The sequence below is a fragment of the Thalassophryne amazonica genome, chromosome 18 (genome assembly GCF_902500255.1).
Source record: "Thalassophryne amazonica chromosome 18, fThaAma1.1, whole genome shotgun sequence".
In the NCBI taxonomy this organism is placed as follows: Eukaryota; Metazoa; Chordata; class Actinopteri; order Batrachoidiformes; family Batrachoididae; genus Thalassophryne; species Thalassophryne amazonica.
The window spans coordinates 27,239,984-27,312,072 of record NC_047120.1 but is presented as its reverse complement, the minus strand read 5'-3'; the positions used below and the strand labels follow the sequence as shown (position 1 = coordinate 27,312,072).

Here is a 72,089-nt window from a genome sequence, read left to right as displayed (position 1 = left end):
GGCGGGTACAACAACGAGAGTGTGGGAGGAGTCTGTGAGAAGTGGGTGGGAGCCCGATCTTAAATCACTGCAGTTACTTAGAGCAGTGATTCTCAACCGGGGTGCCGTGATCGATCGTCAGGGGTGCCGTGGGTATTTTTCATATTCGCGATTATTTTTCATATTCGCGATTACCGTGAATTATTTATTTTATCCATAAAGCATAAAACGACAGAATCTGATGTCAAACGTGCTGCAGCCTCTCTCTCGTCTTAAGGCGGGACAATAACAAGGAGGCTGATGGCCCATTAAAACAGTGCCGTCTTCTTCAAAAGCCGTCTAAAATGCGGAGCTGTCGGTGTGTGTGTCTGTGCCTGTGTGTGCGCGCACGCGGAGTTAACAGGCTGCAGACTGCGAGGGAGGGGGTGGGTCAGGGGGGGGAGGGGGTGGGTCAGGGAGATTCCTGAATGCAGGCGCGACACGTTCAGTGCGCAGCGAGCGCGGAGCAGAGAGGATTTTAACCCGAGTGAACGTTAAAACAGAAACGTGAAGCTGCCTTTACTTCTCTCTGAACTTTCTCTAAAGGTGTGATTCTGCCGTTACCGTCCTGTTCACACCATGTGCGCGTCGTATGTTGAATTTATGAGATCATGAGATGAAATAAACGGTCAAATATCTTTAAAAACATATTTAAAAAATGAGAATATATGAATGAACTGAGCCACAAAAAAAAAACGTTCAAACGCACAGATCACAAAAAGCAGGTGAGAACTCTGAACTTTAACAGCTGTTATTTTCCAAAGGTATTTATTTGTTCAATCTTGATCTTAATGCAGTGTTTAAACACAAAATGTGACTGATGAGGAGAAACAATTTCAGAAATGCAACAGAAACAACCACAAATCAGAAAAAGTTGGGACTGTATGTAAAATGAAGATAAAAATAAAAAAGTTGCACCATTCCCAGTTTCTCCACTCACAGAAGCCAAACGTTCTTCCAGAGTTGTGTAATTATACTACAATAGTAGAATATAAAGAAGGGGAAAAAAAAATACAATATATTCGTCAATCGCAATTATTTGACAATCGTCTCCAGAAATTCCTAATCGTGACAGCCCTACTTGAGATAAGAGCGCAAAATGCTTGAGGATTTTCGAAATGTGATGTTTTCTGTATCGATTTTCTATTAATAATAATAATAATGATATTTGGGTTTTGCGCAAAACCAGAGGTAATAGCATTATAATATTATTTTGGTTGGTGGTGTGCCACAGGATTTTGTAAATATAAAAAGGGTGCCGCGGCTCAAAAAAGGTTGAAAATCACTGACTTAGAGGATAAATTCATACCTTCTGTCACATCAGATTTTATCCAACTGAAATATTATTTTATTCTGAAATGTGCTATAAATCAGTTTGATTTTAAATTGACAGTTTGTGATTTTTGTTTTTCTTGAAGGAGTTCACTGAGCGAGGCTGTCAGAAGGACACAGTGATGAAGAGGTGAGTTCTCACAGACAGCTCCATGTACCAGAGCCGTCCAAATCTGATCCTGGAGGACACCTGCCCTGTGTGATTTTTTCCACTCTCCCTGCTCCGCCCACTGATAATTAACTCTGACAGGTGTGCTCAGCCAATGAGGAGCTGGGAAACACCAGGATTAAATAATCTGGTGTGAGTCGAGCAGGCAAACATGAAAACAGGGCAGGACAGGTGTCCTCCAGGAGGAGATTTGGAGAGCTCTGGTCTCCACCTTCATCCTCATGCCTTTAAACTGATCTGTGTTGTCGCCCCCTGCAGGCCGTGAGCGCCACCATCAGTCAGTTAGTTCCAGAGCTCATCGGCGCCTACGATGCTAACGAGTGAACTGTTTATGAGCCCAAAATTCAATGATAACTTGAATAACATCAGAGAGTCAGAGGAGCAGACGGATGTATAATAATGTCAAATATAGAACTAAATGATTGAAGATTTAACATTGTAATGGCAAAATGTTCTTTAAAGTTCATGATGTTCCTGCAAAAAAATGTTTTTAATTCAGTTTAAATTTAATTCATTTATACACCACCAAATCACAACAAAGCTGCCTAAAAGTGCTTCAAGGATTGAGCCTTTATTTGTTTTTTCATCTTGTTTGTTAGCTACCTGCAGGTGGAGTGGGAGGTCCGAAAAGGCACGCCCCGCCTCTTCACACAGGCCTCCATGGAGACCATCAGCTGCGGGGTCCTCCAACAGGACAACAAAACCGACTGTGGGCTGTACCTGCTGCAGAATGTGGAGAGCTTCCTGCAGGTGGACATCACTGGATTTCAAACAAACATGATCACACTGTGCTTAAAGTCTGTACGTAAACTAAACACTCTGATTGGCTCCTCAGGACCCTGTGGTGCATTTTGACATCCCCATGTGCCTGGAGAGCTGGTTTCCATGGCAACAAATGAGACAGAAGAGGGAGGAGATCAGAACTCTGATTTTAAAGATGCATCAGGATCAGAAGCTGGAAGACGACACAGAGCCACCGTGAACCAGACAATAAATGTATTTATATTTTTTATAATGTTTTGATGAATATTGATAATTAATAAATATTTCTTACACAAATATTTTTGTGCCGTTTCTTTTTTGTCCTGTGTTACTGCATCAGAATTTAAATCATTGGTTGCAACATTTATGAGAAAACTGAATATAACGTCTGTTTGTGCTGATGTAATGTGAGAGTTTTAAGAAAGATGCTGTGAGAAACATTTGAAGGAAAAAATATGAAACTGATTAGGAAAACAAAGTCAGAACCTCAACAGACAAAAGGTTAAAAAGGTTACAAACAAAAACACGCCATTTTAATTAAAAAAAAACCTGAGGAATCATTTGACAGAAGTATAAATATTTTTAAGAAATGGTTGTTGGAGAATCACTTTGTGTAAAAACTATGATTATTCATGTTTGTTTGCTCTGGGAGAGAAAGACCAAGTTCGAGATCGGGCGTTATACAGTGCTGACAGAGCAAACCTGAAGAGAGACATCAGACAGGAGAAGACTGCTTCAGGAGGAGGATCAAGGACTGCTTCAACAGCAGTGACACAAGGCAGATGGAGCAAATAAGAGAAATGAGATAAGAGAGACTTTGTCATTATAATAAACAATAAAACTTCATTGGTGACAGCACTTAGTTGCAGCAATGGTTAGGTTTAAAAAAATCTAACGCAATGCTAAAATACCCTCGGTGTATGAGCCTTGTGTTCTTTATAATTTGCAGTTGTTTCATTAATTAAGATCCCGTTGTCTTACATACGATTTGTACATGTTCAATGAAGCCCCTCTATTAATCAGTCAATCAGGCTTTGCGTGTGCGTGTACATGAGCTTTTGACAAAAGCAGAAGTTATTCAAATCAAGGAATATTTGTATATCACCCTCTGTGCATTTGTTGGTATAGGTACGGTCGGACATCCGGGACCTTGATGAGCACGTACATTGCGACGCGCATACAACCTCTGGCAAAAATTATGGAATCACCGGCCTCGGAGGATGTTCATTCAGTTGTTTAATTTTGTAGAAAAAAAGCAGATCACAGACATGACACAAAACTAAAGTCATTTCAAATGGCTTTAAGAAACACTATAAGAAATCAGGAAAAAAAATTGTGGCAGTCAGTAACGGTTACTTTTTTAGACCAAGCAGAGGAAAAAAAATATGGACTCACTCAATTCTGAGGAAAAAAATGATGGAATCATGAAAAACAAAAGAACGCTCCAACACATCACTAGTAATTTTGTTGCACCACCTCTGGCTTTTTAGTAACAGCTTGCAGTCTCTGAGGCATGGACTTAATGAGTGACAAACAGGACTCTTCATCAATCTGGCTCCAACTTTCTTTGATTGCTGTTGCCAGATCAGCTTTGCAGGTTGGAGCCTTGTCATGGACCATTTTCTTCAACTTCCACCAAGATTTTCAACTGGATTAAGATCCGGACTATTTGCAGGCCATGGCATTGACCCTATGTGTCTTTTTGCAAGGAATGTTTCACAGTTTTTGCTCTATGGCAAGATGCATTATCATCTTGAAAAATGATTTCATCATCCCCAGACTCTTTCAATTGATGGGATAAGAAATAATGTCCAAAATATCAACGTAAACTTGTGCATTTATTGATGATGTAATGACAGCCATCTCCCCAGTGCCTTTACTTGACATGCAGCCCCATATCATCAATGACTGTGGAAATTTAAATGTTCTCTTCAGGCAGTCATCTTTATAAATCTCATTGGAAGATCTCAACAGACGTTGACTCCAGTTTCCTCCCATTCGTTCCTTATTTGTTTTGTTGTGCATTTTCCATTTTTGAGACATATTGCTTTAAGTTTTCTGTCTTGACGCTTTGATGTCTTCCTTGGTCTACCAGTATGTTTGCCTTTAACAACCTTCGCATGTTGTTTGTATTTGGTCCAGAGTTTAGACACAGCTGACTGTGAACAACCAACATCTTTTGCAACATTGCATGATGATTTACCCTCTTTTAAGAGTTTGATAATCCTCTCCTTTGTTTCAATTGACATCTCTCGTGTTGGAGCCATGATTCATGTCAGTCCACTTGGTGCAACAGCTCTCCAAGGTGTGATCACTCCTTTTTAGATGCAGACTGACGAGCAGATCTGATTTGATGCAGGTGTTAGTTTTGGGGATGAAAATTTACAGGGTGATTCCATAATTTATTCCTCAGAATTGAGTGAGTCCATATTTATTTCCCTCTGCTTGGTCTAAAAAAGTAACCGTTACTGACTGCCACAATTTTTTTTTCCTGATTTCTTATAGTGTTTCTTAAAGCCAGAAAGTTGCCATTTGAAATGACTTTAGTTTTGTGTCATGTCTGTGATCTGCTTTTTTTCTACAAAATTAAATAACTGAATGAACATCCTCCGATGCCGGTGATCCATAGTTATTGCCAGGGGTTGTAGTAACCAGCGAGCTGGTGAAAACATACTGCTGTCGCGCTCATTTCATACTTGACGTCCATCACGCTCACTTCGTCCGAGTAAACAAGGATGGTCATGGGAATAACACTGCATCGTTGGCATCGTTTATGGTCGGAACTACAACGGCATCTGATCGTCTTCGAACATCCGAATTTCGTTCTTGATTAATTCAAACATTCTTGGCAAATGCTTTTGCTTTCATCTGTCTTGTGCCGGTCCAAGAATTTCACCTCTAGTGGCACAATATGAAGCTCCCCGGCTGTCACTCTTAATCATGGCCCCAGTTCAGAAAAAGGAAACCCATAAAATAGAACCAGTCCTATTCCCTTATTCCTATCTGGGGTATTCAGGCCCTGCTTTGAACACTAATTTTTTTCAAAGTAAATTCTTCTTTTCTCTGTGGGACACTCAGCTAAGAGCATCGAGGGAGTGCAGAGAGGCAGGGGCAGGGACAGATGGCAGCTCGCCTCACAGTGGGCCAACAGCTCAATCCCAAGATCCAACTATGAGCGTTTTAAATGCAGCAACTTTTGCACACCTATCAAAGCTCTCCACATACTTATACACCATTTGGCATGACCAAATCGGCAGCCCTTTGCAAAAAAACAGCGGTAAAGACGACTATATCAACAATGGTTGTGAGTGCACGTACAGTTTGTTTTCAGCGGTGATCCAAAATGGTGGTGGAAGTGACATAGCCGTACCGTACCTATTAATGAGACCAATTTAACTCCATAGAAAGTTAACTTTGAGTTAGTGGAAGTTAGCGTGCATGCTAAGCCACAAAAATGTTAGGTACAAAAAAGAGCATCCAGTACAGGAAGCTCAGCTCCAATGATCCTCTGGGTTGCCCTCAGAACCCGAGCCAAGTCTTTTCTGTTCTCTGCTGTGCAGCTAGCATACCATACTGTCATGCCCTGACAGAGGATGGTCTCCACAGTGCATCTGTAGAGGTTCACCAGGAGCTGAGGGGATAAGCCAGCCTGCTTCAGCTTCCTAAGGAAGAAGAGCTTTTGCTCTGCCTTCTTCATCAGGTGGGAGGTGTTGGATGACCAAGAGAGGTCCTTGGTGATATGGAGTCCCATGAACTTGATGTTGTCCACCACCTCCACCGTCTCACCATTTATGTGAAGTGGTCGGGGGATTGTCTTCCTGGTCCTCCTGAAATCTACAATGATCTCCTTGGTTTTAGTTGTGTTCAGAAGCAGACTGTTCTCTGAACATCACTGAGTCAGATGTTGTAAATACAGATCCAGCATGAGGGGAGGTGTACACCAAGGGCTGTGAATCCAGGGAAAGCTGTAGGACTTGGTGTGTCCGGACGGGTGCTTTGGGACTGCACAGGTCAGCTGTACCAAGATCTTAACCAGTCCCTTCACCAGTCCACTGTCCCACCCTGCCTGAAGTCCTCTATCGCTGGAACTCTACCAAAGACGTCCACCATTAGCAGTCTGATCAACAGCCGTAAATAATATAGCACCTTCAATTGCACCACAGACTAAAACAGTTAAATGTGGTCTATTAAACATTAGGTCTCTCTCTTCTAAGTCCCTGTTGGTAAATGATATAATAATTGATCAACGTATTGATTTATTCTGCCTAACAGAAACCTGGTTACAGCAGGATGAATATGTTAGTTTAAATGAGTCAACACCCCCGAGTCACACTAACTGTCAGAACGCTCGTAGCACGGGCCGGGGCGGAGGATTAGCAGCAATCTTCCATTCCAGCTTATTAATTAATCAAAAACCTAGACAGAGCTTTAATTCATTTGAAAGCTTGTCTCTTAGTCTTGTCCATCCAAATTGGAAGTCCCAAAAACCAGTTTTATTTGTTATTATCTATCGTCCACCTGGTCGTTACTGTGAGTTTCTCTGTGAATTTTCAGACCTTTTGTCTGACTTAGTGCTTAGCTCAGATAAGATAATTATAGTGGGCGATTTTAAACATCCACACAGATGCTGAGAATGACAGCCTCAACACTGCATTTAATCTATTATTAGACTCTAATCGGCTTGCCTCAAAAAGTAAATGAGTCCCACCCACCACTTAATCATATTTTAGATCTTGTTCTGACTTATGGTATGGAAATAGAAGACTTAACAGTATTCCCTGAAAACTCCCCTTCTGTCTGATCATTTTTTAATAACATTTACATTTAACCCTGATGGACTACCCTGCAGTGGGGAATAAGTTTCATTACACTAGAAGTCTTTCAGAAAGCGCTGTAACTAGGTTTAAGGATATGATTCCTTCTTTATGTTCTCTAATGTCATATACCACACAGAGCAGAGTAGCCTACCTAAACTCTGTAAAGGAGTTAGAGTATCTCGTCAATAGTTTACATCCTCATTGAAGACAACTTTGGATGCTGTAGCTCCTCTGAAAAAGAGAGCTTTAAATCAGAAGTGTCTGACTCCGTGGTATAACTCACAAACTCGTAGTTTAAAGCAGATAACCCGTAAGTTGGAGAGGAAATGGCGTCTCACTAATTTAGAAGATCTTCACTTAGCCTGGAAAAAGAGTTTGTTGCTCTATAAAAAAGCCCTCCGTAAAGCTAGGACATCTTTCTACTCATCACTAATTGAAGAAAATAAGAACAACCCCAGGTTTCTTTTCAGCACTGTAGCCAGGCTGACAAAGAGTCAGAGTTCTATTGAGCTGAGTATTCCATTAACTTTAACTAGTAATGACTTCATGACTTTCTTGCTAACAAAATTTTGACTATTAGAGAAAAAATTACTCATACCATCCCAAAGATGTATCGTTATCTTTGGCTGCTTTCAGTGATGCCGGTATTTGGTTAGACTCTTTCTCTCCGATTGTTCTGTCTGAGTTATTTTCATTAGTTACTTCATCCAAACCATCAACATGTTTATTAGACCCCATTCCTGCCAGGCTGCTCAAGGAAGTCCTACCATTATTTAATGCTTCAATCTTAAATATGATCAATCTATCTTTGTTAGTTGGTTATGTACCACAGGCCTTTAAGGTGGCAGTAATTAAACCATTACTTAAAAAGCCATCACTTGACCCAGCTATCTTAGCTAATTATAGGCCAATCTCCAACCTTCCTTTTCTCTCAAAGATTCTTGAGACGGTAGTTGTAAAACAGCTAACTGATCACCTGCAGAGGAATTGTCTATTTGAAGAGTTTCAGTCAGGTTTTAGAATTCATCATAGTACAGAAACAGCATTAGTGAAGGTTACAAATGATCTTCTTATGGCTTCGGACAGTGTACTTATCTCTGTGCTTGTTCTGTTGGACCTCAGTGCTGCTTTTGATACTGTTGACCATAAAATTTTATTACAGAGATTAGAGCATGTCATAGGTATTAAAGGCACTGCGCTGCGGTGGTTTGAATCATATTTGTCTAATAGATTACAGTTGTTTATGTAAATGGGAATCTTCTTCACAGACTAAAGTTAATATGGAGTTCCACAAGGTTCTGTGCTAGGACCAATTTTATTCACTTTATACATGCTTCCCTTAGGCAGTATTATTAGACGGTATTGCTTAAATTTTCATTGTTACGCAGATGATACCCAGCTTTATCTATCCATGAAGCCAGAGGATACACACCAATTAGCTAAACTGCAGGATTGTCTTACAGACATAAAGACATGGATGACCTCTAATTTTCCTGCTTTTAAACTCAGATAAAACTGAAGTTATTGTACTTGGCCCCACAAATCTTAGAAGCATGGTGTCTAACCAGATCGTTACTCTGGATGGCATTTCACTGATCTCTAGTAATACTGTGAGAAATCTTGGAGTCATTTTTGATCAGGATATGTCATTCAAGCGCATATTAAACAAATATGTAGGACTGCCTTTTTGCATTACGCAATATCTCTAAAATCAGAAAGGTCTTGTCTCAGAGTGATGCTGAAACAACTAATTCAGCATTTATTTCCTCTAGGCGTGGACTATTGTAATTCATTATTATCAGGTGTCCTAAAATTCCCTAAAAAGCCTTCAGTTGTTCAGAATGCTGCAGCTAGAGTACTGACGGGGACTAGCAGGAGAGAGCATATCTCACCCGTGTTGGCCTCTCTTCATTGGCTTCCTGTTAATTCTAGAATAGAATTTAAAATTCTTCTTCTTACTTATAAGGTTTTGAATAATCAGGTCCCATCTTATCTTAGGGACCTCGTAGTACCATATTACCCCAATAGAGCGCTTCGCTCTCAGACTGCGGGCTTACTTGTAGTTCCTAGGGTTTGTAAGAGTAGAATGGGAGGCAGAGCCTTCAGCTTTCAGGCTCCTCTCCTGTGGAACCAGCTCCCAATTCAGATCAGGGAGACAGATACCCTTTCTACTTTTAAGATTAGGCTTAAAACTTTCCTTTTCGCTAAGGCTTATAGTTAGGGCTGGATCGGGTGACCCTGGACCATCCCTTGGTTATGTTGCTTTAGACGTAGACTGTGGGGGGGTTCCCATGATGCACTGTTTCTTTCTCTTTTTGCTCCGTATGCATCACTCTGCATTTAATCATTAGTGATCGATCTCTGCCCCCCTTCTCGGCATGTCTTTTTCCTGGTTCTTTCCCTCAGCCCCAACCAGTCTCAGCAGAAGACTGTCCCTCCCTGAGCCTGGTTCTGCTGGAGGTTTCTTCCTGTTAAAAGGGAGTTTTTCCTTCCCACTGTGGCCAAGTGCTTGCTCATAGGGGGTCGTTTTGACCGTTGGGGTTTTTCATAATTATTGTATGGCCTTGCCTTACAATATGGAGCGCCTTGGGGCAACTGTTTGTTGTGATTTGGCGCTAGATAGAAAAAGTTGATTGATTGATTGATAATGAAATGCTTGAAACATTGGTTCACACATATTGTTCACCATGTCAACTCTCCCAGCCAGATTGGACCAGCACCAGTTTGCAAACAGAGAAAAAATGGGTCAACAGAAGATAACACAGCCACAGCTCACCACACTGAGCCACCTGGAGCATCAGGGGATCTCTGCAAAGTTACCTTTTGTGGATTTCAGCTTTGCTTTTAACACCATCCTCCATGACAGACTGGTGTCCAAACTGTCAGACCTGGGACTGTTTCACTGCATGTGCTCTTGGATCAAAGACTTCTTGTCTGATGACTCCAAGAGGGTGAGAGTTGGCCTCAACATCACTTCAGCCCTCAGCCTCAGCACTGGATCCTCTCAGGGCTGTGTGCTGAGCCCCCTGTTCGACACCCTTCACGACTGTACACCTGTTCATTCCAGCAGTATCATCAGGTTTGCTGATGACACTCCTGTAATGGGTGGGCAGTGGATGAGTCCACATACCAGGACGAGGTGGAACAACTGTCTGAGTGGTGCAAACAGCTTGTTTTTGAAACACAAACCAAGACCAAGGAGCAGATTATCAACTGCAGGAAAAAAAAAAAACCCAGACATTCAGCCTCTTCTCATCATCAGGGTCTTGGTAGAGGGTCCTGGAATTCCGGTTTGTTGGTGACGGACTTGAACAGGAGCATCAACATCACTGCTCTTATTAAGAAGGCAGAACAGAGACTGCACAAAACCATATATTATATATATATATATAACTGCTTGTGTCCTTTCCTGTTGCTATTTTAAAGCATCCTGACATCCTGCAAGTGTAATATACAGTTGTATGTAAAAGTTTGGGCACCCCTGATGATTCCATGATGTTCCTTTATAAATCATTGGTGTTTTTGATCAGCAATTTCAGTTAAATATATCATACAGCAGATAAACACACTGATATTTGAGAAGTGAAATGAAGTTTCGAGTATTTACAGAAAGTGTGCAATAATTATTTAAACAAAATTAGGCTGGTGCATAAATTTGGGCAACCTTTTCATTTTATGATTTGAATACATGTAGCACTAATTATTGGAACACAAAATTGGTTTGGTAAGCTCATTGACCCTTGACCTCCTTACACAGGTGAATCCAATCATGAGAAAGGTTATTTAAGGTGGCTGTTTGCAAAAGTTTCCCCTCTTTGCATCTCTTCTAATGAGTGGCAACATGAGAGCCTCGAAATGCCTCTCAAATGACCTGAAAACAAAGACTGTTCAACATCATGGTTTAGGGGAAGGATAGAAAAAGCTATGTCAGAGATTTCAGCTATCAGTTTCCACTGTGAGGAACATAGTGAGGAAATGGAAGACCACAGGCACAGTACTAGTTAAGGCCCAAAGTGGCAGGCCAAGAAAAATCTCAGATAAGCTGAAGTGAAGGAGGGTGAGAACAGTCATAGTCAACCCTCAGACTTGCTCCAAAGACCTACAACATGATCTTGCTGCAGATAGTGTCTCTCTGCATCGTTCAACTATACAGCACATTTTACACAAAGAGATGCTGTATGATGCTGTAATGCAGAGGAAGCCTTTTCTGCATGCACGCCACAAACAGAATTGCTTCAGGTATGCTAAAGCACATTTTGGACAAGCCAGCTTCATTTTGGAATAAGGTGCTGTGGACTGATGAAACTAAAATTTAGTTATTTGGACATAACAAGGGGCGGAAAAAGAACAGCATTCCAAGAAAACATTTGCTACCCACAGTAAAATTTTGAGGTGGCTCCATCATGCTGTGTGGCTGTGTGACCAGTGCAGGTACTGGGAATCTTGTTAAAGTTGAGGGTCACATGGATTCCAGTCAATATCAGCAGATTTTTGAGAACAATGTTCAAGAATCAGTGACAAAGTTGAAGTTGCGCCGGGGCTGGATCTTTCAACGAGACAATGACCCTAAATACTGCTCAAAATCTAATAAAGCATTCATGCAGAGGAACAAGTACAATGTTCTGGAATGGCCATCTCAGTCCCCACACCTGAATATTGTTGAAAATCTGTGGTGTGATTTTAAGTGAGCTGTCCATGCTCAGAAACCAACAAACCTGAGTGAACTGGAGATGTTTTGCAAAGAAGAATGGTCCAAAATACATTCAACCAGAATCCAGACTATATAGGAAGCATTGAGAGCACACCTGGGCATTCTATGGCCCACGGGCCATATCCGGCCCTTTGGCAACTCGGACCAGCCCACAAATACCTGGAAATTAAAGAATAAAATTAGGTTCTCCCCAGACAATGGAACGGCTCCACTCCGTTATACTGCCATATAGTGGTGCTATAGTGTAGTGTCATCTCATGATGTTTAGCAGGAGACTTGGGAATCTAACAGCACCAAACCCGCTTTTGTGGTAAATTTCACATAAACAACTTCAGCTCTTTATTTTATACTGTTTACATCCAGATGACATAAAACCATGACAAAATACAAGTGTTACACAAAGCCAGATGATCAGAGGACGATCTCTGCATTTTTTGTTTCGTCTTGGCAGGACCACAGCCCATGCGGGGCGCAGTGATCGCCAGGCCGTGTGGGGAGGAGGCACGCCGGCACCAAGCGTCACGGAGGCGGGAGCACAGCCGACTCGATCAGCTCTGGCTGCCGTGGGAAGAATGATGCTGCAGCCTCTGAACAGGGAGGCTTTTATGAAGAAAACAGCAAAACGGAATTTGAAATTATTCAGGTACTGAGACACACTTTGAGATTTTGGGGCTGGACAGTGGTGTGGATTATTTCTGTTCTTTTATGTTTTAAAGGACATGTCGCACTGAAATCAGAACATTTCTGCATGTTTCCAACAGCGCTTCTTAGAGGAAAACATCCCAGCACGCACTTAAATGCTGCTAACGTTAACAACAGAACCACAGATTAATTACAAAGTTCACATAACTGATGTGTGATGATGCCTCATTTTTTAAGTGATAACTGTTCATTTTAATGCAGTCACGGTAAAAGGAGCCGCTTTCTACTGTGCAAAAACTTAGTTGCACGAGTGGTGGGCACTGCTCAGTTACAGAACAGTCTCACGTCAAGACAGACACTCAAAATAAAATAAATCCTACCAGCTCCACTGAGAAGAAAAAACAAAAAAAACCCAAACAAACAAAAAAAAATGACCAGTCATCCACTTGTGATTTCCAAAGTCAGCTCCACCACAAAACACCATCACCGCATGTTACAATCCAAAATCCGACACTCTGAAAAAATGAAGAGTTTTGAGGTGAAGTGTGTCGCCTCCCATCTTTCTGCAGCTTCTGTAAAGCCAAACCTTTATTTTCGAATGGAAGCTCAGAAGCTTCGTTGTCGGACAAAGCAGTGTTTGTTTCACTGTCTGTCAGCCAGCGGGATGTTGCAGCTTTTCCTAAAGTGTGCATGTACAGTAGTGTTCAGAATAATAGTAGTGCTATGTGACTAAAAAGATTAATCCAGGTTTTGAGTATATTTCTTATTGTTACATGGGAAACAAGGTACCAGTAGATTCAGTAGATTCTCACAAATCCAACAAGACCAAGAAATGGCTATTTTTCTTGAGTAAAATTAAGTGCAGCTCATAGCAATGCGATTGACAACAGAGATAAAATTAATAATAAAAAAATGGTATAAAACCTGATAAAAATCCATTTAAAAACATTCATGCTATCCCCCAAGAAATTCAAAAGCATATAAAAATGATGACATTAAAAACCAGTGTGTAAAAAAGTGTATTAAAAGGCTAAAATGCAAAATTAGAGGGAGATCCTGTGGGGATTCATGGCTTTCTTCACTGAGCAGTGTGATGGACTTTGGGATGAAAGAGAGTTTAAGACGAGTAGTTTTACATGTGTTTGTTATGAATTTTTTTTTTTTTTTTTTTTTTTACAGAGGATTCATATCCTGATAGGCAAGAACTGATTAAATTTTCAAGGTCATAAGTCAAAGGTCAAAGTCAGGAAAAATCATGGAACATTTGGGAAAATTGCTATCCTTTAACACTGAAGACATTTTCAAAAATCCATTACTCGATCAAAAAAGCAATTTAAGCTCTTTGAAACCAGTTTTGCTTTTAGATCCTGTTTAGCACATACTTCAAACCAGAAAGTGAACCCACAACAGACTCCCAAAAGATTTACTGCAAAAGATAATACAAGATACAAATACTTAGGTACAATAATTGATAACAAACTCACATTTCAACTCAACACAGAACAAATCTTCTCGAAATGTCAACAGTGCCTTTTTTTTTCTCCGTAAACTTCGCAAATTACAGGTTCACCACTCAATTCTTGCAGTTTTTTATAAATGCTTCATAGAATCCATCCTCACGTTCAATATTACAGCCTGGTTTGGTTCACTCAGTCTCACCCATCGTAACACTCTCAATAAAGTCATCAAGATCAGCAGCAAAATCATTGGACAGCAGCAAGACTCACTCACCCCCATCTATAACCACAGAGTTTTGAGGAAAGCCATGCAGATCTCCACAGACCTCACTCATACTCTGCACCAGCACTACACCTTCTTACAACCCCTGGCAATAATTATGGAATCACCGGCCTCGGAGGATGTTCATTCAGTTGTTTAATTCTGTAAAAAAAAAGCAGATCACAGACATGACACAAAACTAAAGTAATTTCAAATGGCAACTTTCTGGCTTTAAGAAACACTATAAGAAATCAGGAAAAAATAATTGTGGCAGTCAGTAACGGTTACTTTTTTAGACCAAGCAGAGGAAAAAAATATGGACTCACTCAATTCTGAGGAATAAATTATGGAATCACCCTGTAAATTTTCATCCCCAAAACTAACACCTGCATCAAATCAGATCTGCTTGTTAGTCTGCATCTAAAAAGGAGTGATCACACCTTGGAGAGCTGTTGCACCAAGTGGACTGACATGAATCATGGCTCCAACAGGAGAGATGTCAATTGAAACAAAGGAGAGGATTATCAAACTCTTAAAAGAGGGTAAATCATCACGCAATGTTGCAAAAGATGTTGGTTGTTCACAGTCAGCTGTGTCTAAACTCTGGACCAAATACAAACAACATGGGAAGGTTGTTAAAGGCAAACATACTGGTAGACCAAGGAAGACATCAAAGCGGCAACAAAGAAAACTTAAAGCAATATGTCTCAAAAATCGAAAATGCACAACAAAACAAATGAGGAACGAATGGGAGGAAACTGGAGTCAACGTCTGTGACCGAACTGTAAGAAACCGCCTAAAGGAAATGGGATTTACATACAGAAAAGCTAAACGAAAGCCATCATTAACACCTAAACAGAAAAAACAAGGTTACAATGGGCTAAGGAAAAGCAATCATGGACTGTGGATGACTGGATGAAAGTCATATTCAGTGATGAATCTCGAATCTGCATTGGGCAAGGTGATGATGCTGGAACTTTTGTTTGGTGCCGTTCCAATGAGATTTATAAAGATGACTGCCTGAAGAGAACATGTAAATTTCCACAGTCATTGATGATATGGGGCTGCATGTCAGGTAAAGGCACTGGGGAGATGGCTGTCATTACATCATCAATAAATGCACAAGTTTACATTGATATTTTGGACACTTTTCTTATCCCATCAATTGAAAGGATGTTTGGGGATGATGAAATCATTTTTCAAGATGATAATTCATCTTGCCATAGAACAAAAACTGTGAAAACATTCCTTGCAAAAAGACACATAGGGTCAATGTCATGGCCTGCAAATAGTCCGGATCTTAATCCAATTGAAAATCTTTGGTGGAAGTTGAAGAAAATGGTCCATGACAAGGCTCCAACCTGCAAAGCTGATCTGGCAACAGCAATCAGAGAAAGTTGGAGCCAGATTGATGAAGAGTACTGTTTGTCACTCATTAAGTCCATGCCTCAGAGACTGCAAGCTGTTATAAAAGCCAGAGGTGGTGCAACAAAATACTAGTGATGTGTTGGAGAGTTCTTTTGTTTTTCATGATTCCATAATTTTTTCCTCAGAATTGAGTGATTCCATATTTTTTTCCTCTGCTTGGTCTAAAAAAGTAACCGTTACTGACTGCCACAATTTTTTTCCCTGACTTCTTATACTGTTTCTTAAAGCCAGAAAGTTGCCATTTGAAATTACTTTAGTTTTGTGTCATGTCTGTGATCTGCTTTTTTTCTACAAAATTAAACAACTGAATGAACATCTTCCGAGGCCGGTGATTCCATAATTTTTGCCAGGGTTGTACCATCAGGTCGCAAGTTCAGGTCCCTGCCTCTTAGGATTAAGAGGGCCACCTCCAGTTTCTTGCCCACCTCGATCCACCTGCTGAACAGTAGCTAATGTGACTAGTTCTTTAAGCAGGCTGTGCTTGGCTTTTACTGGCTTTTGTAATTCTATTTATTAAGTGTTGATGAAGTGTTGATTTTTTATGGAATTTATCATGTATGAAATGTGTGTTTCTGCTCATGCTGGCGCTTTATCTGCAAATTAAGTTCCTAACGGATAAATAAAGTGTTTTTGATTTGATCTGATTTTGATTTGACAAGTGGTTCCAAAGGAGGAGCAGGGGAGAGACAGTAGGATGAGCACAGCAGACAGGACTGGTGAGCGTGGCTGGACTAAAGGAAAAAGAAGAAAAACAAATCATACATCAAAGACACAAAAGTTCAAGTCGGCCAAGTAGTTACAACAACAAACTGGAAGTGAGTGGAGCTTGAAACCGAGCCTGAATACTGCAGCTTAAGGTGGAGGTAATCAGTGTAGACGAGGAACAGGTGAGCTTGATGAGGTGGAGGCAGAGTGAAAACGAGGTCAGCCACGCCCAGGACGCAGACCCTGAACAAGAGAGACTCAGAAAAAACAAGGAGAGACAATGGACAGATCCTAACAGACCCATTTCAAACCAGATCAGAAACAAAATCCAGGAAGCAACTTAAAAACACGATGAGACGTCCATGTTTAGTGGACAAAACATGAAAATCAGTTCATAGCAGACTTTCTAAAACCAGTTTAAGACATTTGTTTCAGACAACCCAAACCCTAAACTGGTTAAAATCACTTACACCAGTTTATCTTTAATACAAACCAGCTTTAAATTAGTATGAAACCAGTTTATCTCAAACAAAACAACAAAAGTCCATCTTCATGCAGGAAAAGCTGGAACAAGACAAACATTGTCACTTTTGTCAAAAAATAAATAATAAGTGATTTTCAAAATAACTTAAATAGCTGTTGTCATCCTGGAAATGATGGTGTTAGTGATGTCACTGAACATCATGAAGGAGCCAAACTACCTGAAGGTCTGAAGCTGAGGTCATCAGGTGGGTCAGTGGCGGCTGCATGTGGGCGGAGTCATCACCTGCTGGCCTTTTCCTCTTGTAGGTCCAGGATGTCTGCATGATGCTGAGGACAAACAAAGTCTCATTCAAGGACACTGTCCAATCAGACAACTTTGAAACACCTTGAGGTTCTGGCAGACAACAAAATGACGGCACTGAGCAGCTTGATCACTAAACCCTCTTTGGCATCCACAGACATGTAAAGTCACATAAAAATGATAAAAGCTGATTAACTCTGGAAAATGTTCATGTCAAATCTCAGATTGTCTTTTGATGTCACTGAATGAAAGCACAAAATGAATGTCTGTGATATCTGTCAGTCAGTTTCATTAGAATTTATTATATTTTCTGATATCTGAATCAGATTTCTTATTAATCAAATCTGTGGGTTGTGACTGATGTAAAGTTCATGATGAATTCTGGTCAGTTTGGACGAAGCAATTTGTCTAACATGGAAAAAGTGAGATGTTCATTAAAACAGGTGCTCATGAAATCTGTTTAATATCTATGAACACATGATGATCTGAATGTGCTGATGGACTAAAACCTCAAGCAAAGGAAAAATAATGATGTTTTTTTTTCCACAGGTGTATTTTTAAATTTCCAAATGATCAATCAACATAGAACAGACTGACAAATGTAAATCCAAAGTAATTAATTACTAGACAAAGACAGCAGATATGTTAAAAGGAATAACAAACAGCTGAAATACTTTAGTGTGGACTGATCCAAACTCAAATTATACAATAATACATATCAATAATCAGGATGTGTTTACTTGTGAAGAAGTATTAACAGATATTTTTCATTTGAGTTTGATGATTTTTTGGTATCAATTACATCAATATAACTCAACAGATCATTGGTAGCAGTTGTTAAAATGTAATTAGAGATATCTTAAATCTGAATTTAAGTTCATTACCTACACCAAGGAGGTTATGCTTTCACCGGCATTTGTCTGTCTGTTTGTCTGTTAACAGGATAACTCAAAAAGTTTTGAACGCATTTGAACCAAATTTGGTGGAATGATGGGGAATATGTCCAGGATCAATTGATTAAAATTTGGTGATGATCTAGATTAAACTCTGGAAGATAGCATAATGTAGTAGTTTGCCCTTTTGTGAATCCACATCCTTTGATATTGATATGTGGTGTGATGGAGGAATGCACTCTACCGAGTGCCCTTCTAGTTTAGACCTGTGGTTCTAACAAAAATAAGAAGAAAAATAAAGCTGTAGATTTTGCACAATTGAAATTAATTAAAACTAAAAATAAAAAAAACTCCTCTCAATTGCAGGTCTTAATCATACTGCTCCATAAAATACCAATTATTCTGAAATACTAGTTATTCTGTTATGTTTTTCTTATCACTTTGTTACTTTCCACACTTTAGCCATTGTCCAGTTCTGTTCTAGTTTTGTTCAGCCGGTTTGTGTTTTCATTGTTTATCATTTAGCTTTCATCTGTTTTCTGTTATACTTATATCGGGTTTTGATTTCTGTTTATTAGTCTGTTCCTGTTTAATTCTGCTTTGTATTGATTTCCTGATCAGTTCTAGTTGCTTTTGTACTCTTGCTCATGTTTGATTTTGGTGCCTGTTGTTGTATGATATTCTGACCATGATTTCCAATTTTGCTGTGTTCTGTTTTTGCCATTTGTTTCCACTTCACACCTCCCATCATGTCGATCATTCCTTGTCTCACGCCCAGTTACTTATTTTCACTCCACGTCCTGCACCTGCCCCATGTCTTTGTTTCCCACCTTGTTTATTTTTGCTTTGTGTTTTCATTCACTTCCACTCTTGCTCCAGCTCACGTGTCTTTGTCTGTTACTTCACTCCACTCTGTGCTTTCCATCCTTCACTATCTTGTACTCTGCACAACCTTTGGCTCCCCCGGTCACGCCCCCTTCCAGAGACTTCCACACACCTGCTTCACATCACCCTAATTTGTTTGCTCCTTATTTAAACCATCACAGTCTCACAGTTCACTGCCAGTTTGTTGTCTCGTACACATTCCAGCGCCTTTGTCAATTCTGAGTTTTGCTTCGCCGTGTATCGTACCTCTGCTCTGTTTTCCTTGACCATGCCTTTTGCCTTGTCCCGGACGTCTGTGTTTGCTCGTGCCTCTGATCCCTGCTCAACCATGACTGCGTTTTTGCCTGATCCTGATTGTACCTCTGCTCCGCTGCTCGATCACATGTGTACCGAACCAGAGCCTGGAATAAAGACCATGTTTTCTCCTACACCTAAGCTTAGTCCGGGAGTTTGCATTGCGGGTCCAGCCACCATGGTAGACGGGCCCCCACCCGTTCTGACAGAATCAGTTAATCAGTGAAATCACCTGGTGGAGTCAGTGACTGCAAAGAAAACCTGCACCCTCTTGGCTCTTTCTGGAACAAGTTGCCCACCCCTGCTCTAAATTATCACGCTTGGACACCAGCCACATGGCCGAAGTGCACGTCAATGCGTCATGGAGATGCACTGGCTCGACACACACACACACAAAAAAAAGAAAAAAGAGAAAAACTGTGACACAAAGTGTATTTGGTTTGACTGCCAATGTACACATCTAGCAGCGCACACACGCTGATGTTAAAAAAATGGGGATGCGCCGCGGTTGACAGTCTGTGACATTCACAACTTTACACATGCGTTTACTGACAAATACTGAACACAGGGAGACAATCTGGGGACTGTTAAGAATCTGCAGCTCTTGTTTCACCATCAGCAAAAAGAAAGAGTAATAACAAAACACATATTTGAATGCACGCATTCCCAAATGTACCCACACTGGTTTTCATTCAGAACAATTGCACAAATAAACTATTTACCCAACCAGCCACCCATCGCACACCATACCATATGTGGTCATAATCTCTCTGCCTGGACTCGAACTCACACACTCTAATTTTGGAGGTTGATGTCCTCATTAATGCCATAAATATTCATTTGAAGCTGTTTTGCTGTTATAATTACTGATATAAATGAAATGAATGAAACTCAGTGATGCCACAAAAACCATGAAACCAAAGGCTCACAGGTCTTCACACCACATCAAAGCTCACACTCTGCTTCATGACATTTGACAATGTGTTATTCTAGCCACAGCAGCGAGCACAACACCACATTATTTTGCAATCTGCATGTTCCGTATTGATGGATTACGCAAATGTTGCTCATTCACTCATGAGTTTGACACCACTAACCATGCACAAAAGCAGCTTCAAAAGCAAAGTTTTTAAGCCAGGTTTGCAAAATGTGAACAAGAGTCATAATATCATTTATGGTGCCAAAGACGTGGCGAGACTGCAACTTTTGCTTCAATGCTTGATATGAGAAATATGTTTTCATATCTCAAAAAAGTGATGTGATTGGCAAAAACTAACACCAGATTCAGATTTAGAGTCCTTAAATTACCCAAAATCCATTGAAAAAACTTCATGCAAGAAAAATCACGTTGACCAGTGTTATGTGTGTTAAAGGGCGGGTTATACAATTGGCTCCATGAAGTACGAATTTAGAAGGAATTTTTATCAAGGCCAGTTTATTTGTTTGAATTTAAAGTTTTAGGAGTTCAGGCACCTTGTCCTCAGTCACCTGAAGCAAAGTAAAAGAACCAGATATTAAACCTTTTTCATGATAAAAACCTTTCTGTAGGACTCTTTCCAAACCTGCCTTGACCTAAGAGTAACTTAATAAAGTTACAGAAATATTTGTTAAAATGGTCAGCAACTTCAGATTTAGTAAACGTAATTAATCCATGAATATCCAAACCGACGATTAGAGATTTTATCAAACAAGATTTGCCTGTACCTAATGTACTGAGTAGTTCCCACAGTTTGTGTGGCTGTGATTTACGTTCTTTCACCTTATTTGCATAATATTTGCCAGTTTGTACTGTACATGATTTCTATAACATAGAAATTTGCTATACCACTCAGGATCTGTTGCTTTCCTAAACTTAGGATTGCCGTTGTTCCACTCGTTTATAAGATGGATGATCTCACCATCAATCCATGGATCAGATCTGGACTTAATGCAGAACGTCATCACCGGGGCAACCTCATCAATCAACACTGAGAAACTTAGAGTTGAATAATAACCAGGATTCATTCCACAAACTCACAACATAACACATTACTCCAGTCAACATTTTGGATTTTTTTGTTCAAACAATTCTGTGGTATAATTTTTCATGGACCCAACTGTTTCAGCTGTATGTTGATTGACAACATTTTTATGTACCTTTCTTGTACAATGCACAAGATTATGATCACTAACCGCAATAGGTGACACACCACCATTATAGATTTTATGGGGATCTGATACTATGATGATACTATGATGCTGATACTATGATGAAACCTATAGTGGTGGAAGAGGTGGGGGTCACTCTAGTAGGGTCAGTGATAATTTGTGTAAGATTAAACATTGGTAAAAAGTTTTTCATTGGTTGATCTGACACACCTTTCATTTTGTAATTCGTATTAAAATCACCCAACATTATACACTCTGTGGATACAAAACCATCGTAGGTTAAACATGACTTCCATGATTTGTCATGAAAGTCACTCTGTTTTGGTGGTTGATATAAAATACCAGTCAGTATGGATTTAGTCCTTGGCCAAAGGATTTCAAAACATACAGCCTCCAAGTCCACTTCCAGCTCTGGTTGGCGGTTGAATGTGATGTCACACCAGATATACCCACCAACGCCACCTTCTGTACTTTTACAATATTACAAACCTGTTGCTTGTGAGGTAGTGGTCAACCTCTTAGCCAAGATGGAGAAGAAAATCTTCCCTTCATCATTCAGGAGCATGATGCACCTGAAATGGCTGATGGTGGTGGAACCAACCAATCTTGGAACGTCTGCATGGCGTCTGCTGGATGTCACTGCATGATCTATAAAACGACACCCAAATGACACCATGTCAGACACCCTCCAGAAATATGCGACACGAGGATTTCAACAATTCTGTGAATAATTCAAGCAATGTGTTCACATATCTGGATCTCATCTATCTCTCTCTGTACATGTGTATTGGTTGAATTCATTGCTGAGGTCCTGGTGTTGCAAATGTCTGGACTGTTTAAGTCAAAGGAATTGTAAGGATCGCTTTGTTGTGTTCAAAATAATAAGTGTTTAAAAAGTGAGTACATGGCTTTTTTTTTTTTTACATCAATTTACATCAATATGACATCAATTTGTGACGCTTTTGTGAGTATTAAATCAAGCCAATACCTGACATGAACAAATCCTGACCAAAGCCTGACATCATTTGACCATCTCATGTTTGCTGGGAACTAAGTAACTATCTTTTACTGAAATATGAGGAGTTTAATATTTGTAACCTTGCTGTTTCATGTAATCTGTATTTTTATGCTGCTACTGCCTAGAATTTTTTTTAAATAAATCTGAGTAGTGAAGGAGACAATAAATCAATGTTCTTCATTTGAGAAGATTTCATATCTATAAGCATTTTTTTTATTATTGTTATTTAGCAATCAACCATTCTTTCCTGCTCTGGTTAAGCAAACTTAACCAGATTTTCACCATTTTCAGCAGAGTACAAACAGAAAAAAATAATCAAGACTTCTAATACTTGCGTTTACAATATTTATTTCTTGTATCTTACACTTTAAAGCCACTGCCACCTCCCATCAGCAAACATTTGTTGATTTCCTTCATTAATAATTGGATACAATTGTTTGTTTACTTATTTAGCCTGTTTGAGATGTTGTAATTTGTCTGTACAGTGTTTTTACAGGTCTTAGCCTTTCACAAAACTAAATAAAGCTTCACAAAATAGGAAATAAACTCTCCTCTCTCTCCCATTTTCAAAGGTCCTGTGCTCAGGTTAGCACTCAAGATCAAAAATGATGCTTCACACATCCTGTTCTCTGAATTTCACTGGGTATCTTCAGTCAGAAGTTAGACGCCTCATGTTCCCACCATATGTTCCCACATCAATCTCACAATTAAAAAAATCCTGTTGATTAAACTGTGCAAACTTACCCAATAACATTTGTTTGATATATTTTGCAATATGGGAACAACAAAGTACACTGAACAAAAATATAAACACCACACATTTGTTTTGCTCCCATTTTTCGTGAGCTGAACTCAAAGATTTTCAAAACATTTTCTGTATATACAAAAGACCTATTTCTCTCAAATATTGGTCACAAATCTGTCTAAATCTGTGTTAGTGAGCACTTTGTCGAGATAATCCATCCCACCTCACAGGTGTGGCATATCAAGATGCTGATTAGACAGCATGATTACTGCATAGGTGTGCCATAGGCTGGCCACAATAAAAGGCCACTCTGAAAAGTGCAGTTTTATCACACAGCATAATGCTATAGTTGTCGCAGGTTTTGAAGGAGTGTGCAATTGGCATGCTGACAGCAGGAATGTCCACCAGACCTGTTGCCCATGAATTAAATGTTCATTTCTCTACCATAAGCCATCTCCAAAGGGTTTTCCAAGAATTTGGCAGTACATCCAACCAGCCCTACAACCAGAGACCACGAATAACCACACCAGCCCAGGATCTTCACATCCAGCATGTTGAAATCTTCTCACAATTCTTTTATATTCAGTCCCACCTAAGGTCCAGAAACAGACTATTTCTCAGGTTGAATTTATTGAAAGTTATAGTGATATTACAGGCCTGGGTTCTCCTGGAGGAGTGCCACCCAGTCAGAACGGAGAACAAAGAAGAGAGATACGAGGGCTGTCAATAAAGTATAGGTCCTTTTTATTTTTTTCAAAAACTATATGGATTTAATTCATATGTTTTTACGTCAGACATGCTTGAACCCTCGTGCGCATGCGTGAGTTTTTCCATGCCTGTCGGTGACGTCATTCGCCTGTGAGCACTCCTTGTGGGAGGAGTTGTCCAGCTCCTCGTCAGAATTCCTTTGTCTGAGAAGTTGCTGAGAGACTGGCGCTTTGTTTGATCAAAATTTTTTCTAAACCTGTGAGGCACATCGAAGTGGACACGGTTCGAAAAATTAAGCTGGTTTTCGGTGAAAATTTTAACGGCTGATGAGAGATTTTGAGGTGATACTGTCGCTTTAAGGACTTCCCACGGTGCGAGACGTCGCGCAGCGCTCTCAGGCACCGTCATCAGCCTGTTTCAAGCTGAAAACCTCCACATTTCAGGCTCTATTGATCCAGGACGTCGTGAGAGAACAGAGAAGTTTCAGAAGAAGTCGGTTTCAGCATTTTATCCGGATATTCCACTGTTAAAGGAGATTTTTTTAATAAAAGACGTGCGGACGGGTCCGCGCGTCAGGACGCAGCCGGCGCGGTGCGACGGCACAGGAAAAACACCTCCGTGTTGATAACCATTTGTAAAATCCAGGCGGCTTTTGATGGCTTTCAGTGGAGTGAGTATATGAGAAATTAACAGCTGGACATGTTCCAACTTGTCCTTAAAGCTTCCAACAGAGGTGTTTTTCCTGTGGCGGAGCGTCGCAGCGGCTGCGAGCCGACGCTGCAATCCGTCCGCACGTCTTTCATTAAAAAAATCTCCTTTAACAGTGGAATATCCGGATAAAATGCTGAAACCGACTTCTTCTGAAACTTCTCTGTTCTCTCACGACGTCCTTGATCAATAGAGCCTGAAATGTGGAGGTTTTCAGCTTGAAACAGGCTGACGACGGCGCCTGAGAGCGCTGCGCGACGTCTCGCATCATGGGAAGTCCTTAAAGCGACAGTATCACCTCAAAATCTCTCATCAGCCGTTAAAATTTTCACCGAAAACCAGCTTAATTTTACGAACCGTGTCCACTTCGATGTGTCTCACAGGTTTAGAAAAAATATTGATCAAACAAAGCGCCAGTCTCTCAGCAACTTCTCAGACAAAGGAATTCCGACGAGGGGCTGGACGACTCCTCCCACAAGGAGTGCTCACAGGCGAATGACGTCACCGACAGGCGTGGAAAAACTCACGCATGCGCACGAGGGTTCAAGCATGTCTGACGTAAAAACATATGAATGAAATCCATATAGTTTTTGAAAAAAATAAAAAGGACCTATACTTTATTGACAGACCTTGTACTTTTTATAGATGTCATGGATGTTATAAAAAGGCAGACTCTATTCTCGCAACACCTCATCTTATTGGCTTCCCATAGACAGACAGCAGAGTACACCCCCTGCCTTACACCGGGACTGCATGGCACATATTGAAACAAGTTGCTTTGTTGTATTCTACAACCCCAATTCCAATGAAGTTGAGACGTTGTGTGAAATGTAAATAAAAACAGATTACAATGATTTGCAAATCCTCTTCAACCTATATTCAATTGAATACACAAGACAAGATATTTAATGTTCAAACTGATAAACTTTATTGTTTTTGTCCAAATATTCACTCATTTTGAAATGGATGCCTGCAACACGTTTCAAAAAAGCTGGGACAGTGGCATGTTTACCACTGTGTTACATCACCTTTCCTCCTAGCAACACTCAATAAGCATTTGGGATGAGGACACTAACTGTGAGTGTCATGATTGGGTATAAAAGGAGCATCCCCATAAGTCTCAGCCGTTCACAAACAAAGATGGAGCCAGGATCACCACTTTGTGAACAACTGTGTGAAAAAATAGCTCAACAGTTTAACATCAATGTTTCTCAATATTCAATTGCAAGGAATTTAGTGATTCCATCATCTACAGTCCATAATATAATCAGAAGATTCAGAGAATCTGGAGAGTTTTCTACACGTAAGCGCCAAGGCCAAAAACCAACATTGACTGCCCGTGACCTTTGATCCCTCAAGCAGCACTGCATTAAAAAACAACATCATTGTGTAAAGGATCTTACCGCATGGGCTCAGGAACACTTCAGAAAACCAATGTCAGTTAACACAGTTCGTCGCTACATCTACAAGTGCAAGTTAAAACTCTACCATGCAAAACGAAAGCCATACAGCAACAACATCCAGAAACACCACCGCCTTCTCTGGGCCTGAGCTCATTTGAAATGGGCAGATGCAAAGTGGAAAAGTGTGCTGAAGAGACTACATTTCAAATTGTTTTTGGAAATCATGGATGTCGTGTCCTCCGGACAAAAGAGCGAAAAGACCATCCAGATTGTTACCAGTGCAAAGTTCAAAAGGCAGCATCTGTGATGGTATGGGGGTGTGTTAGTGTCCATGGCATGGACAACTTACACATCTGTGATGGCACCATGAATGCTGAAAGGTACATCCAGGTTTTGGAGCAATACATGCTGCCATCCAAGCAGCGTTTTTTCAGGGACGTCCCTGCTTATTTCAGCAAGACAATGCCAAACCACATTCTGCACGTATTACAACAGCGTGGCTTTGCAGTAAAAGAGTGCGGGTACTAGACTGGCCTGCCTGCAGTCCAGACCTGTCACCCACTGAAAATGTGTGGCGCATTATGAAGAGCAAAATATGACAAAAGAGACCTCGGACTGTTGAACAACTGACGTTGTACATCAAGCATGAATGGGAAAGAATTCCAGCTACAAAGCTTCAACAATTAGTGTCCTCAGTTCCCAAATGCTTATTGAGTGTTGTTAGAAGGAAAGGTGATGTAACACAGTGGGATACATACCTCTGTCCCAGCTTTTTTGAAACATGTTGCAGCCATCCATTTCAAAATGAGCAAATATTTGCACAAAAACTATAAAGTTTATCAATTTGAACATTAAATATCTTGTCTTTGTGGTGTATTCAATTGAATATAGGTTGAAGAGGATTTGCAACTCATTTTATTCTGTTTTTATTTACATTTTACACGTCTCAACTTCATTGGAATTGGGGTTGCAGAAGCTTGACCAGATACAACCAGTTCACATGCATGTTTAAACAGATAAAAAAAAATCATAAACAGTATAACCATTTCAGTATAGCAATTACTTAAGATAGCAAAAGAGAAGATAAACTAATATATATCTAACAATGTTCACCGCCAAGATCGTCTGAGAGCAGCCACCCAGACAGCTGCTACAACAATCGGTTTGCAGAACCAAAGAATTTCTGCACAAACTGTCAGAAACTTTCTTCAGGAAGCTCATCTTCATGCTCGTCATCCTCATCAGGGTCTCCACCTGACTGCAGTTCGTCGTCGTAACCAACTTGAGTGGGCAAATGCTCACATTTAACAGCGCCTGGCTGCTGATCAACTCTATGCAAAGGAGATGTATTGCACTGCTTGAGGTAAATCCTGGTCACATCAAATTCTGACTGGTTTTCTGACCCCCCACAACCCCCCAATAAAGCAAAACTGCACATTTTAGAGTGGTCTTTTATTGTGGCCAGCCTAACGCACACAGTTGAAGATGGAGGTGAGCGGATCGATCCTAATATCGATAATATCGATACCAACGCTGGTATTGATATTGAACGATCCTCATGTAAAAAGATCGATACTCAAGCTTTTTTTCTCTCCTGCACGCACTGACTGCTGCGCACGCAGATTCATCAAAGTCTACACTCTGTCTGTAAAAGCAGCACTGTGGTGTGTCACACAACACGGAGCAGCGCACCCTTGTATTGTGGTTTGTCAGCCCTCAACCTCAAGAGATTTTGTTTTAAGTTGTGTTGAGTGAAATTTTTTAAACAAAAATGTTGACTGTGATAAAGTATTTTGTTGTTACGTACAATGTTTGGCGAAATTCTGTCCTAGGTCTTTTGGATCCTTTGGATCTATGAAGCTTAAATATGAAAAAGTATCCGTATCGGTATCGATATTGGCGATACTGGGCCTGTATTTACTTGGTATTGGATCAATACCAAAATTCCCGGTATCGCCCACCTCTAGTTGAAGATGACTGAGTGAGTGAGAGATAATGTAAAAGCGTATGAGAAAGTCAATAAACTGTTAACAATGTTGAAGAATATATGAAGGCAAAATTGCCACAAACACACACAAAAAACTGTGACCTTTTGAATATTCTGAGCTTGGTGTTTAGTGGAGCATAATGAAAATCTCATTTGAGTATTATTAAAACAGAGAGAAAAACAAACAAAAAAAAAACAGAAAACGTGCTTTTATTTTTAAATTACATGACTGGAAGTCACGTGTTTACGTCTAAACGCGGAAACGCTCCATGCTGGAAGGACTTCAGTCCTTGTCGCTGGTTTTGTGGAGTTAAATGTCCACAAAGGGGTGTGGGAGTATTCCACGGAGGCTCCGGGCATGTCTGTGTGTCCTCTGTGGATTACCTGCTGTAGGGAAATCCACGCTGGCTCAGGCGCTCAGTAACACCGCTGCACAGCGTGGATGGAAAACGACAGAAGTGTGTTATGACGAGCTGATCTCCCAGCATGCTTTTCGTCCCAGGGCCACGGAAGACGACCAGCGGCACCAAACGGTAAATATTTAAAAACGAGTTCAAGAATAATTCTGAAGTCTGAGAGCTTTTATGTAAGAGAATATCTCTGTTATGACACAGACAGATTATTTTTTCAAAATAAAACAATTGTCACGAATGAATAACTATTATAGACAAGCAGTTCCTATACAACACAAAATATACACTATAAAATATTTATTAGATCTGTTACGTTACATAGTGTATTTATTTTGCTGCTATTCATAGTTTCAATATTGTAATTTTTTTTGTTTTTAACTTTGTGTTTGATGATTTTATGTACATTTAGTATTGTTGTGAAATGATGAATCATGTCCAACAAAGAATCCCTACATGAAGCAAAATGCACTCTAGCATTCCTAAATTTAAATCCCACTGTATACAGTCACAATATAAAAACATAACGCAATGCTAAAATACCCTTGGCTGTATGATTGTCTTCTTTATAATTTGCAGTTTAATTAATTATTAAGATCCTATTATCTTATGTACAATTTGTACATGTTCAAAAAAGCCCCTCATTCCTTCAATCAATCAAAAACAGTATTTACATTTTAAGAGTGGAAGTTTTCAAATCAAGGAATATTTGTAGATCTCCCTCTGTGCAGGTATTCTCGAGGTTGGTGTTACGTCACTTTGGCAAAGTGGCTAATCTGAAGGCGAGAATTCATGCTTCCGTGACTGGCCGCTCGGTGAAAACACGCTTGGGCTGTATGCTGTTCTATTTAAATCAGCTGTTTGTCTCTTACTTGCTTCTAATGGCCAGCTGATACCTCTCATAGCCTGGAATGATGAGACTTATACACCAAGCTGACATGAAATGAACCATTGTACATTAAATTAACTTTAATGATGAGTCTAACCCCTTTGAAAAGTGACCAAATTACATGTATTTGTATTGAGTTCGGCGATATTTTCACTGACAAAACCTGCCCCTCGAGGTTAAATGCCCAGATAAATCACCTTGAGAATTAATGAGATAAATTTAACTCCACAGTACAGAGGTGCCCAACCTTTTTTGAACTGAGATCTACTTTTAAAGTTGACAGTGTATCGAGATCTACCAAGCCATATCAAACACCATAGCGTAGCCACAATATATTGTGCACCAATATAATAACACAATTTTTGTTATGATGTCTGCCTGGAAAACCTGATGTCCTGTGCACCGGCAACATTTCCAAGATTTTGTATTATGAACTGTTTTATAATTTGTGTCTAGCATAGCCCAAGCAGGGGGTCACTCCTTTGAGTCTGGTCTGCTTGAGGTTTCTTCCTTAGAGGGAGTTTTTCCTTACCACTGTCGCCTGTGTGCTTGCTCTGGGGGTTGGTAAGGTTATACCTTAATTGTGTAAGATGCCATGAAGCAACTTTGTTGTGATTGGCACTGTATAAATGAAAATCAATTGAAAATGAAATTGAATTTTCTGGCAGGTTTTAACAATAATAATGCATCATTGAAGTAAACATGCATTGTAGAAAAGAATAAGCACAAGTAGGCCTAGGACTGGCCTCAAGTTGGAAAAGTTGTTCACTGCCTTCGTCGGACTTCTGACACTGAGAGGAGGAAGCTAGTCTCTCATAGTCCAGACAGTAGGAGCTGAGAGCCAGCTGTAAGCAGGCACTCAGGCACTCTCTTTCTGCATTAGATTCCAGATTTGGACATTCATGTCAGGTGTTGCTCTGGATTTGAGCTCAGTGTCATTTTTCAGTATGAGGATCCAGGTTGAATAGTGATGCCACATTGAACGATATACAGTCCACATCTATATTTTCCCCAAATGGAAAAAAGAGAAAACTGACAACAGGCTCTTTGGATGCAAAGTCAGTGACGCGCCTGCCAAATTCTGACAGGATGCTCTGCACATGATCATCATACGTAACATGCGCTCTTAGGCTCCACACTCTTTGTCTTGCTGCCTAAGTTCTGTGTCCATGTGTGGAAAATTCTGCAGGTCACATTGTTGCAACCTGCTTGATAGCACATGTAATTTGTTTTTAAACTTGCTTTCAAATCCAAAAGCTGGGCATATTCAGCATGGTTTGAACATTTCAGAAATTCTTTAATTTCAGGCAGAAGACGATTTACCTCTGCTGAGCCACCTTACATATGTGCAGCAGATGTGTGTCTCCTCCAGCTCTGAACAGAAAAAATGCATCCTCAGACTCCTGGCCCAAACAGAACACTGCAATCTTGTTCGTCACATTCATCACTCTTCATGCTCGCCGACTTTTCAATTCCTGGGCTTTTCAGGCAAGCAGAGGAGATTATTTAGAAGTTAGCATCGTATTTCTTGTGAATCGTCTGAAATGCCGCGCCAAATTCCCTTTCTTCAGTAAAGCCACATTTACATTGCAGATAAGACAGATGGTTTGCCATTCGAATAAATGAAAAAATAATCCAGGATGAAAATTATAATTTTTTGTTCCTTATCCACCATAGAAGAAGAGCTCTTCTTCTTCTCTGGTATTTAACAGCAGCCAGCATCCTTGTTGGTGCATTGCTGCCACCTGCTGCATCATTCTGTTTTAGCAGCACTATATCCTCTTGAGGATTTGATTTTTTTCATGTGATCGACCGGAACTCAGCCCACGATTGACCGGTCGATTGTGATTGACTGGTTGGGCACGCCAGCCATAGGAAGTTAGCTTTGAGTTAGCAGAAGTTAGCATGCACGCTAATATCTGCAAAACCTGATAACACCTCTGGTGTTATCAGGTTACAGAAACAGTGTTTTCATTTTTAGAAGTGTTTATTTCTCCGTTGTTTTTACATAACATATAACAAAGAGGATATATTTATGCACAAAGGAAACTGTTTTGCAGCTAGCTACTAGCCTGTGATGTCACCATGCTAATGTTTGCGAAATGTCTTGTAAATAAGTTCAGATGTGTGTTTAGGTTCCAAAAACAGCGTTTTCGATTTTAGAAATGTTTATTTCTTATTAGCTTTTACATAATATATGAGAAACGTATATAAGCACACAAAACAAAGTGATCTTGAAGAGACCAGCCACTGCCATCACGGTGCAGCTCTACTCTGATTGGCTGTCACGTCTGCCACTGGAAAGCAAAACTGAACAGACTGGAACAGAATGTGACTTTTTAACCTCTTAAAATAGGTCAAGGTTAGCCATCTTTGAACTTATCCAATGTCTGTGTCCCAAGAATGCTCCCTGTGAATTTGAAGACTGTGACAGTAAAAGGACTGCACTTATGGTGAGTACAGACTTCTTAAATGTTGTGTTTTTTTTTTTGGTTTTTTTTTTAACTAGCCCTGGTCCTCAGCACTGAAACCTCAGGAAACACTTATGAACCCCTGCACACTTTGCTGCTAACAGGCTGCAAACTCATGGCAACTGTAATAACTTGTGGTGATTGAAGAAATATTTTTCTCTGCAGCACACTGAGTGGAGGTCACACAGGCAAGTAGTGCTTCAGTACATCGAGGAGCTGTTGAAGAAGCCTGAAGCCTCAGTGAATCTGCAGACTAGCCACCAGATCAACCGTGCATCATGGGAGAAATGTGATGGAGGTTTGCTGGAACTTGATGGTGTGGATGACTCTGCACCACTTCTCATTGTACTGGATGACAACTTCTACTACTCAAGCATGAGATATGAAGTTTACCAACTGGCGAGAAAACGTAAGTGCTTTAAAGAGACTTGGTCTACCTGTAATTTGACACAGTGGGTGATCGGTTCCTTTGTTTTCTGAACTTTCTGAGATTTTCTTGACTTCAGGTAGATGTTTTGTCACCTACTTTTGATGTACTTGCTCCATCCCTTGGTGATCTGGAGCTACATTCAGGTCCATTAGTAGTTGGACAGTGGCATAATCTTTGTAATTTTGTTGTGAGTTTTTATTATCTGATGGGATCCAATCAGTATCGGTTCCACAAAGCCATTTTTTTTGGTTCATTGGTATTGGTTTAAATAACCCAGATTCAACCAGAGTCAACAAATACATGTGCTCATGTTCCATCTGCTTTATTTCAGAAGCTTAGTGTCAGCAGACAGAGCAAATGTCTGGCTGATGTCTCACTACAGAGCCACAGTGTGCGTTTTAAAAGCAATTTAACACGCTTTAAATACATAGCAAGACTATGTTATTCCCACAGATCATCAGCAGTGCATGTCATTCTCTCTTTGTTTGATAATTGTGGAATGATAACAGCCCTCAGAGGTCTCACAACAAGTTTCAAAAACATTTGACATCCCTTCAAATACACATGAACTATGTTTCTGATGAATGGTGAGCATGACATGTCCTTCTTATCAACTAATCAAGGTTTTCCTTGTGATCTGTTTAACACCTGGTGACAAAGACAGTACAGAGGCTTAGCCAGAAAGACCAGTCGAATCCCCCCCACCTTAGAATAATGGTTCACGTTTGAAGACATTTACATTGCATGCAACAAGAATAATAATTGTATTTTTAACGAGGATATCATTTAGTCACTATTACTCTGACTGCCCCACTTTTACTATCACAGTTCTGCAATAAGTGGAATTGATAAGACATATAAAAATAATCTATTTACCTAACTTTTGAAAAAAACAAAAAAACAAACATGAAGCTGCTTGAATTGAAAGTTTTTTTTTCTTAATGCATGGCAGAACTGTTAAAGTAACAAGCATATACAACTGTGTTTGCATTCTGCTCTGTGAAAATGTAATTTTGATACAAGTATCAGATCAAGACTCTTATAGGCAAATACTCAATTTTAAAAGACTCAGATTGGGATCTGTATCCAAAGAAAACATAATCAGGACGTTCCTAAATTTTGCCTCTGTACTCAATCATGTTGGAGTAAAAATGAAACAATCAAAATGTTTGTTGTGCAGACTGTGAGCATTTAATTCAAATGGTTTAACAAAAATATGGCATTTAGGAATTATGGCCATTTGTTTACAAAATGCCTCAGTTTTCAAAGCCCATCAGTAATTGGAGATATATAGATTTCATTTGTTGGTGAAGCTATACACACTCAGTGTCCGTTACAACGTTTTGGGCATGCAGTGTGTTAACCTGAGTGTGATTCAGCATGCAGGTGCCTCAGTGCTGAAGAACCACAGCAACTAGACAAGGATGAGGGAATGTTCAAGTATCACCAAGCTGCAGCAGATTAGAAGGCTCCTTTTGGGAATGGGGTTCGACTGCTGGTCTTCCTGGGTGCTCGCTAATTGGGACTTGTGGTGATTCAGTAGTAGCGTGTAACACCAGTGGGTGCTCCTCAACACTTGACCTTACCTGAATTGGGTCACCTCAGATAATACTGGGGAGTAGTGGGGCTCATGGAATACTGGTGTAATACCATTATGATCTTGTTTGAGGCCCTAAGTGTTCTCTCAGTGCTCATCCTAGCTTGGTGATTGTCGTTGCAGATTATCTGGGGTTCTGTCAGGTGTACCTGCAATGTGCTGTGGAGTCGTGCATGAGCAGAAACCACAACAGACCTGATCCCGTTCCCACACAGGTGATGCTGGAGATGATAAAGCGCCTGGAACCTCCAAATCCAAAGAAGAACTCATGGGAGACGAACAGCATTTCGCTCACGACAACACAAAATGTGTCCAACGAAGATGTGTAAGATGGTAAAGTTTTTAACTCGTGAAGGAGGTAAAGTGTTTCAGGATTCTTGAGCAGCCTCGTTGCTGCTGTGCTTTGCTCTCAGCATGAAGGTGATGGAGTTGATCTCCTGTGCAATGAGCAACCCACTGAGCCCAGTGGAGGACAATACGGAACAAAAGGCAAGTCCAAAAACCAGCCACCAATTCTGTTAATGTGAATGTTTAATTTTACTTACAGCTGGTATAATAATTATTGAACATGTTGCCATTTTTCTCCTTCAAAAATTTCTAAAGGTTCTACTGATCTGAAATTTGCACCAGATATCAGTAACAACCCAAGTAATCCAATTATACAAAGTAATCAAACTGTAGATGTCCATAAATTATGTGTAATAATGTGAAATGACACAGGGAAAATGTTTTGATCACCTGAACAAAAGGAGGTACAAAAAGACATGGAATGTCAAGACACCAGCTGAAATCTATCAGAAATTAGAAAGGAATCCTGCCCCTTGTCAGTGCAATTTAATATCAGCTGGGTCAGTCCCAACTGATGGCCTATTAAAAGGTGTCACAGGAAACATCTCATGATGGGTAAAAGCAAAGAGCTCTCTCAAGATCTTCGCAACCTTATTTTTGCAAAACGTACTGATCGCAATGGTTACAGCAGGATTTCTAAACTTGTGAGTGTTCCACTGAGCACTGTTGGGGTCATAATCCAGAACAGGAAAGAACATCATTTCACAATAAACCTGCCATGATTAGGTGCTCCTCAAAGATTTCTGACAGAGGACTGAAAAGAATTACCAGAAGAGTTGTCCAAGAGCCACGGACCACTTGTAAAGAGCTTCAGAAAGACCTGGAAGTTGTTTGAAAGAAAACAATGAGTAATACATTCAAACACCATGGCCTGTATGCATGCTCACCACACAAGACTCCATTGCGGAAGAAAAAAAAAGCATGTTGAAACTTGTTTAAAGTTTGCTGCACAACATTTAGACAAGCCTGTGAAATACTGGGAGAAGGTAGTCTGGTCAGATAAGACCAAAATTGAACTGTTTGGATGACATAATACACACGTTTGGAGGTTAAATGGCCCCAAAAACACCATACCAACAGTGAAGTTTGGAGGTGGGAACATCATGGTGTGGGGCTGTTTGTAGCATACAGCCCCAACAAACTTCATATCATTGAAGGATGGATGAATGGAAATCTTTATCAAGATGATGAAATGAGGGTGGACATTTCAGCAAGACAGTGATTCCAAACACACAGCCAAGGAAACAATCAATTCAATTCAGAGAATGAAAATAAATCTGCTAGAATGTCACAGCCAATCACCTGACTTGAATCCAGTAGAAAATCTCTGGAAAGAACTAAAGATCAGAGTTCATAGAAGAGGTCCACGGAACCTTCAACATTTGAAGACTGTTTGTGTGGAAGAATGGGTCAAAATCGCACTTGACCATGCACGCGACTAGTTTCTGTTGCTGTCATTACCAGCAAAGGCTTTTGTACAAAGTATTAAAATAAATTTCAGTAAGCGTGTTCAATACTTTTCCCTGTGACATTTCACATTATTACACATAATGTAATTTCTGTACTTACTTCTTTTGATTTCTTTGTATGTGTGGATTACTTGGGGTGTTACCGACATCTGATGAAAATTTTATGTCAATAGCACCGTTAAAAATTTATTTACTGAGAAAAATGGTGACGCGTTCAAGACTTATTTTACCCGCTGCATGTAAGTGGATAATTAACGAAGTCTAATTGTTTGCAGGAGGCTGACCGTCTGAAGTGTTCCAGTAGTGTGGTTCACCAGGCTGACCAGGCCTGCCGGCGCTTGATCTCTGAAGCCATGAAGACTGCCAGAGGTGACTCACTGTTATTACACTTTTAACATTTGGTAAACAGAATCTCAAAGCATTTGTTTTTTTTGGAAACCTCCTGTTTGTCTGTTAACTTTAGAAAATCAAGGTCCGCCTGAGTGTGTGAGGACTTTGGCTGCTCAGCTGAATGAATCCAAAACGAGATTTCTTCTCAACCTACGGAGACAGCTCCTTCAGGATCTGTCTTTGACTCCAGAAGAGGACATTGATATGGAAAATGTGGTCAAAAGAGCTGTGAATGTTTTTGACCAAGAGAAAAGGGACATTTTGTTTAGATTCAAAAATAAATATTCATGACAACGTTTTTCATAGTTGACAGTGGTCGGTTACAGCGTGTTGGTCATGTGGCACATTTCAAGGACCCAGTGTGTAGGTGTCTCATTTCTGAGAATCCTCGCCAAAGTACGTTTTGTAAGATACAGACGAATGATACGTTTGGCTGGGTGGTTGTCTTTCAGGTCACCCAGGGTGGTTGCGTATGGTGGTGGATGTGGCAATGCAGAATTCCAGATCTGACAAGTGAGTAGAGTTCTGGGTTGAATATTTTAAGACAAGAGTTTATGGGGAGTGTGTGTGTGTGTGTGTGTGTGTGTTTCTTGGAATGTGTCTCGAGTAGCCATTCAAAGAATGGCAGGCGCACATGTGTGCTTGCTTCATTTTTCATCGCTGGAGGTTTCCAGTTCCAATTGAGACAAATCAGGTGATGGAGACATGGACATTCCCACGTCAGACAAAATGTCCTGGATTGGATTTTCATCAAGGAAATGTGCAGTAGAGCTGGACTTTGTTCCATGAAAAACACATCAAATCTCTGTTCAAATGTTTCCATGTGTATCTGGCAAATCATACTGTAGCTGAAATCTTTTTTAAAGATTCTCTTGTACCATGAAACTGTGGAAATGGATGCAGCAGGTGAAAGTTGCACTTTACAGTTTCTCCAGGCGTTTTTGATACCTGCCATCTCTCTGCACATTTACCGCACAGATGATTGAGGTAAATTCATTCCAAGGGCCCTATCTTGACTGTCCCGTGCGAATGAATGCACATTTGTAATGTAGCAATGACGCTTGCACAATGCTGTGCATGGCGTTGCGTGGGGTTGAAGACTGCTTCTTGACATGGGAATGTCCGTGTGTCCATCGGCTGACTTAAAGAAAAGGGGCTGTAAAAGTGAAGATTTACTGTTAGTTCATCAGAGAGTGTCAGTAGTTGTGTTCAATGAATATATTGTCTTTTTTATTTCAGTATTTGACTGTTTTCTGGTAACGGAAATTTTATTAAATTCTTATTATAAAAAAGGTGGTTCATTTTGATTTATTTATGGACATATTCAGTTTTGTCCATGGCTTACATTCATGTCTTGCACAGAGAATCTTCTGAATGTACTCACTGCATGTGTACATTTATGCACGTTTCAAGGAAATTGCTGAATTCTGCAGCTTCGAAATCTTTACACATATCTCTGATCATGCCCAGGATTAGGGCTGTTTCTGTCCATATCTGTTTGTCAGTGTGTGTTGGACAGCTGACATGATTCAACACTGACTTGAGAAATACAAATAATGCCTGCAGCGGTTGTCTACTATTTTAAAAATTTTGAAACGTTTTGAAATGGATGTTTATTCAAAATATGCACATTTTTTTCCAAGACTAGTAGTAATGAGAGAAATGAAGATCAATGGAACAGTGGAGACAATTGTTTTCTGTTGCTATTTTCTGTATAAGGGTGATTCTGTAACTACGGGCACTATTGGCCTTGTAAATGTAATTTCCACCACACCATTGCCTTACATTATAAAGCGCCTTGGGGCAACTGTTTGTTGTGATTTGGCGCTATATACATGTGCTCTGATGTCACTGTTTATCTCCATAGAAACTACCCAAACAATCTTTCATACAAACTGTTTAGGGACATTACAGTGTTGTGGTGGAAATTACGGCAATAGTGTGGGACAACTACATTTTGTTTAAAAAAAATCACAACAGTTGTATGACATTGAATACCCCAATTATGTTTTGATTATTTTACTGATATTTTATTCAGAGATATTTTAAAACATTAGAAAAAACGTTTCTTTACCATTCATTTTTATCATTGAAGATCAAAAGTCTGGGTGTGGGACAAGCACAAAACGGCAATATTTGCATATAATGATGCTGAAAAAAGGTGAAAAAGTCATCATAGACTACTAGAACAAATTTCTTAAAACACTTTCATTGTAAAGATAACTATAAAAGTGTGAAATTTCCCCATTTTTCTGTTTTTCATACGATAAGATCAAAGGACATAATAAGTGCCCGTAGTCTAAGAATCATCTATAAAACAGAAAATGTACTTACCACCGGAAGAATAGACTTTCCACCAGAGGGCGAGCTTTCCTCTTGGCACAAGCAGATGAATTTCACCTGCGACTGCATGCTGACTTTGGCTGACACCTTTTTGACTTGCTGCTACTTTCTTCTTTTCTACCAAGGAGCTACGTGAAGTGTCAGTGGAATTAAATTCTGCAGCAAGCGATCTGAGGAGGCCAGTCATGCTGGAAATTCAACATTCATAAAGGGCCCCTGCTTCCCAAGATTCAACAATTTTAAATGTGGGATTTTTTTAAGCTTGCATATACCCAGGGCATTTGCAGACTCTTCCACGTGCCTTCTGTTGAACTTGATCGAGTGTGTGTGTGTGTGTGTGTGTGTGTGTGTGTGTGTGTGTGTGTGTGTGTGTATATATATATATATATATATATATATATATATATATATATATATATATATATATATATATATATATACACTCCACAAAAATATAAACGCAACACTTTTGGTTTTGCTCCCATTTTGTATGAGATGAACTCAAAGATCTAAAACTTTTTCCACATACACAATATCACCATTTCCCTCAAATATTGTTCACAAACCAGTCTAAATCTGTGATAGTGAGCACTTCTCCTTTGCTGAGATAATCCATCCCACCTCACAGGTGTGCCATACCAAGATGCTGATTAGACACCATGATTAGTGCACAGGTGTGCCTTAGACTGCCCACAATAAAAGGCCACTCTGAAAGGTGCAGTTTTATCACACAGCACAATGCCACAGATGTTGCAAGATTTGAGGGAGCGTGCAATTGGCATGCTGACAGCAGGAATGTCAACCAGAGCTGTTGCTCGTGTATTGAATGTTCATTTCTCTACCATAAGCCGTCTCCAAAGGCGTTTCAGAGAATTTGGCAGTACATCCAACCAGCCTCACAACCGCAGACCGCGTGTAACCACACCAGCCCAGGACCTCCACATCCAGCATGTTCACCTCCAAGATCGTCTGAGACCAGCCACTCGGACAGCTGCTGAAACAATCAGTTTGCATAACCAAAGAATTTCTGCACAAACTGTCAGAAACGTCTCAGGGAAGCTCATCTGCATGCTCGTCGTCCTCATCGGGGTCTCGACCTGACTCCAGTTCGTCGTCATAACCGACTTGAGTGGGCAAATGCTCACATTCGCTGGCATTTGGCACGTTGGAGAGGTGTTCTCTTCACGGATGAATCCCGGTTCACACTGTCCAGGGCAGATGGCAGACAGCGTGTGTGGCGTCGTGTGGGTGAGCGGTTTTCTGATGTCAATGTTGTGGATCGAGTGGCCCATGGTGGCGGTGGGGTTATGGTATGGGCAGGCATCTGTTATGGATGAAGAACACAGGTGCATTTTATTGATGGCATTTTGAATGCACAGAGATACCGTGACGAGATCCTGAGGCCCATTGTTGTGCCATACATCCAAGAATATCACCTCATGTTGCAGCAGGATAATGCACGGCCCCATGTTGCAAGGATCTGTACACAATTCTTGGAAGCTGAAAATGTCCCAGTTCTTGCATGGCCGGCATACTCACCGGACATGTCACCCATTGAGCATGTTTGGGATGCTCTGGACCGGCGTATATGACAGCGTGTACCAGTTCCTGCCAATATCCAGCAACTTCGCACAGCCATTGAAGAGGAGTGGACCAACATTCCACAGGCCACAATTGACAACCTGATCAACTCTATGCGAAGGAGATGTGTTGCACTGCATGAGGCAAATGGTGGTCACACCAGATACTGACTGGTATCCCCCCCCCAATAAAACAAAACTGCACCTTTCAGAGTGGCCTTTATTGTGGGCAGTCTAAGGCACACCTGTGCACTAATCATGGTGTCTAATCAGCATCTTGGTATGGCACACCTGTGAGGTGGGATGGATTATCGCAGCAAAGGAGAAGTGCTCACTATCACAGATTTAGACTGGTTTGTGAACAATATTTGAGGGAAATGGTGATATTGTGTATGTGGAAAAAGTTTTAGATCTTTGAGTTCATCTCATACAAAATGGGAGCAAAACCAAAAGTGTTGCGTTTATATTTCTGAGTGTGTGTGTGTGTGTGTATATATATATATATATATATATATATATATATATATATATATATATATATATAATATTTTTTTAATTTGACATTTGTTTTGCAATGACGTGGCTGCTGAAAACAACAACAAAAAACAATTTAACACTTTCAAGTCAAACTTTTTTCCCACAAATCCTCTACATAATGAAATATGAACCAACTGTAAAACTAAATTTGGCATATACAGTGCATCTGGAAAGTATTCACAGAACTTCACTTTTTTTCCACATTTTGTTATGTTACAGCCTTATTCCAGAATGGAGTAAATTCATTTTTCCCCTCAAAATTGTGCTCACAACACCCCATAATGACAACATGTGAAATGTTTTTTGAAATTGTTGCAAATTTAATAATAATAATAATAATAGTAATATTAATAATCATAAACTAAGAAATCACAGGTACATAAGTATTCACACCTTTTCCTCAAGACTTTGTTGATGCACTTTGGCAGCAATTACAACCTTGAGTCTTCTTGAATATGATGTCACAAGCTTGGTGCACCTATCTTTGAGCAGTTTTGTCCATTCCTCTTTGTAGCACCTCTCAAGCTCCATCAGGTTGGATGGGGAGCGTCGGTGCACAGCCATTTTCAGATCTCTCCAGAGATGCTCAATCAGATTCAGGCCTGGGCTCTGGCTGGGCCACTCAAGGACATTCACAGTGTTGTCCTGAAGCCACTCCTATGATATCTTGGCTGTGTGCTAAGAGTCGTTGTCCTGCTGAAAGATGAACCATTGCCTCAGTCTGAGGTCAAGAGCGCTCTGGAGCAGGTGTTCATCCAGGATGTCTCTGCACATTGCTGCATTCATCTTTCCCTCAATCCTGACTAGTCTCCCAGTTCCTGCTGCTGAAAAACATCCCTACAGCATGATGCTGCCACCACCATGCTTCACTGTAGGGATGGTGCCTGGTTTTCTCCAAACATGATGCCTGGGATTCACACCAAAGAGTTCAATCTTCGTCTCATCAGACCAGAGAATTTTGTTTCTCATGGTCTGAGAGTCCTTAGGTGCTTTTGGCAAACTGCAGGCTGCCATGTGCCTTTTACTAAGGAGCAGCTTCCATTTGGCCACTCAACCATACAGACCTGATTGGTGGATTGCTGCAGAGATCCAGAGTCCTTCTGGAAGGTTCTTCTCTCTCCACAGAGGAATGCTGGAACTCTGAATGAGTGACCATCGGGTTTTTGGTCACCTCCCTGACTAAGGCCCTTCTCTCCCGTTAACTCAGTTTAGAAGGGTCCTGGTGGATCCGAAGTTTTTCCATTTATGGATGGTGGAGGCCACTGTTCTCATTGGGACTTTCAAAGCAGCAGAAATGTTTCTGTGCCCTTCCCCAGATTTGTGCCTTGAGACAATCTTGGCTCAGAGGTCTACAGACAATTCCTTTGACTTCATGCTTGGTTTGTGCTCTGACATGCACTGTCAACTGTGGGACCTTATATGTAGACAGGTGTGTGCATAAAATAATTATAATTAAGATGATGATTTTTTACATATATTTATAGTATATATATTTTTTATTTATCTTTAAAATATTAGTAAATAATATAATTTCCAATATGGCATTTTTCAATTCATGAACAATATGAAATGCAGCGCCTTTTAATTTAAAACAATCAAAATAAAATTTTGTTGCTGTTGTGTTGCTTGGTGAATGAAGAAGAAAATAAAGGTTCAGTTAATTTTCCTTAGTCCCTTTAAATACACTTCATTAAACTCATTATTCATCATTGGCCGATATAATGCAAAATTGTTTATAAGATGCAAGGGCACAATTTAGAACTAGAAATTGGGGTGGGGGGGACAAAGTGCGAGGCCCGCAGAGCCGAAGCCCATAGGGCGGGAGTCTGGGGGCCGCTTTAGGTCCCCATAAGCCAACGGTTTCTAGATAAGCTCAGATGCATTCTGAGCATCCAGAACAGTAATTTTAATGTTTTGAGAAGACCATAAAGTGGACACCATTTGACTTATGCAATTTGAAACTGTGGATATAAGTACTTTATTCTGAGAATAGCCAGCACTGATTTTATTAACATCCTGGTGTAAATAAGGTATCACCACATGTGTAGAACTAAAAAAAAACAACTGCAATGTGGTAAAATGTATTCATAAATATGACAGAACAGGCTCTTAATAATTATTAACTGTCGCATACTGTATTTTTTTCCTCAAGATTTGTTTTTGCATAAGGTTGAAAAAACAGATCATAAGTTTAGGATAAATTACTTATCATGAATTTAATTTTCGAAGTGGCACTTATGACAACACTCATACTGAACATAATTTCGCTTGCATAGACTGATTTTGGAGATCAAGCAGTAATTGCAGATGGGCTTTCTGAGGTCCCAGACAGCTTTTCTGATTTCCTTTTCTAACTTTCAGAATTTAGTAAATTAGCATATGGTTCATTGATACTTATGTGTAGACACTAGTCCCTAGAGCAGGGGTGGGCAGCGAGGGCCAAGACACTGCAGGTTTTCCTTGCAACCAGTCACCTCAGCAGGTGGGTTGCTGATGAGCTTCTCCCCTGAGCATAAACACCTGATTGTCAATTAAATCACCTGCTGAGATGATTGGTAGTAAGGAAAACCTGCAGTGTTTCGGCCCTTCATGGCACATGATTGCCCACCCCTGCCCTAGAGGTAACTATTTTGGTTTCAAATCTGGGCAAATGCAGTCCCAGAAAATTCCGAATGTGACAAACAAGAAACAGGTGTTGTAAACAAGTCAATGCTGCTAAAAATACAAACCTGCAGAAAAAAAGATACTATTCTGACATGGTTTACACATAAGACTGACATACGAGGTCTGTTAGAAAAGAATCGGACCTTTTTATTTTTTTTCAAAGCCTGATGGATTTGAATCACGTGTGCTTGCATGAGCAAACCTTGAACCTTCGTGCGCATGCGTGATTTTTTTCACGCCTGTCGGTTGCATCATTTGCTTGTAAGCAGCCTTTGTGTGAGGATGGGTGGAGTCTCTCGTCGTTTTTTCTTTGCAAGGAAATGGCGGAACGACTGGAGCAGCGCGACTGCATCAAATTTTGCCAGAAACTGGGCGAAAGCCAGGTGGAAACCATTTGGATTATTCAGACAGCTTTCGGTGACGATCCTCTCGGCATCACACAGATTAAGGAGCGGTACAACCGGTTTAAAGACGGCCGTACAACGGTGGAGACGCGCTGCGCTCCGGGCGGCATCAACACGCTGAAACGACTGGATCATTTCCAAAGTGAACGTTGTGGTGATGTGGGACCGTCGTGTGATTATCCAAGAAATTGCGGAAGAGGTGGACATCATTTTTCGGCACATTCCACTGTGAAAGAAGATTTTGCCATGAAAAGAGCGGCGGCGAAATTCATTGGCACAAAGCTGATGGCGCAGCAACAGCGCCTCCGTGATGAAGCCTCACAGGACATGTTGTGGCATGTCCAGCTCGTCCACAATTTCTCGGATAGTCACATGACTGAAAAGCCACCGAAAGCCGTCTGAATCTTCCGAATGGTGCAAGATCTGGGCATGCCACAACATGTCCTGTGAGACTTCAATGCGGAGCTGCTTTTGCTGCGCCACCAGCGTCGTGCCGATGAATTTCGCTGCCGCTCTTTTCATGGCAAAATCTAATTTCACAGTGGAAAGTGCTGATGTCCACCTCTTCCGCAATTTCTCAGATAGTTACACGACGGGCCCGCATCACCACAGTGTTCACTTTGGAAATGATCCAGTCGTTTCAGCGTGTTGATGCCGCCCGGAGCGCAGCGTGTTCTCCACCGTTGTGCGGTTGTCTTTAAACCGGTTGTACCGCTCCTTAATCTGTGTGATGCCGAGAGGATCGTCACCGAAAGCTGTCTGAATAATCCAAATGGTTTCCACCTGGCTGTCGCCCAGTTTCTGGCAAAATTTGATGCAGTCGCGCTGCTCCAGTCGTTCCGCCATTTCCTTGCAAAGAAAAAACGATGAGAGACTCCACCCATCCTCACACAAAGGCTGCTTACAAGCAAATGACGCAACCGACAGGCGTGAAAAAATTACGCATGCGCACAAAGGTTCAAGGTTGGCTCACACAGCACACGTGATTCAAATACATCAGGTTTTTGAAAAAAATAAAATGGTCCATTAGTTTTCTAACAGACCTCGTAGCATGTTTCAAGTACACACTCGTATATGTCAGAAGGTGGGGGGACATACCATATTCTGTCCCACCTGGTTGAAAAGGTGGGATCCCACCACCAAATTGCACCCATGAATGGAATATACGATTATTTTATTCCATGCGCATAAATGCACTTTGCCTTCTGCACCACTAGGCGGAGCACTTGCCTCATGTTGTGTCAACTTCAAATCGATGCATCTTTCTGCTTTATGAATTTAGTTCGTATTGATGCTGTCAATGCACATTAAGTTCAGAAAATATTAATATAAAACATCAGTATGCAACAGTAAAAATAAAAGGACACTTTGAGACCGAAATGTCAATGTGACATTGTTAACTTATTACAGAAGAGCAGTGTTGGGTTGGAGCAGTGCGCCCCCTGTCGGTTGGTTCCTGCAGCCGCAGACAGACAGACGGCTCACAGACGGACAGGCCCGGCGGTTATCTGATCATCGTGTGGATGTGATGTGGGGGTCCTCCACAGTCAAAGTCTTGGACTTCTTGTTTTGCGGTGAAGTGATGGAGTTTAGTTCAGAGTTGCTCTTTTTTTTTTTTTTTTTTTTAGGAAAGTTTGATTTAGTTTCAGACTGCAGTTTCATTTTATCCCAAAACCAATGGCAATAAAGGCTGAATTGAATTGAGTTGAGATAAAACAGTGGATCAGATGTAGACTAATGCAGCAGGAGCATTCAGGGCCCAGACTCATCCCACCTGGGTCTGTCAGAACACCTTTCACTCATCCTATGTCCATATTAAACACCAACAATCAAACCCGCTGGGCCCATAGTTCAGACAACAAGAACATGCCCAGAGGATGTGATCCCTAAACTTCAAGACTTCTTTGATCACACAAACTGGGATGTCTTTGGAGGTCAGAGCATGAAGACGCACGAGCCCCTGGATGAAAACACCATAGCAGTGCTGGACTACATTAGGTTTTGTGTGGATTATGTAACATCCTGGAAGCAAAAATGTGTGTTTCCAAATCAGAAGCTCTGGATGACACATGAAGTTCTACTTATTAAGGCTGGAGATGCAGCATACAGGTATGGAGACACCAACACCTACAGTGTGGCTAGGACTGCTTTGAGGAAAGACATTAAATCTGCCAAACTCAGACACAGAAGACTAACTGAAACCAAATTTAACAATTCTGCAAATCCCCGGCAGATGTGGGAGGGGAGCAAGGTAATCAGGGATTATAAAAAAAAAACCTCTCCTTCAGTGAACTTGGCTGAGGAGTTAAATCTCTTCTAGTTCCAGTCCTGAGCACACATGAGGTGAGACTGTGTGCGGAACATCAACCCCAGGAAAGGAGCTGGACCAGACTGCTGTGCTTCCTTCTCAACTAATCTCATTGTCAAATTTGCTGATGACACTTGGTGCTCAGCTCATCAACAGTAATGATGAGTCAGCCGACAGAAGCCAAACACAGTTGTGCTCAGAAGTTTACATACCCTGCTGCTGCTGCACAAAAGTGCTGACAAACCAGCTTCTGTACTGTGTGAAAACATTCAGCTGATTGAACGAAGTCAAATGAAACGCTCATGTTACAAAAACTATGCAAATGATAAAAAAAAACCATCAAGAACTACACCAAAACGAAATAAGGACAAATTGAGGTTTTCGGCGGCATTCGTTCAAATTCTTCAACAGTTTAAAAATCCTGACTAAGCACCAGCTGCAGGAATGAAGCTGTGCAAAGGTTAAATGATGCCAACAAAAGTCCAGATTTCTTGTTTCGTTTGGGCTTCTTTGCCCTTCGTTAAGTGCCATGTGACCAAGCGTTGAGTCTAGCAAAAAATCACATCAGAAATTTGTCCAGCTCTTCATCCTAACAGCTCTTCATGCCTCCAGAGGGCTTACAGCATAGAACTTACAACATTCCTCTGTGAAATGCCTGTCTGTGCTTGCTGTCCTCACATGGAAATAGAACAAAAACATATATCGCTTTTGCGACGGGCTGGAGAGTGCCCACAGCGTGCACCTTGACAGGCTGTCCCAGCTGGAACAGACCGTCAGTTCATGTGGACACGCAGCAGGTGATCTGAATGTCATGTCTGTCTGACAGGACACCCGTGTACTGTGAGTGTAATTCCGCAGGACCACATGACAAGCCAGCAGTGCAACAAAGACCCCACTTTCAGGCATGTATCAGCAGAAATATGCCATTTGGTCAATTATCATGGTGCTTTTTTCTCTTTAAAAAAAAGTTTATCTGCTTGTCGATTTTAGCCATTTCACGCTCCTATTATAAGACAGTGATTGTAGTGCAGTGGTAAAGTTTCCGCCTGGTAATCAGAACTTGCAAGTTTGAATCCCATGAGTAGCATTTATTTATATAATCAGGGCTATTTAAGCTTGGGGTTCTCTATTGTGTCCCCTTTTTATTTACATCAACCTAGTGATATTCACTAATTATACAGCTGGTTTTTATTTTTCTCCACATCAGCAGTGAGATGTGGTGCACCACATCCCAGCTGCTCGCACAACACTGTTGTGTTCACGAAACCATCGCAATGGGATTGTGCACGCCTGCCCTTCGGCTCAATGTTTTCCTGGTTCACTCATACGAGCTGTTCCGCCGTGACTCGACCTGATCTGTACTTATTCATACTATGTGTGAAGGGACTCTAAGGGTTGTGGGGAGCCAGCAGTCATGGGACAATCCCACAACCTTCTTCCTGCGAGACAAAAGTCCAAACCACGAAGCCACTGTGCCGCTCTTGTTAATTCATCGTTTTACTTCAAATGTTCTTCACAGCTTCCTTATTAAAACTCTCCCATTACATCAGCCTTAACAGAAATTACATGACTCCGCCAGTTTTCTTCTCAATGTTGTGATCAATGATTTCATTTCTGATACAGGATTGGCACAAAAACCACAAAAGTATTTTTGCGTAAAATTTTTTATTTCAGTAATTCCAATGAGTGAAAATTAAGCGTTCATCAAAACATTATAAAAAATATAAATAAATAAATTTATTGTCTGGTTCATGGTGGCTGTGTGTCGTCTTCCAGCTTCTGATCCTGATGCATCGTCAGAATCAGACTCCTGATCTCCTCCCTCTTCTGTCTCATTTGTTGCTGTGGAAACCAGCTCTCCAGGCACATGGGGATGTCAAAATGCACCACAGGGTCCTGAGGAGCCAATCAGAGTGTTTAGTTTACGTACAGACTTTAAGCACAGTGTGATCATGTTTGTTTGAAATCCAGTGATGTCCACCTGCAGGAAGCTCTCCACATTCTGCAGCAGGTACAGCCCACAGTCGGTTTTGTTGTCCTGTTGGAGGACCCCGCAGCTGATGGTCTCCATGCAGGCCTGTGTGAAGAGGCGGGGCGTGCCTTTTCGGACCTCCCACTCCACCTGCAGGTAGCTAACAAACAAGATGAAAAAACAAATAAAACCTTACAAACATCTTTTTGTAGGAACATCATGATCTTTAAAGAACATTTTGTCATCACGATATTAAATCTGCAAGCATTGTGTTCGAGACTTTACATTTTTATACATCCGTCTGCTCCTCTGACTCTTTGATGTTATTCATGTTATCTTTTAATTTTGGGCTCATAAACAGTTCACTCACTAACGTAGGCGTTGATGAGCAGCGGAACTAACTGCCTGATGGTGGCGCTCACTTGTTATTCTAGTAAACTGGTAAAAAGATGAGACTCACTCTCTGAGGTGCTGACAGACGTCCTCGTGGCTCGACAGATTGAGTGAATCCATCACCAGGAAGCACGGCCTGCAGGGGGCGACAACACAGGTCAGTTTAAAGACTGATGAGGATGAAGGTGGAGACCAGAGCTGTCCAAATCTCCTCCTGGAGGACACCTGTCCTGCATGTTTTCATATCTGCCTGCTCGACTCACACCTGATTATTTAATCCTGGTGTTTCCCAGCTCCTCATTGGCTGAGCACACCTGTCAGAGTTAATTATCAGTGGGCGGAGCAGGGAGAGTGAAAAAAATCACGCAGGGCAGGTGTCCTCCAGGATCAGATTTCGACGGCTCTGGTACATGGAGCTGTCTGTGAGAACTCACCTCTTCATCACTGTGTCCTTCTGACAGCCTCGCTCAGTGCACTCCTTCAAGAAAAACAAAACAAATTTAACAAATTTAAAATGAATTTAGAACGAATTTAAAATTAAAATGATTTACAGCACATTTCTGAATAAAATCATTTCAGTTGGATAAAATCTGATGTGACAGAAGGTATGAATTTGTCCTCTAAGTAACTGCAGTGATTTAAGATCGGGCTCCCACCCACTTTTCACAGACTCCTCCCACACTCTCGTTGTTGTACCAGCTTCCTACATGACATCATCAGACAAGCTACTTTACCCGACAAGCTAACAAAGACAAACACGATTATTAAGAGTAACTGAAATAAAAAAGGAAGGTTACATACATTTTTGAGTTCTATTTTTTAAATTTATATCCTGATGTCTGATGTTGATTATTTACTTTGTGTTTTGTGAGACCTGAAGGTCTGAGCTTCAGCATCTCTGACATTTAATTTGAAATCACTGAGCTGAAGAAAATAATTTTCTTTTGGATTTTGGGAAAACCTGGGATCAGTTTTAACAGGAAAACCAGCAGGTTTCCAGTTGTGGAATATGAGCAGAAGATTCATTTCAGTTCCTGTTTAAGTGACAGACGAGTTCACAGGTTTGATTAATTTCACCTCCACATAAAGGCAGAAAAATGTTTTACCAGAAGAGACATTTGAAGTTTATGCTGCAAAAATCTATTTATATTTGACATTTAACAACAGAAAGAGAAAATGTCTAAATTGAGATTATCCAGAGAACTGGACTGAATGTAATATCCAGAGCTTGTAAAGGGCTTTTGTTGGTTGGTGTTTGTGGTGTGTATTTACCGGAGGCTGCTGGGATGTTTGAGTGACAGCTGGTTTTTCTGGGGCTCGCTCTGCTCCGTCTGAAATTCAAACACGAGAACAACAGTGTCAAACTCACAAAGTCAACTTTACCATCACAGAAACTTTTTACAACCAATGAAAAGACAAACTGATAAAAGAGTCATTGGGCCTCATGTATCAACGTTGCGTACGGCGATATTTGCGCGTATATGGGGTGTACGCCAAAACGGCTGCGCTACTTGGCATTTATCAATGTGGTCGTTGGCGTACGCTGCGCTGAAAATATACACCAGGTCGAGAGGTGGCGTAAATTATACACCAAAATGAACCAGCGCTGGAATCCACATAAAAATGAAGATGATCAACATGATAAACAGTGCCATTATACAAATCAATGCATATGTTACATAAATAACACTTTCCTGATTATACTACATAATAATCAATACAAATCCCGCTTTTGCGGGATTGTTATGGAGCATGATCCGTGGCTACAGCGCTAACTGCAAAGACAGGGCTGCTCACCCTTTTCTCCAGACTTCGAGCCTGGAGCCAGAGCAGCACTGAGCTTAACTTTATGTGGTGTGATCGTTTTAGACTATGAAATTGATAATAACAACTGTAGTTTCGTCATTCCCTTAATTCGCCCGTGCTGCAATCAGGTTGTGTCGTCTCCATTCGGTTGTCACAATAAAATAAATACAGAAATACATTTAAAAAATAAAGAAATCTGACAGATTAAGCGTGTCTTATTAATTGAGCGAGCAAATATCCACATGTCAAGAATTATTGACGTGAAAAGAGAATACAGTGGTCCCTCGCTGTAACGCCGTTCACCTGTCGTGGCCTCTGAGTCTCGCGGAGTATTTAGTCCAATTTTGCATGCCTTTTTTCTGTGTTCTGCGTATCTGTTTATAAGAATCTTGTCGCCCAGAAGAAAAAAGAGCGCCAACAACTACTCATAACTGTGTTTGTCACACGGAAACAAACGCCTGCTGCAGCGAGATGTAAGTGGGAAAAGGCGCAGCGCCAGGACGCAGAGGCCCGATCTGTGAAATACTGGTGAGTCACTATTAATAATTTATGTGTCCGACCTCATTCGTTGATCGTTAAAATTAATTCGTTAGTTCTAAATGCCATCATAATTATTTATAGGAAAACGTTCTATTTTTATTTCTCAAACAAATGTTTGGGCCTGAAAACAGTTTGGTATTATTTTCCTACTAAGGTTTGAACTTTGAGAGTGTTTACACACGAGAGAAAAGTGAGAAAATGTTCATGCCTGATTGAGAAAGTGTATAAACTGTGTAATGAGGGGTTTTACAGCTTTGAAACGTCTATAATAATTGTAAAAAATAACGCTGACTACGTCGCGGTTTCGTGTATTTTGGGCTATTTTTTAGAACGTAACTCCAGCGATTAATGAGGGACCACTGTAACACTTTATTGATTATATACTACAAAACAATTGATACGATGGCCGCTTTTGACGCTCTATTGGCACGCGTCGTGACTGGTGAAGTTCTTTTTCATTGCCGTCTTCCTGGCTTCCATGTCGTAATATGAGGGTGTGTCTGAAGCGGAGTCTGAATATTTATGGGCGTGTTTATTATAATTACGATCGTTTCGACCCACCGCATTTATCAAGATCATGTCAGGCGTACGCCAGAAATGGGCAGGTGTGCACTGCTTGATACATGTCACGGCGACTTTGGTGTATTTCAAGTTTACGCCGTAAATTTACGCCACAAGTGCGCAACATTGATACATGAGGCCCATTGTGTGGTGAGAAGTCGACGTAAAACTCAAAACAAAATAACAACAAAAAGTTATACTGACCAAACCAAAACTTCCTGGAGATGCTTCACAATAAAAATCCTTCATTAGTGTGGTTTTTAACCCAAACAGTCCCACAAAAATCCATCTGTTGCAGCTTGGCAACGAATCCAATGTGCAGAGTGCAGATCAGCGCCGCCCTCCAGGACAGGTGACGTTATTATAATTAAGCATAAAAACCAGTGTTCACTTTTATGAATTATGAGAAGGATGAACCCACCGACCACGACAGGCGATGAGATACAAACTGACACAACCTGACAGCTTTTGTTGCACATGTGACGACAAACACTCAGGAGCACCTGTCACTGACACCACTGTTCAATTTAACAACTGTTACTCATATTATAATATTATTTGGATAATCCAGTCTTCAAATCATTCAGCAACTTTAAAAACAGGTCTGGTTTCTCATGTGGTTTCTCACCTGCAATCAGAGTGTCCACTGATTCCACAAATTACTGTTCCAGATGTTGTGTTAAACGTTACACAGGCTGAGAGACACAGTGTGTTTGAATGTGAAATGACTCACCTGTGGGCTTGTGACGGGCCTCATGCTGAACCTCATCCAGTCCCGGGAAGCAAATGACCACCAGGTACCAGTGAGCGCTGCATAAACAAATCAACACAACCACTTTAACTTCCATGATTCTGCACGTGTGAATTTTCCTGCATCACCCTCTGAAAGAGTTTCCTGCTCATTCTTTAGTGTGTTGCAGGTGATGAACCTTTAACCCACAACTGCTCCATTTGGGGTCCACAGACCGCATTTGACCCACAATCCTGTTGTTTTGGCAAAACACAGAAACTGACAAATTCTATGCAAATTAATAAATTATTGTTCAGCACATTAAATAGTCATTTTATTATTGTCAAACTTAGTTTTATATTTATAATGTGAATTTTCTTTGTCAGTTATAATGAATAAAGAGTAATTAATGGGCTCACAGACGACCTCAGTCTGTGTCTGTGATCATCACAGACTCACAGCTGCACTGAAATGATCACTGAGCTCCAAATTAATGGATATTTGCTGTTATTTTTCACTGGTGTCATTAAAACAATATTCCTGTCCTGACAGGAGTTCTGTAATATTATCAGGGGAAACTGATTCATCACGATGTTACACAATCCACATCACAGTGCACAATCACACTGGTGATGACTATGACATTGGTGCCCCGCCCACAACATCACAGCTGGATGGAAAGTGTTTTTCTGAGTCATTTTCTGAGGCTGATTTCTGTGTTTGTGTCAAAAGTCTGAAACAGAATTCATCACACATCTGGAAACACAAACAACAAACCATGAAGTGACATCAGTCACACTTACGATTGATTGACAGGAACAAAGAGGAAGTCTTTGGAGAAAATGTCAATATTTCGGGTCCATGTCTTCACCCTCTGATGTCTCATATGACGATCACTGCAAAACAAACAAGTAAATAAACAAATAAAATAAAGTCAGCGAGGTTGAGCTGCGATGACTTTCAGAAAAACAAACCTCTGTCCTGAAACAAATTTTAAAGTCTTTATCCAATTAAATTTGGTGTTTTAAATTATGAGCAGAAAGCAAACAAGTATTTGTTTTCCTGAAATCAGTGCCGAAATGAAAATTTATTTTTCAAGAAAAATATATGAATATCCAACAAAAATTTTTAAATAAAAACAATTCAATTTAAAAAATAATTTAAAATGATGAAGAAATTCTAAATTTATGGATTTTAAGATGTATAAATTCTAAAAATATGTTGAAATATTAATAATAATAATAGAATATTAACATGATGATAAGATTTATGAAACTATTTTAAATAATCTAACTGCATCAGTGATTCCACTTATTTCTGAATTCGGATTTATTTTTTGAAAATGAAAACTCAAATTGATCAGTTTGTTCTGAGCACAAAAGAACATGAGTATATTTAGTTGTGTCCTTACGAAACAGAGGGGGGCGCTGTTTCTCCTGCAGCTTGTTGTCTGCTCAGCTGATTGGAAAAGAAACTGCTGAAGACTTGACTCCGCTTGGCCACAGCGCCACCTACTCCTTCCACAAGGTACCTGCAGGAGAAAAAGGAGGCGTTTAAACACAGTCCTTCTCTGTCGCCCCCTACTGGTGGCTGAGAAGAAACAGTACAATGCGCATTGCTTCTAGTCTCAGAAATTATCTAGTTTTGATCCTGTTCTTGTCTGATGGACTGACTTGAGGTAGAAGTCGATGATGATGTCATTTAGGTAGATGCGGTCATCCAGACGGGCCAGATCATCTTTGGTCACCGTGATGCGCCCCTTACATGGCACCGCAGGATACTGGATCAACCTGATCAACACACAATGTCAATGAATATTATGTTCATTTTTATGCTGTGAGCATGTTTATTGATGAAGCAGAGGTTCTGATGGACTCAGGTGAAGATTGTGGAAAACTGAACCTGTGGGGAAGCTGCTGCAGATCAAACGAGCTGACTTTGGTCCCTTCAGTTCTGCTGCAGGTTTCGATGTGTTTGGGACTCTCCTAAAAAAGTCAATGAAAAAAAAATTACATAATAAGACCAGAAACATTTAAAATTAGTCTTAAAGAACTACAAATCGAAGTTGTCTTTCTTCTGGTGTTTGAAGAACTGGTGCTGTTTTGACTCTTGCTGACTGTGGTGTGTTTGTACCTTCATCTTCTCTTCCAGAAGGGAATCATTCACTTTTAAAGCTGTTTGTTCACCTTTCTCCTCATCATCCTCTTCCTCCTCACTTGACAATTCAACTGAAATTGAAAAAAAAAGTTTTCTTTTTCTGCCACTTTTTCAAACATTGTGAAATTGATAACATTTAATGGGAGACTTATGTATCTGATTTATTATTGTTAACATGTTCAGGTTCGAGAGTTGGGCTCAGATTCTGTACCAGTACTCACTGGGCTCTGACGGTGTTGTTTTTTGGGTCAATTTTGGTCTTTGATATGTTGAAGAGGGAACAGAATCCTCTTCCTCCTCACTTGACAATTCAACTGAAACAGGAAGAAAAAATTAAGTCACATTTTGGGTGTTTTCCCCCAATTTTACAAACATTGTAAAATTGATGACATTTAATGGGAGACTTATGAATCTGATTTATTATTGTTAACATGTTCAGTTTTGAGAGTTGGGCTCAGATTCTGGACCAGTACTCACTGGGCTCTCTCTCTCTCACACACACACACACACACATACACACACACACGCTTCCATTATCTGTGGTTGTGCTGAAGGACAGTGGACTTTTCGAGATCCACCAATTTCCTCTAATAATAATCAATAAATAATCACAAAAACAATTATTTTATTGAGTCTGATTCAAACTCACAAACCCTAAACTTTCCTCACACTGGAAAAACTGATTCAAAATGACAATTTCTGTTTCTGAATCAACAAACTTGACCTATTTTTCAGTCAATATTCTCATAAATATGTTTGTCAGACAAACACATATGTGAAGAATGTGAGGAGGAAAGAACTGACTGGTGAATTCAGACAGTTTTCATTCTTTCCTAAATATGAATAAATAAACATCTCACCGATTTTCTTCTTCTTTGATGGACAGAAATGTTCTGAAGTTCTGAACTCCAGCAGACACTCTGACGCTGTCATCGGTCGCCATCTAGTGGAAGGAGGAAACGGTGAAAATTGAAAAGAAAAAATATTTTGTGTGTTTCTTTGGAATTTAAAAGATTTTCATTTCAGCTGTTCAAATGTCCTGTGCTGATACAAACCTCTGCATGTGGACCTGAAGAGCCAAACGAGCTCCCAGCATGCATCATGTCAGCTGTGCTGGAGTGACCCCAGGAACTCCGATCAAAGAAATTCAGCTGCAAACGACATTGAAAACAAACAAAAGAGAAATGTTGAAATGAAGTTTGGTACATTATTTCAGTTTCTATCGGAGTAACATGAACACAACACGCTTCTCTACAGAGCAATTTTAGCTCGTTGAAACCAGTTTTGCTTTAGACACATTTAAAACCAGATCAGAAACAGATTAAAATCCAGGAAACAACTTGAAAACATGATGGAGTTCATCTTTGGTGGACACAACTTTAAAATCAGTTCAGAGCAGACTTTCTAAAACCAGTTTCAGACATTTGACCAGTGGTTCAGAGCTGATTAAACCCAGTTAAAATAAGATAAACTGGTTTAAATCACTTACCACCAGATTGTCTTTAACACGAACCATCTTTAAAATAGTACAAAACCACTCAAAATAACAACCGTCCCATCTTCATGCAGGAAAATCTGAAACAAGTCAAAGTTGTCATTATTGTCAAAATAAAAAGTAATTTTCAAATAGCTTAAATGTTTGTGATGAATCATCTAATAGTTTCAAACTAACAATAATTTTCAGCTTGTAAACTTTTCATTCCATGGTCATTAGCCTATTCCCTGGTAGTGATCATTCTGATTATTTCCAAGTGTTTAATGACTTTTTCAACCATCAGCTATGACAGATCTAATAAAACTCCACTTTGAAAATATTTCACAATGAATCAGTCGGACGTCATCGTAATTTTTGTCTCTCCCAAAGAAAGTCAGTCAAGTCACTCGTCCCCCAAGGGGACCACAACCAACACTCTGTACTGACGAAGTCACCGTAACAATTCTCCAGAGCAACAATGACACTGTTTTATTTGTCACCTGAGCAGCCTGTTATTATCTACAGACACTCTCACTCTGAAGGATTAGAACCTGGATTCATAAACCAAACCAGTTTACTTTAGACTGAAGAAACCACTTGGATGAGCAGTAAAACGACATGAAGTCCAAGTCCAGCAGTTTATACTCAACTTTGACATATTGGTACAAATACACCAAGAAAATAAAAACAGAAACAACAGCAGACAATAAAGTCTCACTGTTGTCATCCTGGAATGATGGTGTTAGTGATGTCACTGAACATCTGCTCTGGAGCAACACGAGTCAAACTACCTGAAGGTCTGCAGCTGAGGTCATCAGGTGGGTCAGTGGTGAAGGCATGTGAGCGGAGTCATTACTTGCGGGCCTTTTCCTCTTGTAGGGCCGGGATGTCTGCATGATGCTGAGGATGAAACACATCATATCAACAAAAAAGTGTGCTTTATTCATTCAAGGGACACTGTCCAATCAGACAACTACGCCTTGAATTTCTGACAGACAGCAAAATGACGGCACTGTGCAGCTTGATCACTAAACCCTCTTTGCATCCACAGACATGTAAAGTCACATAAAAATGATTAAAAACTGATTAACTCTGGAAAATGTTCATGTCAAATCTCAGATTGTCTTTAGATGTCACTGAATGAAAGCACAAAATGAAGGTCTGTGATATCTGTCAGTCTGTTTCATTAGAATGTATTATATTTTATGATATCTGAATCAGATTTCTTGTAAATCAGATCTGTGGATTGTGACTGATGTAAAGTTCATGATGACTCTGGTTAATTTCGACAGAGCAATTTGTCAAACATGGAAAAAACTGAGATCCAGCATAAATAACTACGAGACAAAGACATGCAGACATGGTTAAAAGGAATAACAAACAGCTGAATACTTTAGTGTGGACTGATCCAAACTCAAATTATACAATAATACATATCAAATATCAGGATGCGTTTACTTGAAATAAGTATTTTTTTTTTAATTATCACCACACATCAGATACAAATTTTCATTTGAGTTTTGATGATTTTTAATTTAAATTATCTCAACATAACGCAACAGATCATTGGTAGCAATACTTAAAATGTAATTAGAGATAACTTAAATCTGAATTTAACTGCATTTAGAACTGTGTTCAAAAACTATGAACGAAATAAAGCTGTAGATTTAGAACAACTGAAATCACTTTAATAAAGCTAAAAATAACAAACCTCCTCCACAGCGGTCTTATTTATACTTGTTCATAAAATACCTAATTTCAGAGTGTTTACAGACAGTAAAGGAAGTTTTATATTGAAATTTGTCCACAATTAAAAACAGTAATAGCCCATTAGCTTCGTTTAGCTTACCTTAGCTTAGCTGCTAACTCACTGGTGTGGACCTAAAACTGTATACAACAGTCTGTGACTAAAACTCTCACTGTCTGGCTGTGAAAATACTGCAAATATGCTTTATCTGTTCTTACTAAATCAGACAACAGCAACTCCAACCAGATGAAGCTGAACTTCTAACTGAAACTGATCAGCTTCAAGCCTCAAACGTCATCATCTGCTCCTCCACAGTGTTTGTTTACAAACAGAACCACACCCGTCGCTATGGGCGGAGCCTTAGGGGCCCCACCCACCAAGATGCTTGTAATGTCCTCCCGCCACTAGGGGCACAGATCCCTTTATTTATTTATTTATTTATTTTAACGATTTTGATCATAGTAGCTAATTTTGTGTTAAGAAATTCTAATGTTGCATTTTCGTCACCGAGACATTCAAAGACCCCGAGGGTGTTTGCTTACAAATAGAACCACGTAAATGAATATTAATGACACAACAGTTACATTAGAATTCACCAGAAATAATAATAATAATCATCATCATCATATCATGTTGGGCAACTTACAAATATTTATGCATTTTAAGTAGATCTAAAATTTCCAGATACTGGATTGTATTTTAATACGTATAATAGTCAATCTGATGCTACTCTTTCAGTCAAGTGTACATGAAACAGGTAAAAATGAGATTGATGGAGGCTGCTAATAAACAGTGAATTTGAAAACATTATATTTCTTGAACAATATATTTGTCCTGAATAAATCCTATTTGAAGTACATCGATACAAACCCATTTAACTGATAAATATGGCCAAAATAAAATTTCTTCATTTATGTTAAAACTGCAACCCAAAAGGAATGAAATCTTATATGCAATAAAACATGTGTCATTCTGCAAGTAGATCAAATATTTGTTTAAGTGTATAATTAATAAGGCAACCATGACAGTATTAAAGTGGTTTGTGTCAATTATTTATGCCATTTGAACCCTTGCAGCCTCTTAATTTCAGTCTGAGGGTTCACGGGATACAGAGGTTAGGAGGACATCGGGACAGGGCCCATTTAGTCATTCACAGCACCTCACTCAGTAGCAGAAACGTCTGGCTCCAGTCTTCTCGGTTTCATTCCATGTTTTAAGTTCCTGTTGTTGATGTTCTCCATGTTTCCTCTGCCATTATTAGAAATATTGCTTCATATATGATTGATGTGTTCTGACAATAGGATTTGACCCTCTACCTGTTTGTCTGGGTGACTTGAACATATTTCTTTCATGGCCCTCTGGACAACATGTCCAGAGGTTCTACAGTGCAACAGCTCCCAGTCTTCTTTTGCACCCCATAATGTGAATGCTGCTTTTTGTGGCTGTTCTTCAAGATGCTCCTGCATTATCTTGATGCAGCACTGAGTCATGTTTGAATCAAATCATCATGTTGTGAAAACTCGATTCACAACACTACACCTCAACAAAAATATAAACGCAACACTTTTGGTTTTGCTCCCATTTTGTATGAGATGAACTCAAAGATCTAAAACTTTTCCACATACAAAATATCACCATTTCCCTCAACATATTCACAAACCAGTCTAAATCTGTGATAGTGAGCACTTCTCCTTTGCTGAGATAATCCATCCCACCTCACAGGTGTGCCATATCAAGATGCTGATTAGACACCATGATTAGTGCACAGGTGTGCCTTAGACTGCCCACAATAAAAGGCCACTCTGAAAGGTGCAGTTTTATCACACAGCACAATGCCACAGATGTCGCAAGATTTGAGGGAGCGTGCAATTGGCATGCTGACAGCAGGAATGTCAACCAGAGCTGTTGCTCGTGTATTGAATGTTCATTTCTCTACCATAAGCCGTCTCCAAAGGTGTTTCAGAGAATTTGGCAGTACATCCAACCAGCCTCACAACCGCAGACCACGTGTAACCACACCAGCCCAGGACCTCCACATCCAGCATGTTCACCTCCAAGATCGTCTGAGACCAGCCACTCGGACAGCTGCTGAAACAATCGGTTTGCATAACCAAAGAATTTCTGCACAAACTGTCAGAAACCGTCTCAGGGAAGCTCATCTGCATGCTCGTCGTCCTCATCGGGGTCTCGACCTGACTCCAGTTCGTCGTCATAACCGACTTGAGTGGGCAAATGCTCACATTCGCTGGCGTTTGGCACGTTGGAGAGGTGTTCTCTTCACGGATGAATCCCGGTTCACACTGTTCAGGGCAGATGGCAGACAGTGTGTGTGGCGTCGTGTGGGTGAGCAGTTTTCTGATGTCAGTGTTGTGGATCGAGTGGCAGTGGTATGGGCAGGCGTCTGTTATGGACGAAGAACACAGGTGCATTTTATTGATGGCATTTTGAATGCACAGAGATACCGTGACGAGATCCTGAGGCCCCATTGTTGTGCCATACATCCAAGAACATCACCTCATGTTGCAGCAGGATAATGCATGGCCCCATGTTGCAAGGATCTGTACACAATTCTTGGAAGCTGAAAATGTCCCAGTTCTTGCATGGCCGGCATACTCACCGGACATGTCAACCATTGAGCATGTTTGGGATGCTCTGGACCGGCGTATATGACAGCGTGTACCAGTTCCTGCCAATATCCAGCAACTTCGCACAGCCCTTGAAGAGGAGTGGACCAACATTCCACAGGCCACACTTGACAACCTGATCAACTCTATGCGAAGGAGATGTGTTGCACTGCATGAGGCAAATGGTGGTCACACCAGATACTGACTGGTATCCCCCCCCAATAAAACAAAACTGCACCTTTCAGAGTGGCCTTTTATAGGGACAGTCTAAGGCACACCTGTGGCACTAATCATGGTGTCTAATCAGCATCTTGATATGGCACACCTGTGAGGTGGGATGGATTATCTCAGCAAAGGAGAAGTGCTCACTATCACAGATTTAGACTGGTTTGTGAACATATTTGAAGGAAATGGTGATATGTGTATGTGGAAAAGTTTTAGATCTTTGAGTTCATCTCATACAAAATGGGAGCAAAACCAAAGTGTTGCGTTTTATATTTTTGTTAGTGTAGATACAAATGTTGGGGCTCGAACCAAAGTCGAACAGCTCTGCAGTCAGGACAACAAGATCAATGATCTGGATCCAAGTTGAAGGATCTGCATTAAATTTCGGGAGGGGGGGGGGGGGGTCGTCCTCTTAACTTAGTGGTGTTTTGGACGTGGGCCACAAGCATTCAGTGAGGAGGATCAATGATCAGTGATAAGGTCAAAGGTCAGGGTAAAAAGCAAAGATATATCTTTATAAAAAAGTAGGGAAGCACCGATACCACTTTTTTTTTTGTATGTACTCGTACAAGTACGAGTACATACATTTGGGTACTCCTCGATACAGAGTACCAATACGAATACTTAATGATACCATTACAGTTTTATGATGACTTTGAAAATGTGTTTTATTCATTAGTTGTTCCTTACTTTTTTGAATGTCACTGCTATTAATATCATTAGCTTCGTTTTTATTTAAAAAGATTTCACTTAAACCATGTAACTTCCTTCTTGACTACAACAAATTGTCCTTAATATAACTGTGTTTTTCTTAAAATTACATCTCACTTTAATGTAACATGTGGACTTAAGCACGACAAACTATACAAACACCAGGAACAGAAGTGAAACTGTCCATCACTAACTTTATGACTGTGAAGACGAAAAGCCTTTCTTGAAAATGTGAGGGCAGATTCTTTTTGATGAAAAGAAGCTTCTCTGCATTATTTCTGTTTCTGTTTTCATCTACAGTGTGTGACATTGAGCTAAACATCCTTTCACTCTCTACACTATTTTTTAAAAACTTTTAATTAAAGTGTGGCCTGTGGGGAGGAGAGGAGGCTCTGCTCGCAGCACCACAGACACCCAACAAACAGATTACACCTGTAGCAGACTGAACTGGTCTCACATCAGTCTGGACAGCCACACCAGGGGCTGCAACAAAGCCACCTGATGGACAAACTCCTCCGCTGAAACCGTGATCTGACAGAGGAACTGTGGTGCAACGTGCAATGTCACAGAGGAACTTTTTTCATCCACGACAAGGAATTAAAGTATTTTCAGATATTGTTTTCCAAAATCAGGAGGTCTTTATGGGGACAATTTTCTTCAAGATGTAATGAATCCCACTGAAACGAACAGGTAAGACTTCATATTTACTCGGTGTGAATTTACTCCGCATGAGGACTCCAGCTTTCAGCCAATCAATAGACAGCATTGATGGACGCATTTCGAGTTATGCGTAAATTACATGAAAGCCTGTAGAAATCCATAAATTAGCTGCATCATTGTTGAAAAAAAGCATTGGCTTATATTCTGTAAATTATGGAGCGTGGTAGTGTGTAAAGTGGTATCTGATGTCATAGTATCAGAGACGTTTTATGATTACAAGTACAAGTAAATGAATAAGGTATCGGGCTGATACCCAATACTGGTATCGGGTTGGTGCATCCCTAATAAAAAGGTTAAATTCATTCATCAATCAAATTCATAAGTCAAGTCAGAGATGAGGCTCTATATTCTGCAATCAAGATCCAAGTTTAACAAACATGATTAACAAAATTGTGGTCCTGCAGGAAACTCTTGTCCTGTCCAGGGTGAACCCTACCTCGTGCCCTGTGACTGCTGGGATAGGCTCCAGCCCCCCTGTGACCACTGACAGGAGTAAGTGTGTTATGAAACAATATTGAGGTAAAGTTCAAAGATTTGTTATTATGATCAAAATTATGCAGTCGCAACAAAACAATCAGTGATTAGGATGAAAGATCAAAGAGGATAAAAGGTGAGTGATCAATGTCAAAGGTCACAAATTATGATGAAAAATGAGTGATTAGGACACAAGTACAAAGCTCAGAAGGTCAGTGATCAGGCGCCTCATGGACACAGACTTGCATGGATTTCCTACTGAAGCATGGCGTACGCCAAAATCCAGAAACTCATGTTAGCACAAAAATAACCAGATGTATCAAAGTGTATCTACTCATGGACCCAAGCACATTCTGCCACTGAGCATGGAACTGAGTGCACATGCAGATGTATCAAGCCCCTCCCTTTCCATGTGCCATTTAAATATTCAAATGCATGTGAATAGGCCCTGGGAACTGGGATTCCCCAGTCCGTCAGATCAGTCAAGATGAACACAAAAAAGAAATTATATGGAGTGTGAGCTATAGATGAGTGGAAATGACGTGGAGACATACAGGGATAGTTTATTTGGGACCCTGTCACATGGAGTAAACATGAAACGGGAAAAATGTTTGTGGGATCATGTGTGTGTGAGGCCGCTGTGAGCTCAAAGCAGCGCACAGACACTGACGTTAAAAAGACGGGGATGCGCTGTACCTGACAGTGACATTCACAACTTTACAGACGTGTTTATTGACAAATACTGAACACATGGAGACAATCAGGGGACTGTTAAGGCTCTGCAGCTCGAGTTTCACCATCAGCAAAAAGAAAAGACATGAATAATAATAACAAAACACACATTTGAATGCACACATGCCCAAATGTACACACGCAGCCTTTCATTCAGAACAATTGAACAACATTGTGCAGGGGTGCCAGCCCCTAGCCTGTTCCCAACCCAATACATCTGTGCATCACATATGATGTGAACATTTATGGAATGCAAATGTTTTCTATTAACAAAAACAAAGTCATCATGTGATGCCGTCTGTATAGTAATATGTGTGCAGTCAGGAGCTCTGATGACATTCGACAAACCGGCTCTCACTGTTGTGAAAAGTGTAGGAACACGGACCCACAACAGGGGGCGCAAATGAATGGACAATGGAATAAGCCGAAAAATATAACAATTTAATGTGAATGTGCACAACAGAGCAACAGACAACACAATTGAGATCAACAGTCAAATTAGTCACAGTGATGTGTGAGCAGGCTCGAGGATAGAATACGCCTGTCCAGAAAAGAGCCAGATCCCACACGCCTTCCACTTCCACCGGACCTGAAGCAACCCTGGAGCCACCAAGCGCAGGGTCCCCAGGTGGCCACTGCCTCCGGCTGTCAGATCGGGTACTGCTGGCAGGAAGAACAGACAGGTGATGGTGGGTGCTTGAACACCCAGTAAAACAGTTCAGAATAATTAGATTTCTCCTTTTGTGGGAGAATCTCCACCTCCGACACAAAAACACAGAAATGTGCAGAGACCGACTGTTACTTCTCTGGTTTGGAAAGAGGAGTGAAGTCTATCACTTCTCAACGTCCAAAACCCAGCTCCCAGCTGATTGAAGATAGGTACTCCTGCAACGGTTTCAAAAAGACAATAATAAATGCGTTCAGCACAGACACGGCTGAGAGTGTTACCTGATCGGTAGACGATTTCTCGGCAGTGAGGTGAAGATGCTGCCCGGCTCTTATGGAGATGTGATTGATGATGATGAGTGACAGCTGATGTTGTTAATGGGTGACAGCTGCCACTCCCGGTTGCTCCGGCGCCCTCTCATGCCTGAAGCCCGCACTTCAGGCAGGGTGCCCTCTGGTGGTGGACCAGCAGTACCTCCTCTTCAGCGGCCCACACAACAGGACCCCCCCCCCCCCCCCCCCGACCAGTGGGCTTGCCTGGGGTTCAGACGCTTCGCGGTCCGGATGTACTCCAGGTTCTGATGGTCCGTGAAAACCGTAAATGGTACCGCAGCTCCCTCCAACAGGTGTCTCCACTCCTCAAGAGCCTCTTTCACCGCAAGAAGTTCCCAATTGCCGACGTCATAGTTCCGCTCTGCCGGGGTCAACCTACGGGAAAAATAGGCACAAGGATGGAGAACTTTATCGGATTCCCCGCTCTGGGACAGCATGGCTCCTATCCCTGAGTCAGAGGCATCCACTTCAACAACAAACTGGTGATTGGGATCGGGCTGCACCAGAACGGGTGCAGATGAGAACCGACGTTTCAACTCCCTAAACGCGGCTTCGCACCGATCCGACCAGTGAAGGGGACTTTAGTGGAGGTCAGGGCCGTCAGGGGGCTAACTACCTGGCTATAGCCCTTAATGAACCTCCTGTAGAAATTTGCGAAGCCGAGGAACTGTTGCAGCTTCCTACAGCTTGTCGGTTGGGGCCAATCCCTCACCGCCGCAACCTTGGCCGGATCGGGTGCGACGGAGTTGGAGGAGATGATGAACCTCAGGAAGGACAAAGAAGTGCGGTGGAACTCGCACTTCTCGCCCTTCACAAACAAGCGGTTCTCCAACAACCGCTGCAGGACCTGACGTACATGCTGGACATGGGTCTCAGGATCCGGGAGAAGATGAGGTTGTCGTCCAGGTATACGAAGACGAACCGGTGCAGGAAGTCCGCAAGACGTCATTAACCAATGCCTGGAACGTCGCGGGGGCATTGGTGAGGCCGAACGGCATGACCAGGTACTCAAAGTGACCTAACTTGGTGTTAAATGCTGTCTTCCACTCGTCTCCCTTCCGGATCCGAACCAGGTGATACGCATTTCTAAGATCCAATTTGGTGAAAATTTGGGCTCCATGCAGGGGCGTGAACACAGAATCTAACAGAGGCAGCGGGTATCGATTACGAACCGTGACTTCGTTCAGCCCTCTGTAGTCTATGCATGGACGGAGTCCGCCGTCCTTCTTGCCCACAAAAAAGAAACCTGCACCCATTGGGGAGGTGGAGTTCCGGATCAACCCGGCAGCTAAGGAGTCCCAGATGTAGGTCTCCATTGATTCACGCTCAGGACGAGAGAGGTTGTACAGCCTGCTGGACGGTACTGAGCGCCTGGGATCAAATCAATGGCACAATCGTACGGACGGTGCGGGGGAAGAGCGAGTGCCAGATCTTTGCTGAAGACATCAGCAAGATCATGGTACTCCTCAGGCACCGCTGACAGATTGGGGGGGACTTTAACCTCCTCATTAGCTGTCACACCGGGTGGAACCGAGGATCCTAAACATTCCCAGTGGCAGGTGTCGCTCCACTGCGTCACTACCCCAGACGGCCAATCAATCCGGGGATTGGCTTTAATATCCATGGAAATCCCAAAATCACACGTGAGGTAGAAGGTGTTATAAAACACAATTTCCTCCCTGTGATTTCCAGACACCACCAATGTCACTGGTTGTGTCTGTGTGTGATTAATGGGAGAAGGGTGCCATCTAGTGCCCGTACCTTCAATGGGGAAGGTAGAGCCACTAGAGGGAGCCCTACCTCCCTGGCCCATCTGCTGTCCAGCAGATTCCCTTCAGACACCGTGTCCACCAGTGCTGGAGCGTGAAGGGTAAGATCCCCACTCAGGATTGTCACTGGGATGTGTGCTGATCTACGGGCTTTCCCCGTGTGGATGTTATGGCCCACCCTTAACCCAGTCTCTAAGGGCGGGCGTTAAAGTTTAACCGTTTGGGGCAGTTTCTTTGTATGTGCTCATTAGAGCCACAGAAAAAACATTCCCCGCAAGCCAGCCTCCGTTGTCTGTCATGTGATTTTACTTTGGACCTGCTCGTGTCCATAGCTTCGTCAGCAGGGGGAGCTGTGGCTCCACGGAGATCTCTGACTGTGGAGCGTGGGGACGGCAGCACCCTTTCAGACCTGGAAGGAAGAGGGACGGCTCGTGCCCGGCCACACCTTCGCCCCGCTCCCGACGGTGTTCTTTTAACCGGTTGTCCAACCGTATAACCAGGTCGACAAGCCCGTCAAAATCCCGCGGCTCATCCTTAGCCAGCAGGTGCTCCTTCAGGACCGGAGACAGTCCGTTTACGAAGGTGGCGCGGAGTGCAACGTTATTCCAGCCGGACCTCGCAGCCGCGATGCGGAAGTCGACTGCATACTCGGCTGCACTCCGACGTCCCTGTCTCATAGACAGCAGCACGGTCGAAGCGGTCTCGCCTCTATTGGGATGATCAAACACTTGTTTAAACTCCCTCACAAACCCAGTATATGTCGTTAGGAGCCGTGAATTTTGCTCCCAGAGCACCGTAGCCCAGGCGAGTGCCTCTCCTCGAAGCAAATTAATGACATAAGCCACCTGGCTAGCATCTGACGCGTACATGACGGGACGTTGTGCAAAGACGAGCGAACACTGCATTAAGAAGTCCGCGCACATATCGACACAACCTCCGTACGGTTCCGGTGGGCTTATGTATGCTTCAGCGGTCGGCTGGAGGAGGTGCTGCAGCAGCGCCCTGAGTGCGCGCTTCCACCTGGGCGGTGAGAGCCTCCATCCTCCGATTGAGTATAACGTTCTGCTCGGTTACTAAATCCAACCGACCAGTGAAGGCGGTTAAGATGTTCTGCAGCTCACCTAACACGCCTCCTGCCGACGCCTGTGCACCCTGTGTTTCCATTGGCGGTTCAAGCGATGGTTGACGCCTCTCGGGATCCATGACGCTGGCCGAGAAATCCTGTTGTGAAAAGTGTAGGAACACGGACCCACAACACGGGGCGCAAATGAACGGACAATGGAATAAGCCGAAAATATAACAATTTAATGTTGTGAATGTGCACAACAGAGCAACAGACACACAATTGAGATCAACAGTCAAATTAGTCACAGTGATGTGTGAGCAGGCTCGAGGATAGAACGCCCGTCCAGAAAAGAGCCGGATCCCACACGCCTTCCACTTCCACCGGACCTGAAGCAACCCTGGAGCCACCAAGCGCTGGATCCCCAGGTGGCCACTGCCTCTGGCTGTCAGATCGGGTACTGCTGGCAGGAAGAACAGACAGGTGATGGTGGGTGCTTGAACACCCAGTAAAACAGTTCAGAATAATTAGATCTCTCCTTTTGTAGGAGAATCTCCACCTCTGACACAAAAACACAGAAACGTGCAGAGACCGACTGTTACTTCTCTGGTTTGGAAAGAGGAGTGAAGTCCGTCACTCCTCAATGTCCAAAACCCAGCTCCCAGCTGATTGAAGATAGGTACTCCTGCAACGGTTTCAAAAAGACAATAATAAGTGCGTTCAGCACAGACATGGCTGAGAGTGTTACCTGATCGGTAGACGATTTCTCGGCAGTGAGGTGAAGATGTTGCCCGGCTCTTATGGAGATGTGATTGATGATGATGAGTGACAGCTGATGTTGTTAATGGGTAACAGCTGCCACTCCTGGTTGCTCCAGCACTCTCTCGTGCCTGAAGCCCGCACTTCAGGCAGGGCGCCCTCTGGTGGTGGACCAGCAGTACCTCCTCTTCAGCGGCCCACACAACACTCACTGCAAATTGTTCTTTAATGGTGGTATGTAATGTACCTGGATAACATTCAGATGAATGTGTTCAGACAGCTGGCATGGCTCTGCTCAAGGTTGACTGGCACACTCCTGACTGATCGGTCAGCTCCTACTGGAATGCTGTTGCCAGGAAACCCAGTGCAGTCAGCACCTGTGTGAGCACAGACGACCCCAACTCCTCCTCGCCGTATTGCTCTCTGGGCCAGCCGCAGTGCTGCGAGTAACTCCGGTGACAGTGACCTTGGGACACAAAATCGGCTTATCAGCAAATTATCGCATTTGTAAGAAAATCCTTGTGTTCCCTTAATACACGCTCACGCCGGATTGCACCACTTGCAAGGTCCTCTAACAACGCTAACGTAGCCATTGTTAGTGCCATTTTCCTCATCACTTTCCACATGCTTTAATATCCACCTATATCATTTCTAACATGTGGTTGTGTTAATTGTTCATAAGTGCATCTCTGATGTGCACATCACTCTGATGACTTCATGTTTTTACACTATTAACGGTTCCCAGCATCACCTCAGTGTGTCAGCAGTGGAACAGTAGCGCTGTACAAACGTGCGTACACCAGCAATGATTTTACGTGACGCACCACACATTTCCACGGTCATTTCACTTTTGATACATCTAATCGTTCGTGTGGAGACAAATGTAAGCCACTTTTTGTGCGTACAGATGCTTTTACATGAAGCCCCTGCTGAGTTCCCTCCTAAGATGATCTCCAGACGTCCATCTGGTTCAGTCTCTGTTGTCCCCACTGGGTGGGAGCACAGGATTATACATCTGAGTGACAAGATGGTAATAACATTGTTATAAAGCAGGTAGTTCAGTGGATAAGGAGCTTGCCTGCCAATCTGTGTCCGTTCAATGATATATTGTCTTTTTATTTCAGTATTTGACTGTTTTCTGGTAACGGAAATTTATTAAATTCTATTATAAAAAGGTGGTTCATTTTGATTTATTTATGGACATATTCAGTTTTGTCCATGGCTTACATTCATGTCTTGCACAGAGAATCTTCTGAATGTACTCACTGCATGTGTACATTTATGCACGTTTCAAGGAAATTGCTGAATTCTTCAGCTTCGAAATCTTTACACATATCTCTGATCATGCCCAGGATTAGGGCTGTTTCTGTCCATATCTGTTTGTCAGTGTGTGTTGGACAGCTGACATGATTCAACACTGACTTGAGAAATACAAATAATGCCTGCAGCGGTTGTCTACTATTTTAAAATTTTGAAACGTTTTGAAATGGTTTATTCAAAATATGCACATTTTTTTCCAAGACTAGTAGTAATGAGAGAAATGAAGATCAATGGAACAGTGGAGACAATTTTTCTGTTGCTATTTTCTGTATAAGGGTGATTCTGTAACTACGGGCACTATTGGCCTTGTAAATGTAATTTCCACCACACCATTGCCTTACATTATAAAGCGCCTTGGGGCAACTGTTTGTTGTGATTTGGCGCTATATACATGTGCTTGTGTCACTGTTTATCTCCATAGAAACTACCCAAACAATCTTTCATACAAACTGTTTAGGGACATTACAGTGTTGTGGTGGAAATTACGGCAATAGTGTGGGACAACTACATTTTGTTTAAAAAAATCACAACAGTTGTATGACATTGAATACCCCAATTATGTTTTGATTATTTTACTGATATTTATTCAGAGATATTTTAAAACATTAGAAAAAACGTTTCTTTACCATTCATTTTATCATTGAAGATCAAAAGTCTGGGTGTGGGACAAGCACAAAACGGCAATATTGCATATAATGATGCTGAAAAAAGGTGAAAAAGTCATCATAGACTACTAGAACAAATTTCTTAAAACACTTTCATTGTAAAGATAACTATAAAAGTGTGAAATTTCCCCATTTTTCTGTTTTTCATACGATAAGATCAAAGGACATAATAAGTGCCCGTAGTCTAAGAATCATCTATAAAACAGAAAATGTACTTACCACCGGAAGAATAGACTTTCCACCAGAGGGCGAGCTTTCCTCTTGGCACAAGCAGATGAATTTCACCTGCGACTGCATGCTGACTTTGGCTGACACCTTTTTGACTTGCTGCTACTTTCTTCTTTTCTACCAAGGAGCTACGTGAAGTGTCAGTGGAATTAAATTCTGCAGCAAGCGATCTGAGGAGGCCAGTCATGCTGGAAATTCAACATTCATAAAGGGCCCCTGCTTCCCAAGATTCAACAATTTTAAATGTGGGATTTTTTTAAGCTTGCATATACCCAGGGCATTTGCAGACTCTTCCACGTGCCTTCTGTTGAACTTGATCGAGTGTGTGTGTGTGTGTGTGTGTGTGTGTGTGTGTGTGTGTGTGTATATATATATATATATATATATATATATATATATATATATATATATATATATACACTCCACAAAAATATAAACGCAACACTTTTGGTTTTGCTCCCATTTTGTATGAGATGAACTCAAAGATCTAAAACTTTTTCCACATACACAATATCACCATTTCCCTCAAATATTGTTCACAAACCAGTCTAAATCTGTGATAGTGAGCACTTCTCCTTTGCTGAGATAATCCATCCCACCTCACAGGTGTGCCATACCAAGATGCTGATTAGACACCATGATTAGTGCACAGGTGTGCCTTAGACTGCCCACAATAAAAGGCCACTCTGAAAGGTGCAGTTTTATCACACAGCACAATGCCACAGATGTTGCAAGATTTGAGGGAGCGTGCAATTGGCATGCTGACAGCAGGAATGTCAACCAGAGCTGTTGCTCGTGTATTGAATGTTCATTTCTCTACCATAAGCCGTCTCCAAAGGCGTTTCAGAGAATTTGGCAGTACATCCAACCAGCCTCACAACCGCAGACCGCGTGTAACCACACCAGCCCAGGACCTCCACATCCAGCATGTTCACCTCCAAGATCGTCTGAGACCAGCCACTCGGACAGCTGCTGAAACAATCAGTTTGCATAACCAAAGAATTTCTGCACAAACTGTCAGAAACGTCTCAGGGAAGCTCATCTGCATGCTCGTCGTCTCATCGGGGTCTCGACCTGACTCCAGTTCGTCGTCATAACCGACTTGAGTGGGCAAATGCTCACATTCGCTGGCATTTGGCACGTTGGAGAGGTGTTCTCTTCACGGATGAATCCCGGTTCACACTGTCCAGGGCAGATGGCAGACAGCGTGTGTGGCGTCGTGTGGGTGAGCGGTTTTCTGATGTCAATGTTGTGGATCGAGTGGCCCATGGTGGCGGTGGGGTTATGGTATGGGCAGGCATCTGTTATGGATGAAGAACACAGGTGCATTTTATTGATGGCATTTTGAATGCACAGAGATACCGTGACGAGATCCTGAGGCCCATTGTTGTGCCATACATCCAAGAATATCACCTCATGTTGCAGCAGGATAATGCACGGCCCCATGTTGCAAGGATCTGTACACAATTCTTGGAAGCTGAAAATGTCCCAGTTCTTGCATGGCCGCATACTCACCGGACATGTCACCCATTGAGCATGTTTGGGATGCTCTGGACCGGCGTATATGACAGCGTGTACCAGTTCCTGCCAATATCCAGCAACTTCGCACAGCCATTGAAGAGGAGTGGACCAACATTCCACAGGCCACAATTGACAACCTGATCAACTCTATGCGAAGGAGATGTGTTGCACTGCATGAGGCAAATGGTGGTCACACCAGATACTGACTGGTATCCCCCCCCCAATAAAACAAAACTGCACCTTTCAGAGTGGCCTTTTATTGTGGGCAGTCTAAGGCACACCTGTGCACTAATCATGGTGTCTAATCAGCATCTTGGTATGGCACACCTGTGAGGTGGGATGGATTATCGCAGCAAAGGAGAAGTGCTCACTATCACAGATTTAGACTGGTTTGTGAACAATATTTGAGGGAAATGGTGATATTGTGTATGTGGAAAAAGTTTTAGATCTTTGAGTTCATCTCATACAAAATGGGAGCAAAACCAAAAGTGTTGCGTTTATATTTCTGAGTGTGTGTGTGTGTGTATATATATATATATATATATATATATATATATATATATATAAATATATATTTTTTTAATTTGACATTTGTTTTGCAATGACGTGGCTGCTGAAAACAACAACAAAAAACAATTTAACACTTTCAAGTCAAACTTTTTTCCCACAAATCCTCTACATAATGAAATATGAACCAACTGTAAAACTAAATTTGGCATATACAGTGCATCTGGAAAGTATTCACAGAACTTCACTTTTTTTCCACATTTTGTTATGTTACAGCCTTATTCCAGAATGGAGTAAATTCATTTTTCCCCTCAAAATTGTGCTCACAACACCCATAATGACAACATGTGAAATGTTTTTTGAAATTGTTGCAAATTTAATAATAATAATAATAATAGTAATATTAATAATCATAAACTAAGAAATCACAGGTACATAAGTATTCACACCTTTTCCTCAAGACTTTGTTGATGCACTTTGGCAGCAATTACAACCTTGAGTCTTCTTGAATATGATGTCACAAGCTTGGTGCACCTATCTTTGAGCAGTTTTGTCCATTCCTCTTTGTAGCACCTCTCAAGCTCCATCAGGTTGGATGGGGAGCGTCGGTGCACAGCCATTTTCAGATCTCTCCAGAGATGCTCAATCAGATTCAGGCCTGGGCTCTGGCTGGGCC

At 41.3% G+C, this 72,089-nt stretch overlaps 1 protein-coding gene across 2 annotated transcripts; it reads left to right on the top strand.

Moving 5' to 3' along the window:
• The first annotated feature begins 28,114 nt into the window (after positions 1 to 28,114).
• LOC117531436 (L-seryl-tRNA(Sec) kinase-like) lies at positions 28,115 to 45,800 on the top strand. Of its 2 annotated transcripts, none has more exons than XR_004566624.1 (7): positions 28,115 to 28,409; positions 31,812 to 32,055; positions 33,797 to 33,998; positions 34,087 to 34,162; positions 35,766 to 35,859; positions 35,954 to 36,280; positions 45,790 to 45,800. XR_004566624.1 is itself a non-coding variant. In XM_034194540.1 (7 exons), exons 1-7 carry the CDS (start codon positions 28,191 to 28,193, stop codon positions 36,169 to 36,171), a joined length of 1,104 nt encoding a protein of 367 aa, XP_034050431.1. In that variant the 5' UTR covers positions 28,115 to 28,190; the 3' UTR covers positions 36,172 to 37,054. The 2 variants fall into 2 exon arrangements, 1 of the variants encoding a protein (XP_034050431.1); XM_034194540.1 differs by lacking the exon at positions 45,790 to 45,800 and adding an exon at positions 31,578 to 31,628 and having other exon boundaries at positions 35,954 to 37,054.
• Positions 45,801 to 72,089: the final 26,289 nt, after the last annotated feature.

What these genes read in the sequence shown, in the direction of transcription:
- LOC117531436 (XM_034194540.1), top strand. Translation starts at nt 28,191, where the DNA reads ATGTCCACAAAGGGGTGTGGGAGTATTCCACGGAGGCTCCGGGCATGT. An exon ending in AATGTGTCCAACGAAGATGT is followed by an intron (nt 33,999 to 34,086) that starts GTAAGATGGTAA and finishes CTTTGCTCTCAG; the next exon opens with CATGAAGGTGATGGAGTTGA. An exon ending in AGCCATGAAGACTGCCAGAG is followed by an intron (nt 35,860 to 35,953) that starts GTGACTCACTGT and finishes TGTTAACTTTAG; the next exon opens with AAAATCAAGGTCCGCCTGAG.